Here is a 70,267-nt window from a genome sequence, read left to right on the forward strand (position 1 = left end):
CCGCGCCTCCCACGCCCTCGCCTGTTGCAACTCGCGGATCTAGCAATCCGGCTTGCGACGCTTCCTCCCTGCACGTGTGGATACCTTGGAGGTGTTGCCTGCAGCACTTGGACGAGCCATCGACGAGCCGCCGACGAGCCGACGACGAGCCGCGGCACCGGAGGCGATCTTGCTGCACGTGGACGAGCTGCTGAGGAGCTGTTGGACGTGATCGACTACGTACGACTACGTGATCGTCTTCACTGCACCGACGCATATCTACATCTTCCGCACCAGTAGTGCGTCGAGTGGTAATCCCGTGATCCTTATACGGCAGTTCTTCCTGGTTATACGCGGTAGAAATTTTGATTTGTGCTAGCGTAGCCTACCTCGTATCCCAACAAGTAGTGTGTCGAGTGGTAATCCCGTGATCCTTATACGGCAGTTCTTCCTGGTTATACGCGGTAGAAATTTTGATTTGCGCTAGTGTAGCCTACCTCGTATCCCAACATGAAGAACTATACGATGCAGCTCCATAGGCATGCCCCTTGTATCCTTTCCCTCTAGGCCCTTAGTTAGGTTTATTTTTCCCTTCATTTTATTTTCCAATCCAAATTGTAAGCGCCTCCATTTTGAATTCAATAAAGTTTAGACTCACCGGTCATCCAACCTGGTAGAGTCCTTTTGTGTCACTTATTTGTCTTTATTGGAAGAAGCACCTAGGTACAAACTAATGTGAGGGAGAGCCACAGACTCTCCAGTGCTGACACGATGCACCAAACACCCACAAACAGAGTGCACCATGTTGTATTAGAATGCATGCGAAAGGGGAGCAAGAGCCGAGCCCACAAGGGTTCGGCCGACCCAGGGGGTGGCCCACTCATGCCCATCTTCGTTCACCACGTTGGTTTGTGTCTTTTTATCCCTGATCTCCCTGATTCATGAGTTTGAATGATTTTTTTTAAAATCTAATCTAAATCAAGCTCAAATAAAATTAATCAACATGCTCCACGTGCTCTACATGCTTTCTATGGTTGCCTTGCATATGTTTTGTTCCATGCTTAATATCTTGATGCTTGTGAACAAATATATTTAGGATATCATGCCTACCTAAGTAGTTGATGTTTGCGATATGGTTTGATGACATGATCGTCGCTCTTAATGTTTAAGTGGTTGGGAAATTTATTTGAACATTTGAAAAGCCTTTGCAAGATCCTCTTTGATAGGCCAAAGTCCTACCAAATCCATATGATGAATTACCTTGAAAAAACCTATGCATATGCTAGTTGTCTTTACTTTGACCTTTGTCAAATTGTTGTGACCCTTGTGAGAATTCCTTTCATGCTTTCATGATCAAGATCCATGTGCACACCATATACCCCCTTGCTATGCTTCCACAATATAAAGTTAGCATTGTGCCATTCATTCATTCCACAAATAAATATTCCACAATATGTGTTGGTCTCTCTCTCCAGCTATTGTTACAAAAGAGATATGGGCTATCGAAAAAAAGGAAAAAAAATATGGACATATGAAGATCCAAGTATTGACAAAAAGTTGGACACATGAAGGTCCAAGAAAAAGAAAAAGAAAGATAGCCATACTCTCAAAAGAATTTACAAAGGTAGAGAGATCATACAAAAATGAGTTTCCATCTCATGTGCCATCCACCATATCCATACACGTGCACATCTTGATCTGAGTGTATGATTTGTTTTTCCTCCTTGGATCCGGTTTTTGACTTTGCAATATATATGATGCAAGTATGCCTTATCCTTCATACCCTACCTTGAGTTCCACATATAGCCATCATTATAAGTAGGATGAAGAAAGGCAAGTCCAATGCCTTGGTGAGGATATATACATATTGAGTGATATGAGAGAATCAAATGAGGAGCTAAGCAAGGTTTGTTTTAAAAACTTATTGAAAAATCACAAGTTACTTGACATGAGGAGTTGAGGCAACTTGATTTAAAACCGTTCCGTTCCTCAACTACCCAAGACGGCATGATAGACATTTCAAAGTTCACAAGTGCAAGGTATGGTTTGGAATATCTCTTATGCTCGCATCATACCTTTGGAAGTTATGTTTCACCTTAGTCCTTTCTTCTTCACTCGAGGACGAGCAAAGGCTAAGTGTAGGGGTGTTGTTGATGGCTCTTAAGTACCAAATCTAGGCCGTCAACTCCTGCATAAACACATAAAGAATGAGCATCAACAGTAGTGGTAGGAGTTATTACTAATGAATTCCACAAGTGTTGGTGAATATTTATATGCAGGTTCATTAAGAGAGAAAACACACCTCAAGAGCAAGGAAACACACTCTCAACAAATCAGGAGCAAGCACATGGATCCATGGGCCCACAACCGGAAGGAAACTAGCTACATTCACCACCAAGCACCCTGTACCCACATGAGGACCCACAGGGCAGCGACCCAAAGCAAAGGTGGTGCAAAAGGCGGTTGTAGGGGGTCGGTCGAACCCCTAGTTCGGCCGAACCACCCTTGCCTGCTTTCGTCTCCAGATGACGTGTGGCAGCGGTTGACAGTTTCCCAAAGGCGGCTTGGAAGATTCCCCAAATATTCCTACCCGAAATTGACCCCAAAAGCCTAGAAATAGAGGGCGAGGGGTCTCATTTCAAGACACACCATCTTCCATCCCCACTTGGAGAAGTCCCTCACTCCTATCAAGAGAAGAGCTCCATGGCAAAGCCCTGCTTAGGCTAGTGCTTAGGATAGGGAGAGAGAAATGGAGTAGCTTGGAGGAGTGCTGAGTTCGTCAGCACTTTACTCCGATCATGTACCTCTATGGATGGTTGCTTCCTTCTGAGTTAAGTAAGTAAGTATTCATGATTCCTTATCTTGTTTAGTACATATCTATAAGTGAGATTAGTTCTCTTACTCGCAGGTTCGTCACTTGGTATGTATATGAAGTGTTGTATGTCTGCTATGGGTCGACAAATGTAGTTGGGCTGCAGTAGTAATCAGTAGCGTAGACGTGGTGTCTAGGCTAAGGGTTATCCTTCATTTGCATTATATCGCACGGGCCGCAGAGGTACGTTATAGGTGGTGACAGCCCTATTGGTCCTTCGTAATCCTCCATGTTCGGATATAGCGTAGAGCCATTGGCTGGAGGCACCTGACTCATTCAGGGTAATTTGGTGCCTGAAGCAAGTATTTTGACTCGAGAGATCGACCTTTAACTTATCCAGTGCTATCCATAGTAATCCTTTCTACCCTTCGCCTACCTTTCACTGGTTGTCCTTGGATACTAGAGTCGTAGGTATACACATATGTTCCCCTAGATTCGATACCCTTGGAATACTTTGAGGTGAAAGCTACAATGGTATCCATGCGCTTGTGGATTTATTCGCGGTCGTTAATTATACAAACACCTATGGAAGGCGCAAGTCCTTCCCCCAATTAGAGGAGCTCAACTCATGGGGATCTTAGATGGATCCACCAAAGCGCCAGCTTAGATCCTAGAGATTGTGAAGGAGGACAAGTACAAGGAGATGGTCCTCAATCTGGTGTATTCTACATGGCTGGCGCAAGATCAACAGGTGCTCACTTTCCTATTCAATTCAATCTCTAAAGAGGTGTTGGGACAAGTGGCAACCTTGGAATCTACAGCTGAAGTATGGGCGGCGCTAGAGGCAATGTTCTCAGCGCAATCTTGCATAAGGATAACAAACCTGTGCATGCAACTCTCATCATTGAAGAAAGGAAGCATGACTACGGCTGTCTACTTCAACAAGATGAAGGCTCTTGGTGATGAATTGGCTGTTGCTGGCAGGAAGGGTGAACATGATCAGATGGTGTCCTTCATACTCACCGGGTTAGATTCTGATTACAACCCAATTGTCACCTCAGTTATGGGTCGGATTGATCCAATTCTCCTTAGTGAACTCTATGCACAAGTAATGGCATATGAGATGATATTGGAGATGCAGCAAGATCAGGGCAGCCATTATCAATTTCCAGCAAATTCTGTGTACCGTGGCTGAGGAAACAACTACGATGTCCGTGGGTGTGGAGGTGGCTTCCGTGGTAGAGGATGCAGAGGATGTGGTATTGGTGGATAGTACAACACTGGTGCCAAGTCTGGAGGATAGAGCAGTTCCTCCAAGCCAAGATGTTAGATATGTGACACACCAAATCATACTGCCCTTGAGTGTTGGTATAGATTTGAGGAAGATTATCAGCAAAATAACAAGACAACCGCATCAGCTACTACATCCTATGGGATTGATACAAATTAGTATGTTGGTAGTGGAGCAACAGATCACATCACTGCCGATCTTTACAAGATGATGGTCCATGAGAAGTATGGAGGCTGTGACCAAGTTCATGTTGCAAATGGGACATGTATGAAAATCAATAATATTGGTCACTCTATTTTGCACTTCCCAATTAGTGATATGCACTTAAAAAATATCCTTCATGTTCCTTCTGCTCATAAAATCTTGATTTTGTCCATCGCCTAGCAAATGACAATAATACTTATCTTGAATTTCATCCCAATTTTTTCCTCATTAAGGATCAAGCAACGAGGAGAATTCTTCATCCAGGAAGATGTGAGAGAGGTCTATATCCATTGAAGTCAAGCTCTTTAGAAGGAAGTAGAAATAAGCAAGTTCTTTCTGTTAATAAACTGTCCACTGAAAGGTGGCATAGTTATCTTGGGCACCCTACCCTTCCTATTGTCTCCCATGTTCTAAAGAACAATGGTTTACCTTTTGTTAATGATAATAGTAATGAGTCTATTTGTGATTCGTGCCAAAGGGCTAAAAGCCATCAGCTTCCATACTCAAAATCTAACAATGTATCTACTACTCCACTTGAATTAATCCACTCTGATGTGTGGGCTAGGGGTCGGCGCCAACATCTGTAGGAAAGATACACCTACTATGTTAGTTTCATCGACGACTATAGTGGATATACTTGGATATACCTCTTGCGCCATAAGTCAAATGTGTTTCATGTCTTCCATGATTTTCAGAAACTTGTAGAGAGAAAATTTGATAGAAAAATCCTATCAATACAGACAGATTGGGGTGGTGAGTATGAGAGGTTGAATTCTTTCTTCCAAAAGATAGGCATCGCTCATCATGTCTCATGCCTGCATGCTCATCAATAAAACGGATCAGCGGAGAGAAAGCATCGCCATATCGTTGAAGTTGGGCTAGCTCTCCTTGCAAAAGCTTCTATGCCTCTAAAATTCTGGGATGAGGTGTTCCTCACTGCTGCCTATCTAATCAACATCCTTCCAAGTAAGGTTGTCAATTTTAACACCCCATTTGAGCTCTTACTTCATGAGAAGCCGAATTATATGTCTCTTTGAGTGTTTGGATGTGCCTGTTGGCCTATTCTATGCATGTTGATCGTCGTTAAGTACCAAATATGACCGTCAATATGCTCAAGAATAAAGGAGGATTGTCATTCCTTACACGCATACTTAGTTAAGAATAATGTAGTTCCACTTGTCCTTGGAGAATATTTTTGGTTGCAGGTGAATAAGCACAAAAGAAAGGATAAAACACACTTCCATGGCGAGGAAACACAACTCCAACCAATGAGAGATCGCCACATGGGTAGCACATGGATTGAAGGGCTCACAAACAGCCTCAAACCACCTTAACACCGCATCAACACCGAGCACCGCCTTCAGGACCCACATGTCAGACTCTTAGATGAAGGCGGTTGCGAGGGGGGACACAAGGGTTCGTCCGAACCCTTGGATCGGCTGAACTGCCTCTGGCTCCCCTCATGATTTACTTCCACGTGGCGGTGGTTGACGGCTTCTCTACGTCAGTTAGGGGTGGTACCCCAAATATTCCCTTGTGTAACTGCCTCTATGAGCTATAAATAGAGGGGTAGGCTCTCACTTCCAACACACACCACAAGTTGAATCACTCTCTCCCTCATAGTTTCCAAGTTAGTGGGGTTAGGTTAGAGTAGCTCTTGTATCTTTTATTCCTATATTGACTTTATTCTATTCAAAGTATTTACCTTCTTCATATAGTGTTATGCTTGGTTCTTATATGCATGAGGTAGTCTTATACCCTTGCTATATTGATATGCTAGGCTTATACGCTCGTATGCTAGTCGTATACCCTTGCTATTATAGTATAGGTGTATATACTCTCATGTGTGCCTTTATACCATGCTACAATACATACCTTGTGTGCGAATATACCACATATAGGCTAGTCGATCTATGCCACGGCATCGGTTCAATGTCCATGTTTATGGTGGATTCAGTCATGGATACAATAGCTCAGGATGGCTGGAGTGTTGTTAACAGTGCAAGCATGGTTGCTTAGCTTCATTGGATATGAGTTTTCCCCACGGGTTGCTAGGGGTAGGTGACAGGTGGTGACAACCCTATCCGTACTTCGTAATCCCCCATGTTCGGGTACGCTGTAGAAGTTCGAAAATTAGCAGTAACTTTACCAGCACCCCGGTACGAGTACTGTCTCCCTGTAGTGCCTGTGTGCATATAACTAAGGCTTACACAATGTGTATGTATATTATGCTTGTATGATCTGTGCAGTATATAGTAAGTACATATGAACCTAGAGCTAACTCTTAGTCCTTCTCCCTAGCTTAGTTATCTTGAGATGATTCTTGTGTGTGTCACACTACCCTATCTATCATTATCTTACCCCTACCTTGAGTAGTGTCTCTATCCATCTTATGATATACTCATATGCATCGTAAACTCTTTTGACCTATCCACCTTCCTTTGGGAAATACGATACCCTTGGGAATACTCTTGGGTGAAATGCTACAATAGTATATTCATGCACTTGTGGATTTATTCGTGATTGCTAAATATACCAATAAGGCCCCTCAACAATGAAAATTAGCCTTTAGATCCAAAAGATGTGCTTTCCTTGGTTATAGTACCTTACACAAGGGGTTCAAGTGTTTGTATATTTCCTCTGGGCGTGTTTACATCTCAAGAGTTGTAGTTTTTGATGAAGCTATTTTTCCCTTTGAGTTTTTGCATGAAAACGCTGGAGCACTGCTTTGACAAGAAATCCTTCTTCTTCCTAATCATCTTCATAATATGAGCCAGGGGCAAATAGTGTTGACTCAATATTTATTGATGATCATACTAATATGGATGACTCTCCTAGTGCTGACAAGCAGGATTATTCAGAAAAAATTCTGCTCAAGTTGGAGGCTCCAGGAGTATACAATAGCCGGGCTTGCCAATTCAGGAAGGCGACAACAATAGCACCGAATCTGAAGTGGATTCTTTGGCAAGTCAGGCACAGAATCGAAGGCAGATACGCTTCTCGCATCTGGCGGCCAACCTGTGCACGCACTGTTCTCGGCGTTGCCTCCTGCTGGGGGCGGCAACGGTCTTGATAGGTGGTGATTCCTCCCTGGCTACTGCTGACACGAATCGAGCGGCAGTGGCTCCTCGTGATGACAGCTCCGAATCTGGTGTGGCCAACAACATTGCTTCACATCATGCATCACCGTGTCACAAAATTAGGTCACAAAGTGGGATTTTCAAACCTAAAATCTACACTGAGGGTACCATTAGGTACACAGACTTTTGTTCTACAGGAGAACCTGATAATTTATTTGAAGCTCTATCTGATCCAAGATGGGCATGTGCAATGGAGGAGGAAATCTCAGCACTTCACAAGAACAAGACATGGCACGTAGTTCCTCCTAAAGAAGGTCTAAATCTTATTGATTGCAAGTGGGTTTACAAAGTGAAAAGAAAAGCTGATGGAAGTGTTGATTATTACAAAGCCAGGTTAGTAGCAAAAGGATTCAAACAAAGATATGGGATTGATTATGAAGATACTAGATAACTTTAGTCCTATGGTTAAAATTGCTACTGTAAGGTTGGTTTTGTCTATTGCCATATCAAGGGGTTGGTGCTTAAGATAGCTTTTACGTGCAAAACATGTTTTTGCATGGTGTTCTTGAAGAGGAGGTTTATATGAAACAACCACCAGGCGTTGAGGATAGTTCAAGACCTAGATATGTGTGTGAATTGGATAAGGAACTATATGGTCTAAAACAAGCTCCCAGGGCTTGGTATTCAAGGTTGAGTATAAAATTATATGATATTGGGTTCAAGGCATCAAAATCTGATACATCTCTATTTCTATATTCAAGAGGAGATATAATTATCTTTATGTTGATCTATGTGGATGACATTATTATGTTTAGTTCATTTGTTAATACTGTTACTATTTTACTGACCAAGTTAAGAGAAGAGTTTGTTCTCAAGGATCCTGGTGACTTAAACTATTTCCTTGGAATTTAAGTACAGCCTATGAAGGGAGGCATACAGTTGTCTCAAGGAAAGTATGCCTCTGGTATTCTTACATGAGTGGGTATGACAAATTGCAAAAGTTCCCCAACTCCTTTGTCGGCAACATAAAAGATATCAAAGGAAGATGGAAATCCCTTAACTGCCAAAAATGGAACTCGTTATAGGAGCATAGTAGGAGCATTACAGTATCTCACACTTACAAGAACAAATTTGGCTTATGCAGTGAACAAAGTTTGCCAATTTCTACATGCTCTGACAAGTTCTCATTGGAGTGTGGTCAAAAGAATTTTGAGGTATGTCAAAGGAACAATTGATATTAGGTTAAGCATTAAGAAGTCAGATTCTACCTTGGTGAGTGCATTTATAGATGTGGATTGGGCTGGTTATATAGATGATCAAAGACCGACAGGTGGTTTTGCAATATTTCTTGGACCAAATTTGATATCGTGGAGTGCAAGAAAGCAACCAACCGTTTCAAGATCTAGCATTGAAGCCGAGTATAAATCCCTAGCTAATGCCACTACTGAGGTAATATGGATCGAACCTTTGTTAAAAAATTAGGAGTAAAGTTAGACCAGATTCCTTATCTATGGTGTGACAATCTTGGTGCTACATATCTTTCAGCTAATCCTGTGTTTCATGCAAGAGCTAACCATACTGAAATTAACTTCCATTATGTATGAGAAAGAGTAGCAAGGAAGCAATTATAGATTCGGTTTATTCGGTCTCGAGATCAGTTAGCAAGTGGGCTTACTAAAGCCTTGGCAGCTCAGAAGTTTGAAAAATTCAGAGACAATCTTAATCTGGTCAGAGAACCTGGTTAAGATTGAGAGAGGCTGGTAAAGGATCTGCCGTCATGTGACCGTAGTTAACTCGTCATGTAATAATAGTTGACTCGGACTGTAAATTTAGTGTACAGATCATGTACGCACATGTGGTAGTGATGGACTCGGTTGGTATGAGCTTAGAGATAGTTGTAGATCAAACTGAGTTACTTCCTATCCAAGTTGTAATTCAAACTCTGTAATATCCAAGGCATTGTTGCCCCTGCATAATATGGAACCGTGGTGCGCCAGGTAGGTAGCCACGTTTTACCAATTCCTTAAATCTTTAAGTGTGATGACATTGTACGACGTGTATTGCACTACGCCACAAAAGATTTGTAGTGACAGCCAAAACATATCTGTGCTGGCTGATTCAGCACCCGCTAGGAACCTTGAGTCAGCACAAATCGTCATCTTTGTTAGCGGGTGCACAACCACCAACACAGATACCATTTGCACTGGTGGTGCCTTTTATCACCTGCTAGCACTAATAGTTGTACGGTTAAAAAAATAGCGTTGCTGGTAGCCGCAGCCACTTGCAGCCTGCCATGCCGCAGCCGCACGATACAAATGGTGAAGCTCCCCGTAGGCAGCGCTGGCTGCCGTTCCACCGCTTGTAGCCGACCGCAACGCCGCCTCTCCATCGCTCGTAGCCAACAGCAATGCCTTGACCGTAGCTCAAGCTGCCTGCATGCAGCTAGCTACTCCACCGCCTGCTGCTCCATCACCTACAATGCCCGAGACTATGGAAGGAAAATAAAAGACAAAATTAGAAGGAAAGGCAAGCGAAATGTCTCATGGGTATTTCAACGAACATCAACAAGTTCATTAGTACACGCGTAGCTAGCAAAATATGAGATGGACTTATCAACAAAGTGCAAAGCTTGCAAGCTTACCCACGATGCTTTGTGGAGCAGTGGAGCTGAGGAAACTCACACGCGGTAAGGTGAGCTGCCTGTCCGAAGCATGCCCCTGCCACATGGAGAGACGCTGCTAGCCGCCCCTCTTGAGCCTCCACTAGCCACACTGCCGGAGCAGCCGAGCGAGCTGTGACGCGCTCTGCGGCCCCATGCGCGCGGCTCTTGCTGGACGCCCGTAGGTGCGGGAGTGGTGGCGTTGACCCCGCTGGACACACGCTCCTCACCCCGCCGGCGACGGCCGTCCGCGGTTACCTCGCACGGCGTTGACCCCGCTAGCCGGTCGCATGCCTGCGATGCTCACGATGATCGCCCGCACCGGCCATGCACCCGTCGTCTGTGTGCAGGCCGCCCCCGCCACCCGAGGCTACCAAGCTGCAGCTGCTCTGCCCACGACTACCCCGTCGAGCTGGGCGGCTATCGGTAGGCCACGACCGCGCTGCCCGAGTTGGCTTCGCCGACGTCATGAAGAGAGGGAGAGACTCAGTGGAGGGAGGGAAGAAGAGATAATGGAGAGAGAGGAATGGCCAGGAAGAGATAAGGATGAATCACGACGAGAGGGAGAACAGGAGATAAAAGAGAGATAAAAGAGAGTGAGCGTGAAGTCAGATAAAATTTTCATTCTCTACAAATTTTTCGTTTCCCGCGCATGAACTGCACAGATGGGCGCTTATGTTCACCGCCTGTACAAATATAGGGGTGTCTGTACTAACGGGTGACTTAAGCGCCCGCCAACAAAAATCTGTTTAAATTTTTCTTTTTACATTCAAATTTATTTAAACTAAGCAAATCAATTCAAAAGTTATTGAAACTCCTACAAGAGAATATATATGTATTCTAATACATATAAAAATTATATTAGAATATATAAGATAAATATTTTGACAAGGTAGTTCGTAAACTTGAAAGTTGGATTTGAGTTTTATAAAACATTTGTAAGTAATGTGTGCATTTGTATAATCTAAATTTTTTATAACACACTGAAACTTTTAAGTTGAGGTTGTGGACTCATAAAATGATTTCATGTCAACTAATATAATTTTTGAACCACGTTTATAGATATTATTAAAAATTATTTTCATCAAAACGTTTAATAGAAGTGATAAATATACCTAACAAACTTGTGAATCTTTCGTGTACATTCATGATTTGAGTCAAAACAGAACATGTGTACGTATTTAATGTTAGTTTTCTGAAATTTGTAATCTTACATACAAAAAATTTAGTTCAAATATCAATTCTTTGAATAAGCATGTTTATAATTATTTAATCCCTAGAAAATAGTAAATCACTTTAAAGTTCTTGAAACTCTTACACAACAACATATACTTAGTCTAATACATGTTACAAATATATTATCGTGTGTAAGATAAATTTTTTTAGCTGGTTAAAATCTTTTAACCCTTCCCATCTATATAAATTAAAAATGCATTTGTGCTGACGGTTGACATAAGCACACGCCAGCACAAATGAAGATCATTTGTGCTGGCGGGTGCTTATGTGACCCGTCAGCACAAATGCATTTGTGTTGACAGTTTTTAACACGCCGCTCCCAGAGACTTTTGTGTTGGCAGGTGGCAACTAGCAGACCCGCCAGCAAAAAAAATCCACGTGCCAGTACAAATTATTTCTGATGTAGTGTTGATGTTCTAATTTGACCGGCTGGTGTTGTTGTTGCGCTACTTAGTTGGGGCCTCTAGTTCTACCTGCTCTATTTAGAAAAGGGACATTCCAAACCGCTGGTCTTCTCGTAATCTTGGTGCCATTTCCTACTCACTAACTTGCACCCGTTTAAGCTGCCTGAGCAGCCCAAGGACCCCTTCCAAATTGGTGACGTCCCTAGCTCAAGGCGGCACAAGAGATCTAAAGTAACTCTTCAAAAATGGGGTCAAACCGAGTTTGAAAGAAAAAGAAAACCATACTTGGATCCCTCCATCTTTATTAATTTGACTTCAAGCCAACATGGCACACACACGCAGACTTACACTTTGCTTTCCACAGCACACACAAAACACTTGCTCTGCCGTTGCTGGCAGTTCCAACACTTAAACAGTTAAACTGAAGCTCCTACTGCTACTACATTAACCACGCCGGGGCTCTCCCCCTCCGTTCAACTTAAACTCCGGAGGAGGAAGAGCACAGTCACGGCCTGCTCGGCTGTGGATGTCGTCGACGACGAGGTCGGCCTAGGCGTTGCTCCGGAAAGAGCCGTAGCCCCTGGCGCTGGCGCGGAGGACGATCTGGTGGTACAGCGCCGCGATCGCCGCGCCGATGAACGGACCCACCCAGAAGATCCACTGCAAATGAAACAAAATTGTCAGTTTGTTCCAGGACAATTAATCGATGAAACCATTGCTAGCTGCTGCAATCTTGCACCATGTGCCAAGGGGAGAGATGCAGTACCTGGTCGCTCCAGGCCTTGTTGTTGTTGTACACTACGGCGGCGCCGAGGCTCCTCGCCGGGTTGATCCCCGTGCCGGTGATCGGGATCGTCGCCAAGTGCACCATGAACACAGCGAACCCAATGGGCAGCGGCGCCAACACCTGACCAATTCGTCGGCATGCATCAGCACAGCGAGTTCTTGGCTTCTTGCAATGTGCAAGTCACAACTCAAAGACCCAAGATTGTGTGCAGCAATTACATACCGGGATGTGGGAGTCGCGGGCGTTACGCTTGGGGTCGGTGGCGGAGAAGACGGTGTAGACGAGAACGAAGGTGCCGACAATCTCGGCGGCGAGGCCGGTGCCGGTGGAGTACCCGGTGCTGACCTCGTTGGCGCCGCCGCCGTAGCGCACGTAGAAGCCGCTCTGGAAGCCCTTGACGAGCGCGACTCCGCAGATGGCTCCCAAGCACTGCGCCGCCATGTAGAGGATTGCGCGCACCAGGGACACCTTGCGCGCCAGGAAAAGGCCGAAGGTGACCGCCGGGTTGATGTGGCCTCCGGAGATGCCGGCGGTGCAGTAGACGAGGATGAAGATCATACCGCCGAACGCCCACGCGATGCCGAGGATGCCCACGCCGCCGCACGCCGCGTCGGGCCCCGACGCCGACGCGTCCGTCTGGTGCTTGTACCCGATTACCGTCGCCACCGTGATGTACAGGAACAGCAGCGTGGCCACGAACTCGGCGATCACGGCGCGGTACAGGGACCACTTGCCGAGCTCGTCGATGTCGACGAGCGGCGCCGGCGGCGGGTCCGCGTAGTCGCGGGCGCCGCCGGCCTCGAGAGTGGACACATCCACCTCCTTGCCCATTTGAGCTGATTGACAATGCAAGCTCTCGCTGGAAGCTAGTGTGGAGAGCCGAGAGCAAGAGCTGTTGGGAAGGTGAGTGCTTTGCTTGTGTTTGTGGTTTTGGGGCTGTCATGGAGGGTATTTATAAGGGGTTTATGCTGCAATGCAGTTTTTTTCTTATAATTTTGGAAAGTTTTGGTGCTCATGGCCTGGGTATCTGTTCTACATTGGACAGAGAGCATTCCCCTGTTTAACGATGCATTTGACGTCTTCTAAGCTCATACTTGGATGGATGTGTGTCTTTTACTTATTTTTCTCGTTGCAAACTTTTAAGCAGGTTGTATGCAGTTTACCCATTCAATTCTGCAAGTTAGACATGATTCAAAGTTTGAAAAACGGACCACTCAGAATATAAAAAAAAATACTATACCGAATGCAAAATCCAATTATAGCGCCACATATGAGCGTAGCTTTCACATGTTAGTTGTAATCATAAAAAGTTCCCCTCGTGTTTCAGAATTCTGACCCTTGTAGACTGAATTCAGGCGCAAGCACTTGGGATTCCTACTACCCACGGCCATGAAGTCATTCAGGCAGTACCAACGACGAATGCTGGATTTATTACCAGTACATTTTACAAACTTCGACAACTTCTGCGATTTTTACTTCAATTCTATATATGTTCTTCTTCACTAGCTTCAAACTAACTTCCTGTTCTCCCTTTTTCTTTGCCCTACTGCAATTATTGCATCTCGAAGCATTACTTGCAGCTGGCACATGCTATCAATGTATATGTTTAAAATACACACACTAATCAATAGAAATACAACAACTACTTTTTTTTGTATGAATGGCCCAGCAGCACAATGTACTTCTTTCATATTTTTTGCAGCAAGACCCAGCATTGTGCTTAATCTAGCTAGGTGGTCGTATTATTGAAGAATATCCCATATGTTCCATGCCTTTCTCGATCTCTTGCTTTTTCATAATGCTGGATAAGGTTACGGCATCCTAAAATAGACAAAAATAAAACAAATACAGAGAGGCAGCTAGTTCTCTTATAATTGATCAGCTCCTAACCAAAGGGGAAAAAAAAGCAAGCATGATTGCTTCTTGTTGTTGGCGCAGACAGCCGCCCAACACCGACCTCCATAGTCCATCCTCACACTGACATCACACTCATCCAGCTCCATCTCGCCCCGGCCCCACCACCGGCGCCATTTCGGCTGATCTTGTGGCCATGGTAGCCTCGGCTCACTCACTAGCAGCTAACACCCTCCCAATAGAATCAAATTAGGTCGCCATCAGCGAGTAAAACAAAAGCAGGGAAAGGCTTAGCCACACTAATGCATGGTCTGTGACGAGTTGGGCTGAGCCGCCGGTGGTTCAATCCCGTCCACAAGGGGATGCAAAAGTGAGCACCGGACGAAACAAAAAAACTTGCCACGCCACTTGGGCTGGAAATCATGGCCTTGGCTTCAGCTATTTTATGAGCGCGTGGCCACCTGCTCGTGTCAGGAATGTTGGTGAGTTTGGGTGAAAAAAGGCATCGTGCATGCGCCGACCAAAGGATAGAATCTGAGGCGAATTCACACGACCGGCCGGGAGAAAAAGTTTCAACGAGAGAGATGCAGAGTTATTGGATCCAAATCCAGCAGATGGTTGGATTGAACAGCCCATGGTTTCCTCGCACTTGTTGGCTTGTTGCCAGTTCGAGGGATGTGGGAGGCGCAGCATGGGAGTCTCTTCGTTTCATGCTCCTGTCCTGGCCCTGGATGCCAGATGCTTTGCTCGGTGTGCATCTACGTGGCAAATTCGTGTTCTTACGTGCTTGTTTGGTACAGTTGGGCACCGCCCTAACGTATTAGGACAACTGTTTTCTAATTAAGGACGTTGTTGCAAATGTCTGAGGAAGTAACCATTACATTAATTACTGGCATCCAGCAGGACAGCTGTGTCCCCTACTCCTCTGGCACACAGTGTCCACCGGGAACAGCTGTTTATTGCAACACGTGCATCACCTGTTAACAAATTAACATTACCTGATAAATCTCAAGCTACCAAGACTCACATCATAAGAGAATAAAAGTGATGAACATGATTAAGAGAAATAGCAGGAAGGCCTAGGCTTGTCATTTTTTAGCAGAACAAAAGTTGTTGTATCCTCACAACTCAAAAGAGGAAAGAAACCATCGGATGAGTTGTTCAAGTGGAGCAGTTAGAACCTCGTGAGGTGCAGCGTACGTGGTGCATGACTCGGATCTTTGTGCGCTTCCTGGCCGTCTTTAACCGCTTGTCTCTTCCAGTGGATTCGCTCATGTTAGTGATGATCCGTCTGCAACAAATTCCTTTGCTACCGATGGATCGAAACCTTGAGCCAAAAGTTTGGCGATCACAATGTTGCAGTGCCGGAGGTGGAGTTACAGGTCAACCACAACGGATCATTTGTTTTTCATAAACGATGAAGTTTCCACGACGGATCATTTGTTTTTCATAAACGATGAAGTTTTGTCATAAAAGAACAATAGTGACGTATCATTAGTTCTTTATTACGAATGGTACTGGAACTCTTGCATATAGCTTTAAAAACAATCCAGTGGTTGGGCCAACAGTGGCGGGGCGGTGGACGTGGGCCCAAAACCAGTAGGGCGCATGACCCATCCACGTCAGATGCCACCGTCCGCGCCGCGGTCGGTGCACGCATAGCATAGTCACTGTTACACCAAATGACAAATCGACCGTAACACACAAGCGCATGCTGTCCTTTTGCACTCCCGTACAGCAAACATGACAGAATTTGCAAAAGTACACGTTACTGGTCAAACCTCTTCGACACATACGTACTACAGGTATGCTGCTATCGGATCAGTGTTTTTTTTTTAATCGCAGGAATTTCTCGAAAATATTACGAATGGGTGTTCTGCATCTTGAAAAAAAGAGGCAAACTTGAAATCAAGAAAATATAAAAGGAAATTCAAAAATCACGCAAGAAACCATTTTATCCATGCATCCTCCATCATCATATATACAGCACAACCAGTAAACCAAACGTTAAGATAGGAATCCACAACAAAGCAGCGAATGGGTGCTTCATCTAATCACGGTGAAAAGGTTATTAACAAATCAAGTAAATTTTTGGCAAATCCATGGCCTTCATAGCAAGCCTCCTGATCCTTATAAAACACTCGCATCTTATTTTCAAGTATACACCAGCCTCACCAGTATAAATGTTCTTATTCTGATACCTGGTATAAACACGAAAAAATTCATCCGAGGAAAGCCAGACATCGAAACCCTATATTGACAGCTCAGGAATTTGTTCATGTTCGACAGAGACAAGCAAGTCCCCATGTGAAACCTCTCACAGAATGATGTCAGTGTCCCTAGTTCACTGCTGCACGAATTTGTTCAATGCTGTCACATCCAGTGCTGAGAACTCATTCACAGCAGCAAGCACTGCAAGCCCGAGCTTAATGGCATCATCGTTACTTGGTGCCTGTAATATGGACATATCACATGACAGTCAAATGGTAGATTTGCTACACTCTAATGATTGAGAGAGGAAGGGAAGAGAGGCTACCTCAATGTTTAGGGGAAGGACAGGGTCATGGAGGGAGAGCCTCAACAGGAACCACCCACCATATCCTGAAACTCTTACCTGAACAGTAGATTGACGAGATGTATCAAGATCTACACAAGAAAATTTCAAAAGAAAGCAAAGAGTATTGACATACGCCTTCATAATTCTTGGGGGCTTTGTGGAGATTTGGATCTTTGCCAATTGCATTCTCTAAATGTCTCAAAACTGCTTCCCCATAATCACGGAAGGGCCTGTAGAGAGATTAAATCACAATTTTTTTAAAATATTCAAAGACATCTATTGCCGTAGCTCAATCCTGTACCAAATAGAGTAAATCATTTAACAGAGTGGCTGTGATCCGTGTGCTTGTATTTTACTTTACATACATATTTCTACCAATCCTCGTCTTACACTTCTTTTAGACTTATGTAGCTAAATGTTATTGTACAATAGCCACCTACAACATCCAAAGAGGTATCTAAATTGTCAACAAAAAAACTGATGCCACCAGTCCTATTTTCACATCACAGGTCATTTCCATAACTAAATGTGGAAATATTTCCATATGCCAGAAATGATGCATTCACAGTCACTGGTTTGCTATAGATAAAATCACAAGTTAATAGATATACATTTGTGACCAATGAGGGGCTCAATTTTAAGGATTGCCTGTGTGCCTATGGAAAATTCAAATGGATAACACTCATCTTTCTTTTTTTCCATTTCCAGAAAAAGTTCGCTATGTGCAGTTAACAAGACCATCTCATGTTATTTGAGCTAACTGATTGCTCATTCTCATCACATTAAGTGCATAATACTAGAAAACTACTAGTACTAACAAATAATTTCTCCGTGAAAATGAGCCATAAGGTATTTGAGAGTTATTAACATACCCTCCTTTCAAATCTGCATGATTCTGATCAATCTTCAACCTTATCTCCACTGTCACAGCAGCTTCCTCAAGTCCCTCAACCAAATCAGTCAAAACTTTACTTCCAATACTTGAACCCAGTGTTCTAGCAGCAGCAAGTTTATTCAAAAGTTTGACCTGAGGGGAAGAAGAGAAATTTTAAATCTCATATCCAAAATATGCCCCATTTTTTCCATAAAACCATGAAACATTGTACGCCAGAATTTTTTACACATTAGAGCCATATTTTTTAATAGGTAAAATGTGGCCAGTGCAAAAGAACTTCATCGGTTTAAACTTCTTGACCCGATAATACAAAAGATCACTTTCCTCATACATGAAATGTCGATGTGATTATCCATTTTTCCTTATTCCGCCTTTACGTGGTTCACAAAGTTCAATGAGTGTAGAACAAGAGTCCTTACCATAAGGTATGCTCCATCATCGAGCCAGTGATTCTCTTTCAGTGCTCCATGGCCACTTGTTTCCATAGCCAAATGTGACTCCTCACCAATAGAATTCTGAAAAATTGTCATATTATAAATGTCATTTTACTGCTAGTTAAATTATGGAAAAAATCAAGGGACTAACTGAATTACATAGAAAATGCAAACTAACCAGACGAATAGCCTCATCTATGACATTCTTGTACCCTCGCTTGAAACGGTGATGTTTCCCTCCTTAAGAACAAAATATATAAGCAAATGACTATGTACTGAAACAAAGCACCATACTATAAGCATTACATACCAAGTTTATTTTCAATAAATACAGTCAACCCATCTGAAGTCACACTATCTGTCACAACTGTAGTTCCTGGGTGCTAGCAACAGAGCAATGAAGTAGTTAGTGGCAAGCAATAGAGTAGAACAAAATAAAACTGCATCTTAGAACAAAAAAATCTTACTTCCTCAAGAACTATGGCAGCCATCAAAGCAATCAATCGGTTACGGTTCAACTCACGACCACTGGAATCAACAGCAGCAGACCTGCAAAAGGCAAGGTTTGAGCTCTGACCTATTAGACATCAGCAGAACCTCAATGGCTAGCTATTTTGCACCTGTCGACATCGGTATCAAATATGATGCCTAAGTCTGCCTTGTTATCAAGAACTGCTTGTGTAATGGCCTTCATTGCAGTTTTGTCTTCAGGGTTCGGAATGTGGTTGGGAAACAAGCCTGAATATGTGGTGTATAGAAATGTGAGAAAGGCCAAAAGTGATATAGTTACATTAAGAAAAAAAATCAGTGATTACCATCAGGCTCCAGGAATTGACTTCCAGTAGTGACAGCTCCTAATGGTTTGAGTACCTTATCCTGATCCAAAAATTACAAATAAACTCAACATTTTCTGTTAATAGCTAAGTGTTTCAGGAGTATCATTCTAAATATTCACTGGACAGTTTTGTAATGTAAAGAGAAAATCAACCAAAGAAAATAGTGGAACTCAACTTGGGAGATTAATCTAGGGCAGAGTTTTAGAAATGGATCAACATTGACATGCTTTTATAGAACAAATTGAAGTTCTTCCCTGAACATTTGAAAGAAAATTTAATGCTAATATTATCTGCTATCTTATATGGTTGAAAATTCAAACTTTAAAAACTAGATTTCTCTAACTGTTATACTAAGGGCCTGCTTGCATCTGTTGTGTTGTGCTGCACTAATTTTTTAAACTACTGTAGAAAACAAATCATAGAAGATGTAATAGTTTGTTAGGGAAATCCAATGAGGTCTAGATAAAATGTGTTGCACAACTGTTGAATTGTTGATTTTCTCACACTTGTGTAAGCTGAAACATGTTAATATCCCCACTTGCAAGATAGATTAGAACAAAAGCAGTTACTCAATATTGGAATTTAAAAGCAGTTCCACCAAACAAGATTAGAAGAAAAGCAGTCAGCCAAACAGAGCCTAATCAACCTATTAAACTGCAGAGAGGCAAGTGTGAAGCATTTAATAGAGTAATCAATCATTTGATTAAAGGTAACAAAAGACAACATAACAAATGAACTAAGGCTTAAAAATGTACATTGCTATAGAACAACTTTGGAAGTATAACACATTACCACAAAAAAGCCGCCTGCACCATTCCCTGCATCAACGACTATGTGCAGCCCCTCCAATGGTTTATCTAAGGCCAAAGAAAGAAAAAAACATGAGCATCAGAAGTTGCTTCATATTAATGTTTGGTATTCAATCATTTCCACAAAAGTTCACTATATCTATATTCAATCATTTCACAAAAGTTCACTATATCCATCATGCTCATGGACAATAGCTTCATTTGAATACAAGTAGAATGCGATGACGCAAAAACATGAACAGATAATTTTGCTGTGTGTAAAGAAGTTTACAATATAAACAACCAAGTAAATTGTGAAATTGGCATTGCATACATGCAAAATGGATGTCTTCCACAAAATGAGATAAAAGTGACTGCAAATGATTTTGTACTGAGAGTAATGCATAACAGGAGCTAAGGGGCTAAAAAGTGCTACTGGAGTAATTCATAACTAGGAATTTTGATTGAGCACACAAAAGCAATGATGTCATAAGTATTCAAATAGATTGCAGAAATTAGACATCACAATGACTGTGTGTTTAATGGGGCTTCCCCCAGGGTTGCTACGGCTCTGACTTTAGCCAGAGAAGATGCCCAGCTGTGGAGCATGGCTGGGGCTAAGGGCCTCCCCCTGCCTGCTGCCAGAGGGGTTGATTAGGCCTCAGCTCTTGGCTTCGTGGTCGTTTTTTATTCTTGTAAAAGGTGATTAGGATCTTCGGGTTCTAGTGTGTGTGGGTGTGTTCGGGTCTCTGTATGACTCTTTCTTCTCCTATTAATACAATGATACGCAGCTCTCCTGCGTGTTCGAGAAAAAAAAATTGCAGAAATTATCTGTGAATATCAAAAGTTAATGCAAGTGTCAGACAAGAAATCGAACTGTGGACTAGTCTGGTAAGTAAAAATGAGTTTTAAAAAATAGGACATGAAAAGCACCTTTGTCTCCAGCAGATTTACGAACTGCTTGCACAAGATCAGAAGCATAAATTGACATGTAGTCCACACTATTCACAACTCCCCTAGAAGCATCCTCCCATTCTTTCAGCTTGCCATGCGCAGATTCCTCATATATTTTAGAAGCACGCTCCAGGATATCTTTGATATCAGCCTTATTTAGCCCACCATCACTTGTAAAAAACTTGAGACCATTCCGATTGTAGGGAAGATGGCTCGCTGTAAAGAAGAACAATCCCAAAAACTTAGGTTCCCTGTATAATTGCCAAACATTTTATGACGTGGAAATAATATAACACTGTGGCTTGAACAGAAAGCCACAAAATGAGCACACGTGCATATGACAAATTTCACAAGTAGATGCATATTTTAATAATGTGCATCCATATAATCACAACATCATATAGATTTCAGAGAAGAATAGAATATTCATGCAACTGCATATGAAAAACAACATTTAAGTTGCATTTATTTCTTTTATTCTCTATTCTTGTTTTTTTACTCTAAAACTTAATTCTCCTGGCATACAATAGCATTTAAGGAATGTTTGGATTACAGCAACGTAAATATAACAAGAAGGCGCTGAACTGAGGATTGGATAGCATAGGAAATCCACATGATATTCAGAGTAGAGTTACACATAGGAATCAAACAATACGCAAGTAATATATGAATATGCTAAAAACTTGGATTTTTGCATCCCCAATAGGTGGATCCCAAATCAAACACCCAAGCATAAACCAAAATGAAGCAATCAAAGCAGTCTTGCACTTGCTCACCAAGGTTCAGCAGTGCATAATCATCTCTGAAATGAGTTCAGAATGGTGTCCTAACAGCTGACAGGAGGGGGATAAATTGGACTTTTTCTATGACATAGTGATTTCTGGTTTGATTTGCAACAAGGTAGCAATAAGTCAAATGACATATCTGACAAAGTTCTATATATACCAGAGTTAAATGAACTGACATGCTTAAATCTAAAAATGGATGAAGTTATTTAACACCAAAATAGGAAATCAGAGACATCGAAGTCCCAACATTGCGCATAAGCACAAAAACATGCCACAATTCAAGTACTGGCAGAGAGATATATAAATTTTCTCAGAAACATCCACGAAAATACTGGCAGTTCTGGATGTTATCAGTCCTGTTTAGTTGCATGCCACAATTCAAAAAAAAAAGCTTGGCTTATCAAACAAGCGTTGGACCTCCAAGTTAGTCATGTTAGAAAATAACAATGACCAATCGTGTTCAAACCAAATAATCGAAACTCCGATGGACGAAGAAAATCATGTTAGTGACATAACTCATGTGACAATTTTGTATACCTTCGCAAAGGCTTTTGCAATTTCTTATATAGAAACTAGTTATAAAATGCCTACATAAAATTTATTTCTAACCATACCTGTTATCATTATGGCTCCATCAACGGGTAAATGATTTCTCTCATCTTCCGTAAGTGTACTGTTGAACATTGCAGGTGTCGAAGCCAATCTACATATATGCATAATCCTTTGTCAGAATTGAAATATGTCCCCTTCTTTTGAGCCGATTATTAGGTAACAAAGTTATGAAGAAAATATCAAAGCAGAGAAGCTACCAAAACCATTTTGCATGGTTACAATTTAGCATTGTAGATTCCAAAGAACTGATGTGTGAAATTTCTCAGGGAAAAGAAATCACATAACGAGGGAACTATTTTGGATGTCTAAATTTGGGTGCCTCTATGCAACAAAGAGGATGTTGCATAAATTTATGTAACAAAACTAAAGAAACAACTCACCCAAACTGTAGGATATCATGTCCAGCAGCAGTGATTCCATGAGTAACTGCATTCTGACAACAATCACCTTTTAGTAGCTATTATAGAACCCAAAAAAAAAATTGAGGGCAAGTGCATCGCTCAAGTATCATAAACTTCAGATCTGAATATTGTTCTGTTTTACCATCAGGATGCTTTTATATTTAATTATTCATATAAAGTTTGGGTAAAAAGAGGTAGAACAGACTAGCAAGATGAACATAAATTATCCTGTAACTACAGAGAAGACAACCCCTATCATGAGTCATAATGTATGAAACCACGAATTCAATCTAAGCATGCACACGCATTCATGTAAGAAGGCAGTTCACTAGTTACACTATTTTTTTCATATTTATAAACCTTGCTGCCAGGAAACAAATACTAGTCTGGTTGCTCGTCTCTAGATGAGTAGTCAACAGAAGAATCATGGGAGAAGCTCTAAGCAACAGAAAGTGGGTGAGTGACATTAAGGGACCTCGCTCACTGAATGTATTGAACGAGTACCTTCAGCTATGGGAGCCGTTACAAGACACCTATCTCCAGAGATGTTCATGACCAGCACGCATTGAAGCTTTCAGTTTATAGCCTACAATGGTTTCTTTGTTGGGTCTATTGACTATTAGTTTTGCACCTTGGAAAAGGATTTTCGAAGTCATGGGCTCCATTACGGTGCAAATTTTTTCATAAGGCTTGACGCACTTACTGTTGTTGCGCGGACAGATTGGCAAAGTAGAGGTTGCCATGTCCGGCGTCTTGCCCATTCTGTGAACAAGCTCCTGAAACTATAAACCATCTGTTGACCTCCTATGTGGTTGCAAGGGAAGTATGGTTCACTGTATTCCAGAGAATTGGCCTGCGGGCTCTAACCCCACAACCTGATGCCTCTACCTTCTCTGGCTGGTGGAACCAGGCAATTAAGAGAGTGGATAAGGAGCACCAAAAATGCCTCAATTAGATCAATTTAGTAGCATGGGAGATTTGGAAACACCACAACGACAGTGTTTTCAACAATGCTACCCCGAGTGTATCCTTGGTGCGGACAATAAAAGAGGGAGCTCTATGGTGCACAGCTGGGGCTCAGGGCCTCCAGAGCCTTTTCTAGGGCCTGTGTCCTTGCCTTTTTGGTCGTTTCCTTGGTTCAAGTCTGGCATGTATACTGTCAGTGCTACAGTGCTACAGGGTGTGAGTGGGTTTTTGGGTGTGTAGTGTGTATTATTGTACTTTTGGTACTGCTCCTTAATGAAATGATGCACAGCTCTCCTGCGTTGTTCGAGGAAAAAAACACTAGTGACTTTCATTTATCACAGGAGAAGAAATCTGTTACGCGCCAAACAAACAAGTATTGAAAATTATTACATGGTTATGAATGCTTGACATAACACAGTAGAAGTCCAAACTACACTAGATGAAACAGGATTTTCGTATTCAATAAATAAAGGCTTAAACATGTGTAATTTTGGTTCATAAGATTAATTAAATGAACAGAAAACAGGATCCACCTGCAATTTATGTGCAGAGATTCGTGAATCATGTCCAACAGATATTCTCAAACGTCTCAATCCATCTGCTTCCTTCTTGTTTAACAGCCACGCAGCAAAAGCTGCAGCTATAGCTTCAGTGGCAGGTTCCGTGAGGTTGACAGGCTCACCTTCAACCCCAGCAACAGCAACACCACGAATATCACTGGAAAACAAAACAGCCTCAATAAAAGCATTTCATATATACAACCTTACAAATGTACTTAACACAAACTAAGAACATCTCTAAAGTATTTCATTAATTGACTCTTTAGAATTTTTAACAACACAGCTGAAACTAAAAGTTATTTTTATTTTTTTTCAATGGCATTAACTTCGGTCTACCATATTTCACATTATAAAGGAACAATATCAGTTTACAGTAATTGCATTACTCCAAAAAAAATCATCAAAGGCCCATCAATTAGATCATGTCAAATGTTCTCACCTTTGGTATGTTTGGTCCATGGAATGGAAAAGTTATAGCTTTTGATGTTAGGCTTTACAAAATTGCATAGTATAGATATACAGAAACATAGAAGCAGTAAGGATTTCAGCTGAGAGCACAGATAGCCCCTACCGAAGCATTAATAATTTCATTAATGTCAAAAGAGGAGTGAATCATAGCATAGGATAACAGGCATCACATGTATTGCACATGCTAACACATGCCTCCATCGTATATGGTTTCTACTAATCTAATAATGATCCCTGCAGACAAAACTCCAAGAGATCTAACATCATATTGCTGAATACCTATGAAACTACATCCAGCATTAGAACAATAATTTACTACTCAAACGTATTATTCTTACCTTCTATATATGTTATAACCCTTTTCTTTGAAAAAAATTGCACACAAAACTAACAGCAACTATATGAATTAATAGCCCCTCCCCCTTGCTATGAACAATGCCTGTCATAAAGTTCACTCTGACCATCCCATACCCATACTACTATGCACAAGATGCAAAAAGAACATGGGACCTCTGTCCAAACACTTGTTCAACCCCTTTTTAGATGAAGTATAACTTCCGGCCTCTGCACCAACTAAGGATGCATATAATCATTAAACTCACTAATATCTAAATAGGTGCACACCAGGGCTTGAACCATGGTGGGTGGAGCCATGCGCCCACGACCCCACCATCATACCAATGGTGCTTTTGCAGCATTCAATCCTAATTTCTACTAATATATGTTTGTAAACTAAAATGGGACTAGAACTATAAGCAAATTAGATTCGCATAAAATATATACCTGCCATTTTGAAGCTTGAGAAAATCAACTTTCTCAGAGGAAGAGACAACACTGCCACCTTGAGCAGCTGCAATGTAGTTATTGTGAGTGACTTTTCACACTTGGACATGCATGCACATTACACATTACTAATACCAAAAATAAGAACCCAAACTGTGATCTGAGAATGATAATTAGACATTATTTGAAACAAAATATTAATATTAAAAATGAACAAGTGAAAAAATTCTAGCGTAATACTAGTGAGCAATCTGACCGATGAGAGCCTAGAACACACCATTGTAGCTAATTGCTTGTTTGTTGAAGCTAGTCCATGGTGTCGATGTGGTATTTAACCATTTGGCTGAAGAATCAGCCACTGTCAATCTACATTCCTGGAAGGAATGCATGCCGCGGGTTTTGAGGGAACAAAAGTCACTGGGATATCTTGTACCATGCCTAGTCCGTGGGTGATGTTGTGCCAAGAATGCATTTTGTATGGTCTTCGCTGATAATGCTGCACAAATTGCCAAATCTATCAGATCTCCCTCTAATGTTAATTAAGACTTTGTACAAGATAATTTGTTTGCTTTCATTTGTATCCAAATAAAATGGGTGGATGGCATAAATTTTCTTCAGCAAAATGCAAATCAGTAAAATTTGTTCCATTTCTCTCTCAAATATCTTCTTTGCAAACTTGGGCACAAGGACTTGGGTAGTTAGGTGCAAATCAGCTAACTGGCTTTTGGTTCATGGGACATGGTTTAACCTGGATGGAATGGTTCACTTGAATATGCATCATGAATTCATGATTATGAGCATCTTATTTCGACAGAGTTGGATATGTTCACAATCTCTAGGACCAAAGCCATGTGAAGTTTGAAGTGTTGATTTCAAATTGGCTAATTGATCAATACAGAAAAGGGGTCTCATGCGGGACCAAGACAATTTTGTATCACACATGGCGCTAGTATAGATATTGCTTGCTTTCTTCTCTACATCCACCTCTTAGCGAGCGGAGGTTACTACTATCCACACGATGAACTGCAGCTTATGTTGATCCGTTGCCCCACAATGCTGACAGTTAATGACACTACCCTAAAAATAATGCTGCTTCTAACCACATCACACAATTAGAAAGATGCATTGCAAATGCAGGGTTACACGTCTTCTATTAAGGTACCATTCTGAAATGCTCTAAACGAAATTATAACACAGAGAGCGAGGATGTTGCAATTTTTCTATCTTGTTAATTTCAACCATACAACCTATGGCGTTAGGTCAAACGGACCAGCATAACTAATTGGTAGATGCAAGCATCACCTACTCGGTCCACAAAAACATTCAGTCAACAAGAAACAGAATAACAAATTCAAATTTGCTGAATATCAGAACCATTCAGAACCAGAAGGTATCTTAATGAACTGCAAACGTAATCTTTTGTTTCAGGGCCAAAACTAGGTTTGACATAACCCTGTCGCACACTGCAGTATGTATCAACCAATTTATACAACTTCCAATGTAATTACATGGTAAAAATGAGTCTAAGTACATGCAAAGTTTTGCATCATGCACCAGGGTACATTAATGTAGCTTCGCCCCTGTTTTGTTCGACGTGTTGCCGTAAACATTGAATTGAAAGGTGTGCTTAGCCAGGAATGTTTTCTTCACATAATGAATAATGTTTATGTTCCTTGTTCTCAATGACAGACAAAAAAGGTGTCCAACCTTATTCTTCTCTTTCCCTTTGGCCGGTACAAAGGCCACACAGCCTGTGTGACACAGGGGTGGGCATCATCCAATCTTTCAGTGTAACCAAACCAACCATAAGAAAACACAACCATTGACGAGTTTCCAGACAGTATATTTGGTTTATCTTTCAAACAATCCCATAATTTCCCACACAACGTCCCTAGCTGTGACACCTGAAGCCCACGCTCGTACCCTTCCCGAAGCTTCGGGGCCTTACGGACAACTAGCCCAACCATGGGGTTTGGGTTCGCCTACCAATCGACTCGATCGAAAGAGCTGTACAGCGCCGCAGCACGGATTCGGAGAAGGGCGGGCGGAGGAGGCGGCGATGGACTGACCTGCCATGGCTGCGCGAGCGTGCGGAGGCGGCTTCGGCTTGAGGCTCGGTGGGGGCGGCGAGCACGAGGAGAGCGGAGCAGCGGTGGAGGGGGATCCCTTTTTTGATAAAAAGGCAAAAACCTCGTTGGTGCCGATGGAACCAAAAATCTGGTGGAGATGTGCGGCACCGCCGCATGCGGAAGATGCAGGAAAATATTCGGTGAAATCACGTGCCTGCTCACAGGCTCGATCCAATCCCATTCACAAGGAATCATCATGATGGCCCGGAGAGGAGAAATCTCAGCCCAACCCAGCCCGCCCGATCGTCTCTCTCTCTCTATTTGTTGACTGGCTTGCGCTCGTGATGAAATTTTCTTACATGTGTCTGTGTGTGTAGTGGCGGTCCGGCGGATGTGGTCCCTTCCAGCGGAGACGCGTCAGCTAGCTCGTACCTCTCCATGTTGGATTCGTTCCGCCGTGGAAGAGAAAGAAAGAGAAAGGGAGAAAAACTCGACGCTAGCGTGGGATTAGGAGATAGGCTCATTCGCACACCTCGAGGCGCACATGGGCCCAACACCCTCGTGCACGCCGGGCGACCAATGCGGCAGCCATCGTATATACATGTACATCACCACAACAAGATTTGGACAATCCTGAATACAAGCACTGTACGCTTGAGACGTATTTGATATGGAGACTATATCGCAGGATGGCGCAGTCTACGTGACAAGACATGAACTAGTCGAGGATTAGGAAAAGTACTCGTAGTAATCAGAGTAGGACTCGCCTAGTCGAATCCGACTAAATAACCGATAACCCTACTGTCGAATTTAGTAGCCCGGCAGTCCATAGGGGGTTACCCGAGTGGTTGATTTGTAGGTGGAGGGGATTGCGAAACTAAGAACTCGAAGGTGATCGCGAGAACACGAGGAACACGAAGCAGGTTCGGACCTCCGGAGAGTAATACCCTACATCCTGTATACTGGTGGTTTGTATTGCTCGAGAGTTGATGTTGTGTTCTAGGGAGGCGCCTCTAGCGGCCTTATATAGGCTGACGACCTAGGGTTACAAGTCAGTTTGAATTTAATTTATTCGGTAGTTACATGGAATGGAACGTAATTTGAGTCGGATTACAATACGTATCCCGCAACATCCGGACTGATTTGAATTGCCCGGCCTTCTTGGCATGTACTCAAGTATTTTTATGTCCTTAGCCCGCATGCCCTAGTCGGGCGGGCCCACTTGTCAGGTCAGGCCTGTATCCTGATCGGTGGGGACCCATGGGGTACCTATATCCCTCAAATTCCGAGCGATGTGTAGGCGAATAGGAACTTGAGGTCATCACAACGAAGCTTGGAATGTGGTCGGCTGAAGTTGCGATGGCGTCATGGTGACGGGAGGCTACACAATGCTTAAAAAAGAAGAAAATCCGAGCGAACATAGAGCCATACGCGCAGAGCGAAGTCGAGTGCCGAGTTGATGGATGTCGGGCATCCAGCAGGTCGAAGGGAAGGACATGGAGGATGTCGCGAGATGCACTCCATAGGAGTAGCCCCCGAGCATTGAAACGATTAGTATAATTGTCCAATGGTCCAAAAAGAAGAAAAAGTTGATCCCAATAGCAAGTTCCAGTGCCTGTACATAAGGATAGGCGAAGTCGCGGAGGCCCGCTGACCAGAAGTAGGCGCCCAACCTCTAAGGACGAGGACTGGCGGAGCCGTAGAGGCATGCCGACAAGAAGTAGACGCCCAACCCACGAGGATGAGGACTGGCGGAGCTGCGTCGTGGAAAGCATAACGGAAAACCTGCGGACTCCGTTCGGCTCGTGCGCCGTGATAACGGAAAACCCGCAGATTTCGTCACTAGGGTTACGCCGTCACGCCCTTAAAAAGCCCAAGGGGCAAAGATCCGTTTTCATTTCCATCTGTTATACCGCGTCGCCGCCGCCACAGTCCACAGAGCACACACCACCGCGCCCACGAACCCTAGGCCGCGCCATCGCGATTCCCAATCTGCTCACGCGCACTTCACCGCCGCCGCTCGAGCCACCGCGCCGCTGTATGCGAGCATTAGATCCAAATCACAAGGTATAGAAACTGAAGAAATGACACAAGCGCAGATTCCAAATCCATCCTCGATCTGTATGAAGTCAATGACGACGGAGGAGAGCATGCAGATGCTTATCGATAGGGGCCTCCTAGGGCCCAAGACGCTGCTGGACTGGAAGCCAACCGCCGGACAAGATTTCCCCACACAGGACAACATAGAGATAGTGGTCTTCGCATCATTCTTCGAGCACAGATTCGGGATCCCCTGCGCGGACTTCTTCCGGGGTCTTCTGCATTACTACAAGATTGAACTGGTACACCTGAATCCCAACTATTTTGGATATTACAGTGTTAACCCATCTGTGTGAGGCATATTTGGGCATCCCCCGCACTTCGATCTCTGAAAGTATCTATACCAGTTGAAAATCGTGTCGACCAAGGGGAAGCAGCCATGAGTGATTGGGGTTGTGGTTTTTCTCTACAGCCAAAGAAAGTCCAGGAGTGCTTTGACCTCCAGTTGAAGGAATCCAACGAGAGCTGGCATAAGGAGTGGTTCATAGTTGCCAATCAGCAACCTGAGCTCCTACCGCGTACTGGATACAGGCCAGTGACCATGCCCGAGTGGTCAAACCAGCCAACCTCGGAGGAGCAGGTGCAGGTGAAGCAGTTGCTGGAGAAAATCGGCAACTTGAAGGCGCACGGTCTGACAGCAAGAGCGGTCAGCATTAAATTTGTCGGAGACTGATGCAGGCAATCAAGAACCAAGTTCATCCAGCGTACGAGTACACAGGGTCGCTGGACCTGACCTGGGAGGTTCAGCGAAAGGTGCCCAAGGAGGAAATTGTCAATCGGGTGTCCGAGTTTTTTGGGGGCCTTATTAAGAACAAAAGCTGCCAAGCTTATTCCCTGAAGAGGCTGGTCAACTCGATATGACCTTAATTGTAGTGATTGTTTCCATTCTGCTGTTGTGTTGTCTCTGACTAATCTTGTTGTCTGACCAGAGTGATGAATTTGAATTCTTTTGCCCGACGCTGCTTCCTGGAGGGGCCGAGCAGCAGCGGCCCAAGGTCTGCCCGACCGACAAGTCCAACGAACTACCCGCCAGCCTTGAGTAGGAGTCTGACTCCTCCATCGGGTTGGATGAGAGTGTGCTAGAAGAGGTCGGCCAGGCCACCAGATGCTGCACCGGTGGGACATCGGACACGGCATGCCATGCAGAAGTAGCCTGTCTCCAAGTCGCAAAAGCCAAGCGGCAAGAGGAAGAAGATGCCTGGCAAGAAGGAAAAAGCTGCCCCGAACATGGCCTCCGTGGCCAAGTCGGTGAGCGAGATGGACGAGGAGTCCAACACGCTGAGCCCGCCAGCGAAGAAGAAGAAGTTCGAGCTTCGTGAGACGACCGCGACCGACGCGAAGCATGTCAAGGAGGCACTGAAGGTGAAGATCCGCGGGGGGTCTAGCAGGGATGCGTTGGTGCCACCGCTACCATTGCACCCCAATATCCGAGTGAAAAAGAATAGCACCATGTAAGTATGATCTAGTTATGCTATCTGTCTTGTTATTATTGTTGACACTATCTTGCTTGAATTACTGCTTGCATCGACAATGCAGGACTGTCATGCTAGATGATGAGTTTGGTGTGCAGCTGACTGGTTGCTCAACCCAGAACGAGGGGGCGAGCGGCCACACCATTGATCAGTTGCCGCCTCCGGAGGTCGGGGCGGATCAAGATGGACGCGCCGATGAAGCTGTACCAAATCTAGTGCCGCAGCAAGGCGTAGTCAGCTCCGAGGCCGAGCAGGTTCCTGGCGAGGGGGCTAGAGCTGAGCCTAACCTGGAAGAGGTGCCCAAGGATGATGCACTGTCGGAGAGGTTTGCTGGGGACGGAGAAGATGATGCTGACACCTTAGGCTTCACCGGGTCTGACCTTGCTAGGGACACAGCACAGGACAAGAAGAATCTTGCCAGGCTGCGGCAGTCGTCGTCTGAAATTTCCAAGCTATTATTTGTAAGTGTGCCGACCAACCCGGAAAACTTATAGTTGAAATCCAGTTGCTTTGTAGAGCTCTAACTATTAAAATGTAAGTAGGGTCTAGCCGAGCACGCGCATAAGAGGCGGACGCGATCCAGCAAGCCGAGCACTATCACCTGAAGGCTGAGCGACTTGAGGCTGACCTCAAGAAGGCTAGACAGGATGCCATGCAGAAAGATCTGGATCATGCCCTGAAGGAAGAGATTCTTACTTTGCACTTGAGAGGTATGTTGTGCTGCCCTGTTGACTCGGTTTTGTCCTTGTAATCTTGATGCTGATGTATACTTGTTTGAATGAGTAGATGCTGAGGTCAGGGAGCAAAGGCTCAAGCGGCACCTCAAAGAGTGCGAGAATTCGAATGTGCGCCTTCAACAAGAACATGATGTGGCGGTTCATCATGCATATGTCGTATCGTAGAAGCTGACGTATAAAGCCAACGCACACAAAGATACTGAGCGCTGCTTAGAGGCTGCAATGCGTAATCTTTAGCATGACCAACTGGTAATTGCATGACCCCTGACTGCCTTATATAGGTTGATGACCTAGGGTTACAAGTCCGTTTGAATCTAATCTATTCGGTAGGTACATGGGGCACCCATATTCCTCACCTACCGAATGTTCCAGGACATGGGCAGAAGACACCCTGCTAATTTCAAATCTCTTAAGATCATGGTACATGCGTGGGCAGATGAAGAAGACAGGGAGGTCGAGAGGTTCGAGTCCAATCGCAACAAGGGCCAGCATGAACAATTGCCAATGCAACGATCAGAACCGCAACGATTGCCCTAACAATGACAATCAAAATAACTACTCGGGAGGTCATAACCGTAAGCGAAAGCTAGACAACACTATCGCGACAATGTCCTAGTCATCCAAGAAAGGTGGCAGTAGGAATCAAGACAGGCTCTCGTTCAACGAGCTCCTAAAGAAACATTACCCATGGTATCCATACCACAAGCACGCTGTGATAGATTGTTTCAGTCTACGTAAAGTCATGAAAGACCTGCCGGAGCCATCTGGCACTAAAGACAAGGGCAAGGCCGAGGAAGATAAAGATGCTGATGACAATGGCAAATTCTAAAACCATCCAACACCATCAACGTCATCTTTGGCGGCACACCGAGTACTGCTACTAAGTGATCATCCATTGAACCTGCAACACCAACGTTCCTCAAATGGTCCGAGGTGCCAATTAACTTCTCTAGGAAGGACCAATGGACTAGTTTTTCAAACCCAGAACGGTACCCTCTCGTCCTGGACCCGGTGGTAGCGGTCTCAATGTACTGTTCGCCAAGACACTAAAGAAGATGGGCCTTGACATCACTGATATGTTCACCCCAACGAACTCTCCATTCTACGGGATTGTCCCAGGTAATACGGCTGTACCCCTTGGACATGTGGTTTCGCTAGTTACCTTTGGGACCAAAGAACACTACCGGACAGAATACATCCGTTTCGAGGTGGCAGACTTCGAAATATTGTACCATGCTATCCTCGGAAGACCAGCATTGGCCAAATTCATAGTCATCTCGCACTATGTGTACTTAGTACTCAAGATTCCGGAACCTAAAGGAGTACCCTCCCTGCGCAGAGACTTGAAGAGGTTGTATGACTGCAACAAAGAAGCCGTGGAGCTAGCAACAACTACACAAGTAACAAATTCGATGATGCAAATCTTCGCTGCATCCAAGAAAATATCTCCGTCAGATCTCAAGATCCCAGAAAAGAAGTCGGTGGCAACCAAGGTCAAGCCGACTAGTGAAGTAGACATCAAAGCCATTAACCTTGAGATTGGTGATAGCTCGAAGATGACCCTTATTGGCGTAGAGCTGGATCCTAAATCGGAAAGCACGCTCGTCATCCTCCTCTGAACCAACCGAGACATCTTCATGTGGAAGCTAGCGGATTGCTGAGGTGCCCTGGGAGTTGATCGAGCACTCGCTAGGATCCAAAAGCTACACCAAAAAGGTAACTCCTATGACGATTTGCCCAAGACAGAAGGGAAGCAATCAAGAAAGAACTAGCCAAACTACTCACGGCGGGCTTCATAAAAGAAGTCTATCATCCAGAGTGGCTTGCCAATCCCGTCCTGGTATGAAAGAAAAACAACAATGAATGGAGGATGTGTGTCGATTACACGGACCTCAACAAATATTATCCAAAGGATCCCTTCGGGCTCCCTAGGATTGATCAAGTCATCGACTCCACAGCTAGATGCGCCCTCTGCTTCCTTGATTGCTACTCGGGATATCACCAGATAACTCTCAAGAAATAAGATCAAATTAAAACTACATTCATCACCCCATATGGAGCTTTCTGCTACAAAACAATATCTTTTGGGTTGAAGAATGCAGGTGTATCAACATGCAATCCACGAGTGCTTCAAGAAGCAGCTACACCACAACGTAGAGGCGTACGTGGATGACGTGGTCGTAAAGACTAGAAATCCTGATGACTTGATTGCGGATTTAAAAGAAACTTTCGCAAGTTTGCGAGAGTTTCGGTGGAAACTTAACCCAACAAAATGCGTTTTCGGCGTACCCTCCGGGAAACTACTCGAGTTATTAGTCACTGAGGAATTGAAGCTAACCCTGAGAAGATCTCCGCCATCACTGACATGTTTACCCCATCGTGCATCAAGGACGTCCAAAAGCTAACTAGATGCATGACAGCCCTCAACAGATTCATCTCAAGGCTTGGAAAACGGGGTCTACCCTTCTTCAAACTACTCAAGTGACAAGATAAATTCTAGTGGACCGAGGAGGCAGATCAAGCCCTACAACAGTTAAAGGACTTACTATCAAAGCCACCAGTCCTGACGGCGCCAAACTCCAACAAATTCTTCCGCGATAGGGTCCATCTCTTGCAGGTACTGCTGAAAAGGCTCATCTGAGTAGTCCTCCGCTATTCCTTCCGCAACAGGAGCTAGATCAGCCTGCGGGTAGAAGGACTTCACGAAGCTCAGCAACTGCTTGGAGACAGACTTCGCTATCTTTTGGACGTAGCCGGTGAACTTCGCTGGTACATCCTTGAGTATTTCAGACAGAGGGCGGGGCTCTACACCCTCAAATAGGGGCTCCACCATGTCTGCTATCGGCTGGGCTGATTCAGAAATTTCCTTAAAGCAAGTCTTGCAGGTTCCAGCTCGGTTTCGTGCTCCTGGAGGGTCTTCATGGCATTTAACAAGTCGACCTCGCCATCTTCACGCATCTTCTTTTCCTTCTTCAGGTGATGATCCAGGTTCTTATATAAAGCAGTTAGCTTATCATGCTGGTTCATCACCCGGTAGTAAGAGTTCTTCTAGTCGATGACTTGGTCCTGGAGATCTTCTTTCCATTTCTTGAGCACTGCATGAATAATACGCAATAAGGATGATCATTACAAGTAAAATCAGTACTCGAAGACCAAGGGAGAAGAGCAATTACCTTTCGTTTGCTGGTTCAATAACTTGCTGTGACTTTTGAGGCCGTCCTTTTCCTTGTTCTATCTAAACTTTGAATTCTCATTATTGCAAAATGCAGTCCGAAGCATGGAATGGGTACAGAAAGCCACCATCAGCCCATCAGAAGAAAAGTACTACTCTGAGGAAAGGTGTACGATGCATTCTCACAAATTTTCATAAAAACACTGCATAATCTTGACATGTTGAGTTTGAGTTGCTCATGATGCACAACAGGTATGATGAATGTCCTTATTGTTTTTTTGCTTGCACGTATGCAATCCAGTTCAACTTGCAACTCCATTTATGCAATGCTCCATTTGCACATACAGGACCTACGAGCAGAGATAGAAGGTGATAAGTTGATGGGAGAATGGTGCTTAGAACTATATAGATGTTCTGGTTCTGCAAAGTTCCAGGGATACAGCTCAGATTTTCAAGTATTTTGCATTTTTCAGCAGCTTGAGAATTTGTAGTGTACTGATCGTTGGGGTTAGCTCTTCACCTTGCTCCTGCCATGCTCCTATCTAATGCATCAGGTCAACCTTGGCCCAAAAGGAGCTTATGTTCTGATTTTATAGTGCCAATAGCCACACATTTTGTATTTCTAATGGGCAGAATTCTTATTTACTTTTACAGGTTGATGAAACTTCCAAAGCTGGTGTGTTGGGTAACAGAAACTTGATTTTTAAGGTATAGCTCTGAATTCATTTCATGCGAGTTGGGTAACAGTAGCTCAAAGGGCCAACAATTTCTCTGTGACTCAGAAATGAGACTATCTTCTGAAAAGGGAGATTAAATTCATTCCATAACAAATCATACACGTGCGCTAAAACACATGTTGCTCGTCATGGTGCTTGCAAAATATTGAGTGCTTACTAATAAGATTACTAATGTCTTCTGAAATGAATTTGTTGATCTAATATGAAACGACTTAATGGTCTAGCAAGAGGGGGCAACCATGGAGATGTTATGGCAGCAACCAGCAATGCGTGGTGTCGAGGAGGTTGCCGCTGGCAGCATATCATCATAGAGTGAGACTCTACCTCCCCAACGCCAACGACGTAGAAATAGACACGCATGGGCGAAACTGGAGCGAGAGAAAGCTTATGATGTTGCAACATTTTATATTCCTATTATGTTGTGGGTTATATCTAATCCTATGCATACTTTGGAATATGTACACAGAATATGAATATTTTTAAAAATATAGTTTATGCATATATTTTGATTCCATCACAAATATTTCTTACGTGAAAATTGAGGCTCATAAAGGAAATCTGTGACAAAGTATTCTTCCCGGGACTAAAAACATTAAGAAAAACCGTGGCCATATATAAAAGTGCCCCCATGCAGGATCGAACTGCAGACCTTCAGCTTACGAAGCAGACGCTCTACCACTGAGCCATAGGGGCCCACAGAGATAGTAATTTAATCAAAATAATTAAATTATTTAGGAGTAAAATTTATATTCCACCGTGCCACATCAGATCATCTATCCGTGCGCGCCTTTGCCTCGCGGAGCCATGCACGCGCAGGGAGCCAGGGACGGGTCGCCTGTCGCCTCCGGTCTGCCCTGATCGCGTGCGCGTCATGGTGATGCTTCAAGCCTCCAGAATCCTGATGCTGATGCGCGGCGGCCGCCGCAGTTTGCCCTTCCTCCTCTTCCAAAACGCATACGGGATATCGACGATGATTTCACTTGCGCCTTTGGGTTTGGGCTTAGCCGGCGTTCACTTCCTGTCCTAATTTCCTTCTAATCTGTAAGGCTTCAGAGTTCCGTCGGTAACATGCTAACAAACTGTGTGATTTGTGGACTTCATTGTGCTTGTACTCCACAGTGCACCGACTCCGCATGGACCAAGATAATGGTGAGCCTAGGCGCCTAGCTAGGGTTAGTCCGACGATGAGGGATTTTCTCATCATTGGTGAGTTCCCACGGCGTTGTCGCATTGGAGTTGGAGCTAATGGAGGCTGTGGAGCTAAGCTAGCTTTCAGCCAGTCTTGATGAAGGGGGTGAGGGTGATCCCATCGTGATTCAATTCTTATGGCAGAGCGGTGGCTAGCCACGGCCAACAGTGAGCGTACTTTAGAGTTAGAAACGATGAAAGTTCTAACCGTCTTGCTAAAAGCACAACCATCTTTATATTGCTACAAACGTTTGGACCTCTTGTCTCCGGGAGGCGAGGGGAGGATTTTTGGACCCCCCCCCCCCCCCCCCCCAACACACACACACACACAGAGTTCAGAACTTCGGATGTTTCTCATGGTTGGCTTCGCCGCTGCAGAAGGTCATGTGTGTAATCCCTAACTAATGTTGGTTCATAGCTACAACCTACACGAGCTAACTCTCAATTAACTCAAGTTTTCATTGTGAAAAACAACACATACATAAACAATCACTATGTGAGAGACAAATAACCAGTGGCAGAACTGGGGGTGGCCGGCAGGGGCGATGGCCACCCCCAACAAAAATAAAAAAATTACTACCCCTTTGCTAGTCAATGGTCAGCAGGCCGCAGGGGTCAAGCGCAACTACCCAACGCATACATATGTCTGCAGCTGCTCGCCAAGACGCCGAGGTCTTGTCCTCGTGATGTTTCATTTTCAATCTCGCCGTCGCAGCAGACAGCAGATTCTAGCCTTGCGACGGTGTCATCATGCCAACGACGGCTGGCAGACAGGTGGCCGCAGCCGCGATGAAGGGCAACATCAACGACGCGTCCTGCTCTTGATGTTCCACCAACTGAAATCAATATAAAGCGAGCTCTATTTTCTTAATCCATATCACCTAAATTATTTCCGATTTAATTTCTCTCATATTGAGAGAGAAATTGCAATGAAGGTCGTGACAGATTCGATTATTGATGATTTCAATATGGTGAAAGAATATTACAATAAAATTTAAATAAACAAGATATATTGATCACTTTTACAAACTATTAGCTTTTGTGTATTGACGTTGCATAACTAATTACTATACTATAGTCATGACTAGCTAGCGTATATTTGGGTAAACAATGAAAAATTAGAGTCAATTGCCCAATTCTTGAATCACCAAATGTTTGTCTAGCCCTCTTTTAATTTTCTCGCTAGTTCCGCCACTGCAAATAGGATACTTGAATATATTTTAAAAATGGATAGCATAGGTATATAAATATTGGTAGCTAGCACACAACACATTTCACGCTGAGTCTCAGTGACTCTTAGATTAGAATATGACAGACTCCTTAACTAATGCATGCATGTAATGAAAAGGCACACTGGTCATGTTCGCGCTTACCAAATCATAAGCATGTAATTAACAGAAGTATCTACTACTAGAGCAGCCGGAGAGTTCTCGCTCGAGATCAACCTGTGGAATATCCGTAAGTCATTGATGGATGTCACGTCGTATGGTCGCGCCTGCTATTCTGCTAATTGCCGCGGCTCATCTTTCATGTGGCGGCGGTGCGCATGCGAATGGCCACGCGCCACCGAGCCATGCACTCGCATGGACGACATCGACGACACCTCCGTTCCCCTCGGCACCGTCGAGTGGCGGTGGTGCCGTCCACTCCCCTGGTTTACCCTTGCAGCGTGCTCCACCTTAGAGTTGACCCTCTTCAGGCGCAAGGACTGCCGAATCCTCTCCTTCCTCTTCTCCCGCACCGACGACGACGACGGCTTCCCCCTCGACCTGCCGGCCGCCGTGCCGCCCCCGCGGCGGTCACCGTCGTCGTCTTCGGAGGAGGAGGAGGAGGAGGAGGAGTATGAGTCCGTGTCGTCGCAGCTGCTGGTGCTGAGCTCCCCCAACTCGACGTCCCGCCGGCGGCGGCGTCGGCCGCGGTACACGCGCTTGGTGTCGCGCACCTTGTGGCAGAGGAGGCAGCACGCGCCGCCGAGCGCGCGGCAGCAAGCCGAGCAGGGCTTCCACACCATCTTGAAGGCGTTCTTGGCCACGCACTTGACGATGCCTAGCTTGCACAGGAGATACCCGAAGAGCAGCACTGTGCGAACAAAGGTAATAAGCAGAGGATATGAGAAGACACATCACACATCAATAATAGGGTGGATAGGGATTGTGCGCGACTCACCGATGTAGGTGAGGATGGCAACCACGAAGAGCCTGGCCAAGCTTGAGACGCAGAGGTGCTCGACGAAGCAGGGCAGGTCCCATGTCCCCGAGCAAACGCCCCTTGATTTGACAAGATGAGGAAGAAAGGGAAAAACTATCGATCAACGGTGCTGAATCATCCGCTCAGGAACAAAGTCGAATGCCCTCTCGCTGTGTATTTGATCCCGCGATGCATGTGAGGATGACGAACTTACTCGCAGGACGCGCCGAAGAGAGCCTTGAACGGCGCCGACAGGGCGTTCCCGACGAACGTGCCGAGGCCGTCTGCCGCCGTGCTGACGACGGAGCCCATCGATCTTATGTCGCAGAACGACCCGATCGAGCAACTGCTTTCTTCATCTCTGTTGATGATGTTGTTGGCCTGCAGTGGCGGTTGCATTCACGTTCGGATCTGTTGGGCTGGGCTCTAGTATTTACCATCAGCCACTACATTGGACCGGGCCGGGCAAAGCTAATAGGCGTGAATTTGCCAAAAGGGAATACACACTAGGCGATAGCACGTATGAGTTAATTCAGTCTAAAAAAAACGTATGAGTTAATTTTCCATAGTTTACAAAAGATGGAATACCCAGTAACAGTATCTCTGTTCAATTTCTCTACTTTGCCAGCCTAATCCAATTTCTCTACTTTCTAATTGAGTAGCCAGGGAAACTGAGGAGGTTTGGGGGCTAACTGATTTTGTTTGTATTGCTTGCTTTAGGTAATTAATACCTTCTAGTTAAAGATCCCCGAGGACCAACTTATGTCAAGGTGTACAAAGTGTAATGGTAGTTTTATTCAGAAACCACTCACCCTTGAGGAAGCTGTTGAAGCCTCAAAAGGTTTCCAGGTTATTCCCTCGTGCTTGTTCAACCGAAATCTTTGAGTTCTGGAAGTGCACAGATTGCAATCAACTCTATTGGGAGGTAGTTAATCTTCTACCATATACAATTCATGCCAAATTATACTGTTTCTCCATTTATTATAAGCAGCTATCTTATACATTCACAGGGAACGTAACTCAATGCCACAATGCATTTCAGAAGTTTTTGTCAGTCTGCAACATCAGTGATTAAGCAGTGGGCCTTCTCGTGTCTGTAACCTACTGAGACTTCATCACCTCTTGGCGAGAGAAAACTGGATAATCATCTCAATCTGATCTTTGGCATCCGATTGCGTGCGATGAAGCAGACCTCCGATTTTAGTGGTTGTTTGTCCCTGAGTCGTTGTAAATAGCCAAACATGTTTCAGTTACTGCCTTACTGCAACTATTTTGAAACGTGTTCCTTTTGTTTTATACAGAAATAGAGACAAAAGATGGAATACCCAGTGCAGCATCTCTGTTCAATTTCCCTACTTTGTCAGCCTGATCCAACATGTATCGTGAAAATTCAGAAGGTGAAGTTACACCAAATATAACATCCTTTGGCATAAATTTATTCATACTTGGACATGATTGTACAATTGTCTCAGAAGTTTGCATGATGGCGCTAAATTCTTGTTAGGACGCACATATTCTGGCAAGTGGAGCGGCAATAACATTTACAAATCCATGTTAAGTAAACATACAACGCCAAATCGGCGTAATTACAACATATTTAATCTTAGGTTGCATCTATTATCTGTAGATAAAGGTGACAAGTGTACATCTAGGTTTTATCTATCAATTAATCTATCTATCATCCATATGACTACATGCTGAGTTGTTGACAATTGCTGGTGACGCGCGTGTGCTGGTCATCTGGACCTCGCCGTCGCTGGCTACGCGGCGTAAGGATCACTCCATGACTTGTCCTCGGCGGCAGCCTTCTCCCACCTCTTGTTGAAAATCTGCATCTCCCTGAACGACCGCAACCTCACCGCGGCCCGCCCTGCCGATGCCGTGGCCTTGCCACCGTCGCTGAGCATGGGGACGCCACGGTGGAGCACGTACTGGCTGTCCACCACTCCGACGTTGACGGCGCGGTCGCCCTGCGCGCAGTATCCGAGCCTGTAGTCGAGCCCCCACCCGTGGATGAGATCGTTCTGAACCATCCGCCACGCGCACCGCCACGCCGCCCGCGAGAACACCGGCACCATCACCTCCACCCACCCCGCGCACGGCGGCCGCCCCGTGCTGCCGTCGCCGTCGCCGCAGCGCGTGTTCCGCACGCGCCGGTGCACGCCGTCCGCCGTCGGCGCCAGCGCGCGCGCCGTGATGGCGTGGTGTATCTCCGAGCGGCGGTCGAGCGCCGGCTGCGACACCTCGAGCCCTTCCCTCCGCACGACGTCGAGGTACCTGACGGGGTCGAAGGCGTCGACCTCGATGTCCTCGTCCCAGACGAAGACGTAGTCGTACTCCGCCACCACGTCCGGGTGCAGGAACCGCTTCGCGAACCACCACTTGGTCTGCCCCTTCGCCGCCACGTGCACGGCGCGGCCCGACCACTCGACGTCGCTCCACTGCTCCACCGCGCCGTCGTAGTGGAAGAGCATGACGGTGAAGTCGGCGGCGGGGAACTTGGAGACGAGCTTGTCGACGACCGCCTTGTTCTTGATCCCCACGGGGATCGCCAGGAGGCTCTTGGGCTTCGGCGGCGCCGTGGCTACTGCTTCCTGCTCCTTCTTCCGGGTCTCGGGGTCCCCGGCCAGCGAGGGCTCCATCTCCAGGTTGCTGGTGTCGTGCGCGATGCCCCTCGGCAGCGGCTCGCTGCCTGACGACGACCGGCGTTTGTTTGCGCGGCTGTTCCTGCCGGGCTCTTTCGTCGTCGGCTCGACGGCCACGGCGCGAAGTATCTTGCGCGGGATCCGCGTCGTTGCCAGATCCTTTACAAGGACGCCGCGTGCCGACGTGTTGTTGTCCGTGCGATGAAGCGTCGCAACCCCGCCGGCGACGACGAAAAGCAGCACGACGCAGATGAGCGCCGCCGCCGACCCGATCTTGCGCAGGGACGAGCCCTTCCCGTTCGACGAGAAAGCAGAACCCATGGCCGCAGTTCTTGCGTGTAACTGTGTAAGGGATGATTGGAAGGGAGAGGTGACTTCTTCTCTGTGTTGTTGCCGGATGGTTGGTTCATCTTTATAGTCTCGTGTGACGAGTTCGACTTCGGATCGACTTCGACACTTTGTTATGGCGGTGGCGGGAATCCGATCGAGTATACACAGTCCGAACTTGGTGGTCATGGCCGAGTCGGACGGATCGAGGACGCGTTTGCGAGCTCCTGGGCCGAAACTGCGGACACCGGCCTGCAAGCAGCAACACTGGGAATTAAATTCATTTCCTGCCTACTGTTCATGAAAAGCGATTGCAAAAATGAATGAGCCTTGCGTAGTGATAGAAGCACATGTCCCGTAATTGAATCCAAGTCCTTTTAATATATTACTATCTCAGTATCGAAATATACGTCATTGTTCATTTTTTATGATGTTTGACCATTTATCTTAGGTAAAAGAAAAAAATGTATTTTTCATCTCTTAAATATTTTGAAAGTATGACATTCATCCCTCGTATTTTAATTGGTGCAAATCAATGACTTAACTAATTATAGCAGTGCATTAATCATCCCTACACCTCACCTTAACAATAGTTTAATACCATCTATGCTGGTTTATACCACGTAATCATCTAACTAATCGCTAAGATTAGCGATGTAATATGCCGAGTCGGAGACATAAGGTCCAAAAAGAAATTAGTAAATCCTCTAAATTGGTACCCCATAATTCTTTTTAAAAAATTAGTGAAATCGATTCACACTGATCAGTTATAGCGATTAACTCAACACAAGACGTGGCTAAGCAGTGATCAGCAAGTTGATTAAATGGTATAAATGTTGGGGATGTTCCTTGCAGGCTAGGGTCTAGGGACTCCATTTGTGTATAAAAGAGGCCTAACTAAGGTCTAGGCGCTCAATTTGGATATCCAAGGGTATAGCTGTAAAGTCCCAGTAATATCCAACACCACCAATGGAATATGCATGAATAGCCATCTACTCCTCCCTATAAACAGAGCCCTAGGGCTTGGGTGAGGGGACTCTTGGCCATACTAAACCGTTGTTATGACCCTAAACTATTGTTAGACTAATGCGGGGATAATGAATGCACCGGTTATTTCGTTCTAGATGGGAGAGGAAAGGATTATTCTTTTCTACTGATTTAACATTCAGTTGGTTACTAGGTCCCTTTGGGAGGACTCTCAATAACTTCAGCTCTGCACTATAGCGTACGAGGAGCTAGAGCTGGTGAAGCCAAAAATTCTAGTTTCACGGGATCCACGTTGGTTTGGGAAAGAGAGAGAAAAAGCTTCATACTATAATGCCCTGAAAATAGTGGATGTATGCACCAAATGCATTTTTATAGTAACCTGTATTCTTTTTTTCTTTGCAAAAGGAGCATGTAAGCCATTAGATTAAGATGAAGCACAGTACAGACCCCTCTGGATTTACAGAAAACACTTTGGAAAAGGAAAAAATTACAAATAGATTCGGACGCACTCCTCTTCCAGGTGAGAACTTTGCAGACAGGACCCTAAGAAACAACGAATTCAATTCCGAGGTCCTTAAGGCCAGCTGCAGGTCTCCCTGCCTGCTTGTCGCCCATCGCCTCGTCGGAGAAGAGGAAGAAGAGCGCATCACAGGAAGCAGAGGCCACCGTCGAGGAAACAAAGATTTTAGCCGCAAGACGTCCCCCCTCTAGTGCACATCAGCCGTCGTTCAGAAAGCACAACCCCCAGGGGGTAGCAAGGCCTTCCTCCCTTTCGCAGAAGAGAAGAAAGATTGACGGGTCCATAGACCCAAGGTCCCCAATGGACCCACCTTTTCACAACGCTTGGCCCAAGCGGTGTCTCAACAATGCGTGCCTGGGCCAGCCCAGATACGCGATGCCAGGCCGTGACCATGATTCGGCCACTGACCGGCGCCCCCGACCAAGAGGCCTGGTCGGGGCCAGGGCCACAATCCAACTCTGACAAAATTCCCCCGACCGGGGATGTGCCTCTGATTAGATTGACACATATCGCTCCCTCCCGACCAACACGGTCGGGATCGACCGGGACGACCGACCAGGGACACCCGCTCGGTGTGGGCCTAGGGTGCAGGTAGAGTAGATAAGGGAAGACGCTCAGGTCAACCGACATACAGAGAACTATACCTCACCACGCCCTACGCATGCAACGCACAGTGCCGCCCTGCCATGTCAGGCGGACACTATGCTACCTATCCGTCACGACAGAGCGACCGGACGAGATGAACAGGGATGGAGGGCGATGGCTACCCCGTACCCGACGACATGGGCACTGAAAGGATTAGGCAGCCCTTGTGCAGCTTTTCTCTCTCTCTGACTTGTAATGTCGTCCCCTTGAACTATAAAGGGCTCTCTCTCTCACTCAGAGACTCTCTAGCTCTCTCTCGATACTCCGATGCTCATACGCACTCGAACACTCTCTCCAACACTTAGCGCACGTTCGAGCCCCCGTCACTCTCCTCCACTCGGATCAGAGCATGGCCGGGCCTCAAACACCCCCTTCTCCACTCCTCGCTCATTTGTACCCGCACTGCAAACTTAGAGCACCTAGGCTCATGAATACAATTGACTGACTGAGCCCCGACTGGACATAGGGCCTGATGCCCGAACCAGTATAAATCCTGAGTCATTGTGTGCTAGGCCATATTCGATCTAACGTGCAGCAAACTACGTATATTTACCTGTCGACCAGATTCCGCAGTGACAGTTTGGCACCATCCATGGGGATCCGCCATGCGTACGCGTTTTCAGTCATCGGATGGCTCACCTTCCCACCATTTCACGGCATGGCGAGCTCGAGCGATACGATTCACTTTGGCTCGCTGGAGTTCCCCGCGCCCCCGCTCGATGGGCTGTGGGCTCCCCCCATCTTCCCGCCATTCCAGACCTTCCGCTTCGGGAGCCTGGACTTCATCGCCGACCAGCTCGGCGTACTCTGCCTCCACGAGGAGGCACTCGCCCCGCCATCCCCGGAAGATGGAGCACCCTTCATGGGCCTCAGGCCACTCAACGACCTTGACGTCGAGGCGCTCGCGCTCCACTTCGAGTCCATGTTTGGCTCGAACCCCACGGTGAGTGGCATGGACATTGTCCTGTACTCGATGTTCAACACCTTCCGCCAGCTTTCCAGAGGGACCCCGTTGTCTCCGCCACGCTCATCACACGGCCGGCTCCCCTACGGCCTCATGTCCTCCGCAGACACGTACACACGGGGGCTCCGAAGGGCCATGATGTCGCCCTCTCTCACATGCGAGTTCGTGGGGATGGCAGGCTATGCCCCCGCCTCCTTCCATGACCTCTACGGTGAAGATGTCAAAAGCGACGGCTCCAACATCGACGACTTAATGGCACCTAGCCATCCTCTGTCATGGGAATGCGCCATGGCGGACACCTCGGAGCAGCCACCGGAGGTGGTGGAGTCCCAGCGGACTCACACCCCCCCGGACCCTCATGTGGAGGCTTTGGCACGTGTGCAGGTGCATGGTGATGAGTTGCGACAGCGGCGGCTGAGCCGGCAGCCACCTACGTCGGCGCGCCCCGCGCGCGCAACCTGACGGGCAGCGCTCGAGGACATGCTCGCCAGGTCCAAAGCAACATCTTGGCTGGAGGATACCATCCCCCTCAGTTCGTTTGGGCTAGCCAGAACATCATTGCCGCGGCAATGCTTCTGCGCAGCCTCTCCGAGCCCGTTGACCCCCAGGAGCAGGCGATTCATCAAAACCTTCGGGAACTAGTGGAGACCGCTGCCGTTAAGTAGGTGGAGAGCTCCGCGTTGCGACAGCGGCACGCGGCCTCTTGCCCGATTGGGGCATTGGGGCCGCACCTGTCAAATTGCTCCGTCCGCCCACCACAGCAGCCACCTTGAGCGGGGCAGGGCATCGCGGTCGCGCCGCAGCCCGACCCGGCACCTGCTCCACGGTGTCCGCATGTGTGTGAGTAGCTCGGGCCAACCCATGACGCTCGCAGTGTCATCAACACTCGATGCCAGGCTCGACCCGATGCTGACGTCGATTGAATGGCGGCGAGCGCGGGCGGCGCAACCCCAGCCTGCCCGACGAGGAGTATGAAGAGACGCAGCCTAGGCGTGGCAGGTGACCGAGCAACCGGTACGGTGACCGGAGCCCCAGCCCGGACAGCCCGAGACCACGGGCCTTCGGTCACCGCATCCAGAAAGCGCCATTCCCACAACGCTTCCGACCACCCACCAACATCGTCAAGTAGACTGGGGAGATGAACCCCGGTGTACGGCTCAAAGACTTCCGGCTTACCTGCTGAGCCGGTGGAGCAGATGATGACTACTTCATCATCCAGTACTTCCCCATCTGCCCAGGGGAGTTTGTTCGGGCATGGCTTAAATTTCTACCGCCCAATAGCATTCACGACTGGGCGGGCCTCAAGAAGGTCTTCGTCAGGAACCTCCAGGGGACGTATGTCCGTCCCGGGAATTCTTGGGACCTCAAGAGCTGCAAGCAGGAGCCCAACGAGTCCCTGCGGGATTACATCCGCAAGTTCTCAAGGCAGTGCAACTCCCTTCTTGATGTCGTTGACGTAGATGTCATCAGCGCGTTCCTCTCGAGAACAACCTGCAAGACCCGTGTCCACAAGCTCGGCTACCTAAATTCCTATATAACCCGTGACCTACTCGACATCGCCACAAACCACGCCTCTGGCAAGGAGGCGGTCGGGACAGTCTTCAGCGGCGGTAGGGACAAAGGCAAGGCCAAGCGTGAGGTCCAGGACAAGGGCTCCTCCGCACCGCAGGGCAAGAAGAAGAAGAAGGACCGGCGTCGCCCTAACTCGACCCTGGTTGCCGCGACCGAGCACCCAGGCAAGCAGCCCCAACAGGGCCAGCCCGACCACTTCGACAAGCTCATGGAGAGCCTATGCACCAACCACGCCTACCCCGTCAAGCACCTCTACAAGGACTGCGAGCTCCTCAAGCACTTCCTACAACAAGCCGCCAAGCCCAAGGAGGGGAAAGGCAAAGAGGACGCGTCCAGGAGGGGAGGCACAGCAGGCAAGGATGAAGACGGCTTCCTCGACCCCAAGGGATGCCTCATGATGTTTGGGGGGCCCAACGCCCACCACACCAAGCGCCAGCGCAAGGTGCGCTATCAAGAGGTATGTACCGCCGAGTTGGCCATCCCCACTTTCCTTCGCTGGTTGGACTCCCCGATCACATTTGATCAGAGGGACCATCCTCCCTACATCGCTCGACCGGGTCGCTACCCGCTCGTCATCAACCCCATTGTCGGCAAGAAGTGCCTCACCAAGGTGCTGATGGATGGGGGAAACGGCCTGAACATCTTGTATGTCAAGACCCTCAACGCCATGTGCATTCCCCGATCGGAGCTTCGCCCCGTGAGCTCTCCCTTCCATGGTGTGATCCCGGGGAAGCAGGCATACCCGCTCGAGTAGATTGACCTGCCAGTCATGTTTGGCAACCACGCCAACTTCCGCACGGAGGTCCCGACCTCCGAGGTGGACTTTTCGGGGTCTTACCACGCCATCCTAGGGCGGCCATGCTATGCCAAGTTCATGGCGATCCCCAGCTACACCTACCTCAAGCTGAAGATGCTGGGACCAAATGGCGTCATCACCGTGGGCAGCACCTTCTCGCATGCCTACACGTGCGACCGCGAGCACTATGAGCTCGCCACTGGCATCGCCAACTCCGTCAAGCTCCTGAAGCTCGGGAATGCAGCGGCACCAGCGATCCTCGACTACAACAAGCCGACCTCCACGAGCACCATCCGTCCGACCGAGGAGACCAAGGTGGTGGAGGTCGAGCCCAACGACCCGACCAAGATGGTGCGGATTGGGACCTAGCTCCTGACCAAATAGGAAGGCAAGCTCGTTGACTTCTTGCGCGCGAATCGGGATGTCTTCACATGGAAGCCTTCTGACATGCTGGGCATACCGAGGGAGGTCACCGATCACGCACTATGCATTGTCCCGAGCTCAAAGCCCGTGAAGCAATGCCTGCGCTGCTTTGGTGATGAAAGGCGTAGGGCCATAGGCAAGGAGATCGCCAAAACTCCTGGCGGCCGGCCTCATCAAGGAGGTATACCACTCTGACTGGCTCGCTAATCCTATTCTTGTAAAAAAAAGAAGAATGGGAAATGGAGAATGTGTATTAACTATACTGGCCTTAACAAGGCATGTCCCAGGGACCATTTCCGTTTACCACGCATTGATCTGATAGTCGACTCCACTTCAGGATGTGAAATCCCCTCCTTTCTGGATGCCTACTCAGGCTACCACCAGATCAGGATGAAAGAGACCGACCAGGCTGTGACCTCATTCATCACCCCGTATGGTTCGTACTGTTACGTAACCATGCCGTTCGGTTTGAAGAACGCAGGCGCCACCTATCAACAGTGCATGCAGCGATGCTTCACCGACTAGATTGACCCGCCGACCAACCCGACCAAGTCGAGCGGCCAAAACCGACTATTGCTGTCTACGAAGATGACATAGTGGTAAAAACGGCTCAAGCAAGCAACATAATCGCAAACTTAGCCGTGACATTCACGAACTTTCGAAGGTTCAACGTCAAATTGAATCCCAAAAAATGTGTTTTCAGGGTTCCAAAGGGGAAGCTGCTCGGATACATCGTGTCCGAGTGTGGCATCAAAGCTAACCCCAAAAAAATCATGGTCATCACCAACATGGGCCCCATATGCAACATCAAGGGTGTACGAAAGCTCACTATTTTCTTGGCTACCCTAAGCCGGTTCATCTCCTGAGTAGGCGAACGAGGGATGCCTTTCTACAAACTCCTCGAGAAGGCAGACACATTCGTCTGGATGGAGGAGGCACAATGAGCTTTGGAAAGCCTCAAAGCATCGCTGACTTCGGCCCTAGTCCTCGTCGCTCCTGAACGGAGAGAACCTCTTCTCCTCTACATTGCGGCAAGCAACCATGTGGTCAACGCTGCCCTTGTTGTCAAGAGGGAGGAGCCGGGACATGCGCTGAAGGTCCTGTTGGGATACAAGGTAGGCTACAGTAGCGCAAATCAAAATTTCTACCGCGTAAACCAGGAAAACTGCCGTATAAGGATCACGGGATTACCACTCAACGCACTACTGGTGCGGAAGATGTAGATTCGCGTCGATGTAGCGAAGTCGATCAACGTAGTCGTACGTAGTCGATCACGTCGATGTCCAGTGGCTCCTCAGCAGCTCGTCCACGTGCAGCAAGATCGCCCTCGTGCCGCGGCTCGTCGTAGCTCGTCGGCGGCTCGTCGTGGCTCGTCCAAGTGCTGCAGGCGCAACACTCCAAGGTATCCACACGTGCAGGGAGGAAGCGTCGCAAGCCGGACTGCTAGATCCGTGAGTTGCAACAGGCGAGGGCATGGGAGGCGCGGCAGATGTGTTTCGCCAAAAAGGGTGTGAACCTAGGGCGCCCCCACCCCTCTATTTATAGAGGTTCCTAACAGGCCTCTGGGTCCGAGGCCTATTAGTACTTCTAAACCTAATCCAACTTGGATCACATCCGAATTAGGCTTCCAGCCCCTTAAGTGTGTGACCCTATGGGTTCGGATACATATAGACATGGCTCGAGTACTCCTACACGGCCCAATAGTCGGTAGCGGCCTCTAGCAAGACGTGCCAACTCCTATATGCACACGAAGATCATATCAGACGAACCATCACAACATTATATACATGCTATTCCCTTTGCCTCACCATATTTGGTCTAGCTTCAAGCTGATCGCTCTTTTCTCGATCTTGTGATTTGGAATCCCTTTGTAGGTTAACTCTTAACCGTACGTAGCATGGCCATGCATTTTCGGATCCGATCACTCAAGGGGCCCAGAGATATCACTCTCAATCAGAGAGGGGCAAATCCCATCTTGATTGACCATGTCTCACAGCATGCTTCTTGACAAACCTGAAAGCTACCTTTATAACTACCCTATTACAGCGTAGCGTTTGATAGCCCCTAAGTAGGTCGATCCACATCTTGAATACATGCAACAATCTCAGGTCTAAGGACAAAGCGTATATGCTGTTTAAAGAGAGAACTACTTCTCGTGTTGGGTCAGTCCTAGCACATGTCTCCACATGTGCCCACATTATTAGTTCAACATCTCCATGTCCATGACTTGTGAAACATAGTCATCAACTAATACATGTGCTAGTCTAATATTCATGTGTGTCCTCACATGAACTCCGACTAGGGACAACTTTAGAATAACCATACAAGTAAAAGATTTTCACACACAATTCACATAATTGCAAATCAATTCAAGTAGCCTTTAATCGATATTCAAGGAACACAATATAAATCATGGATACAAATGGAATATCATCATCTCTATGATTGCCTCTAGGGCATACCTCCAACAGGTCGAGCGACCGGTGTACTTCGTTAGTGAGGTACTCACCGACACCAAAGTTCATTACCCCTAAGTCTAGAAGCTTTTGTACTAGTTCACCAACCACGACGTCACGGTCATCACCTCGTACCCGCTGGGGGAGATCATTTGCAGCTGCGACACTGTGGGATGGATCTCCAAGTGGGCATTCAAGCTCATGGGCCATGACCTCAAGTACGTGCCCCACACTGCTATTAAATCTCAGGCCCTAGCTGACTTCATCGCCGAATGGACGAAAATCCAGATCCCGAGCCCGGATGTCACCCATGAGTATTGGACGATGCACTTGGATGGGTCGGTCATGGCACCCGGCCTGGGAGCTGGAATGGTCCTGATCTCCCCGGATGGGAATAGGCTCTGCTACGCAATCCGTCTCCATTTTTCGGCCTCGAACAACATCGTGAAGTACGAATTCCTCATCAATGGGCTACGCATCACCATCAAGCTCGGCATGACGCGGCTTTATGTCCACGACAACTCGGAGCTAGTGGTCGATCAAGTCATGAAGGAGTCCTCCTGCAAGAGCCCTCTCATGGCGGCGTACTGCCAAGAGGTGTGCAAGCTAGAGGACAAGTTTCGCGGGATCAAGCTGCATCATGTCCCACAAAAGGATAATGTTGCCGTCGACCTCCTCGTGAAATTAGCAGCCTGACGGGTCCGCCTCCCGACGGAGTCTTTGTAAACGACCTCCATGAGCCGTTTGCCCGCATCAGAGTGGACCCATCCCAGATGTGGCCCGACCCCGATCGGGCGCTCGGGGGCTCTGACGCTCCGACGCAGTCCGACTCCGACCAGGTGCTCGGGGGCTCCGTCCCTAATGGCTCCATGGCGACCTCACCCGGCGGCACTGCCGTAATGGTGCTCGACCCAGCCGATTGGAGAGCGCCGCTACTAGCCTACATCCTCGAACAGGTCCTTCCATCGGAAAGGACTGAAGCGTGATGAGTCGTTCGACGTGCCAAAACGTTCGTCGCCATCGGTGATGAACTTTACAAACGAAGTCCGTCGAGAATACTCATGAAGTGCATCCCGACCGATCAGGGGAAACGGCTTCTCCTTGAAGTCCACGCTGGAATCTGCGGACACCACGCGGCCCCGAGGTCGCTGGTCAGAAAGCCTTTTTCCAAGGTTTCTATTGGCCCACGGCACTGCGAGATGCAGAGGAGGTTGTCCGTAGGTGTGAAGGATGCTAGTTCTACGCTCGGCAACCCACCTGCCGGTGCAAGATCTCCAAACCATCCCCATCACCTGGCCATTCGTGGTCTAGGGCCTCAACATTGTCGGGGCCCTCAAAAAAGCCCCAGGAGGCTTCACTCACCTACTTGTGGTGGTGTACAAATTCACCAAATGGATCGAGGCGAAGCCATCACCAACATCTGCTCACAAGAGGCGGTCAAGTTTTTCCTCGACATCATCTATTGGTTCAGTGTCCCTAACTCTATCATCATCGACAATGGAACAAACTTTACCGACAAAAAGTTCCTGGACTTCTGTGATGGATATGGCATTAGGATCAACTGAGCCTTGGTCGGGCACCCGTGGAACAATGGTTAGGTTGAGCAAGCCAATGGCATGATCCTCCAAGGGCTCAAGCATGCCGGGCGATGGGTCGCAGAGGTCCCAACGGTCATCTGGAGCTTAAGAATGACCACAAACCGATCCATAGGGTTTATCCCTTTCTTTTTAGCGTATGGAGCTGAAGCTGTTTTGCCGTCCGACCTCGATCATGACACCCCAAGAGTAAAGGCCTTCGATCAAGACCGAGCCGCGGAGGCTCAGCAGGATGCAGTCAACCTACTCGAGGAGGAACGAGAGACGGCCATCATCCACTCCACTCGCTACCAGCCGACCCTCCGCAGGTACCATGAGAGAAAAATCCGAGGGAGGACCCTCGAGGTTAGCGACCTCGTACTTTGGAGGACCCACTCAACCAAGGATAAGCACAAGCTCTCTCCACCATGGGAATGACCGTACATGGTGGTCGAGGTGATCCGACTAGGTGCCTACCGACTGAGGACAACGACGACAACATCATCACCAACTCATGGAACATTGAACAGTTACATCGTTTCTTTCCCTAGCTCGGTTTTACTAGTCACTTCCATTCAACGCTCGTTCCTACAGCACCCCAGCCCGAGCACTCTCAGCCTGGGTCGCTCGGGGGCTCCACGGGGGTGCGATACCACCCCCTCTTTACTTTCGCGCAATCACGCACTTCGCCCAATCGAAAGGGCGTCCCGTTCCTCTGACTACCCTAAGTAGCTTACGCTCCAGCCTCCCGACCGATCAAACCCCACCACAACCTATGGTCACGAGCAGCTGAGCCTCGCGGGCCACGCCTGGATTCTAAAGGTTGCAGCGTACGGTCAACGAGCAGGTTTGAAAGGAAAAGGGCAAAAAGCAAAATTACTTAAGGGTAAAAATGAGGGCGGGCGAGACAAGCTCCTCTTCACGATTAAGAAGATTGCGATCACAAAAGAACTTTAATTGTTCACTCGGGGGCTCTTAGTCCCCCACAAATTCATTTTTATACAAAAACTAACTATTTCTATGAAATTTTACTACGCCCCCTGGTCCCGTCGGATGGCAGTGCGGCTGGCAGGGACGAAGGTGCCTTAGGTGCGGTTGGGACGGCGCTCGGCTTCGACTCGGCCTCTGCCGCTTCAACAGGATTAGCGACGCCTTCTTGGTCCACGCTCGTGGCCTCCACCAAGCAGTGAGCCTCCATCATCCACTGCGCGGTGATCTGCTCAGTGACCACCTGCGCGTGCAGCACCAAGCTCTGCCCTAGCTTCTGGATCTCGTCCACGCTCCACCTGCTAGTGTACCCTCCGCAGATGGCCTCAAAGTTCAGGTCGGGGTAGTGGGTCACCACCGATGTTAGAGATGAGCACCCGAACCTCGTCCAGGATCTCCGCAAGCTAGATGGCGGGCATGCTTGTGCTCGGGCCTAACCCAAACACCTCAGCGACCACCATCTGCGCCATGTTGTGGAGTTGGTTGAGGTCTTCCTCATAAGTGGTTCGCTCCTCCAGAGATCGGGCCAGCATCTCTGCACTCCGACCGCCCGCCGCTCGGGCCGCCTCTAAGTCCAACTCCAGGGCTGCACAAGATGCCAAGTCAATAAAAGGCAAAAATAGGTACAACCGCGACTCAAGCTTCCAAGACGGCGAAACTTACCCTCCTTTGTGGCGTCGGCTGCGCGGCGGCCCTTCTCCGACTATTCCAGCTCCTGCCGCAGAAGGCCAATCTTTTTACGTAGCTCTAGGTAAGGATGATAGAGTCAGGAGCCAGGAAAAGAAGGATCAAAATGATGACCAAGGGTAGAAAAGATACATACCGAGGTGGGCGTTTTCACCGATAGTAAGCCCGCGCTCTTGCTTTTCACCCTCTCGCACAGCTGAGCAACTGACTCCGCCGCCTCGAGCAGCTGTACCCAGAGCGCAACGACCTCCTGCTCCAATGACAGCACCCTCTGCTCCAAGGATGAAGCCTGCTGCTCGATGTGCACTCGGGCCATCCGCTCTACCTCCAGAGCCTCCTGGCGCTCCTCGGCTGCCGCCTCGGTCTCTGCCAAGCAGGCATGCGCCACAGCAAGCCTCTTCTCGGCAACAGTCGCTCGCTCAACCGCGCGACAGTCCGCCTCTTGGACCCCTGCCACCAGTGCCGCCCGGTCTTGAGACTCACGGCGGGCAGCCTCCAGCTCATGAGTGAGCTCATCGACTTGCCGCAATGCCGTTGCCTCCCGCTCCAGCCGACCGTGCTCCTCCCGTAGGAATCGGGACTTGCGGACCAACATCGTCTCCAAGCCCTACAAGACAAGAGCAGGCACGCTAAGATGACCATTGAATGCCAAGAAATCAAAGACAAGACCAGGATCACAATAGGCCTACCTCTGCAACATGAGGCAGGTCGATGGACATGGCCTGATGGGCGAGTTTGACCCTCTCTAGGGCCTCCTCAAGCCTCGCCGCGATAAGGGTGAGGTCGGACTGCACTGACAGTCCACTCCACCCGAGCAGGCCCCAGAGCTCCTACTCCTTCTTGTCGTGGAGCATGAACTGTGCCTTTCCCAGCTTGCCCAGCTAGGGCCACACCAGCTCGCGAGCTGCCCCCGACCCGTCGAAAGATCCAGCTGTCGCAGCGCCAAGCGACGCTGGGATCACTGCCTGCTCCCAGGATGGTGGGACACCCGGCTGCGCCACCCCGGTGTCCTCCTCGACGTTGGAGAGAATGTCCACCACCGGGATGTCGTAGCTCGCTGGTAACTGCTCTCCCTCCGTCCCGACCGCCTCCGGCGTGCCACTCCCAATCAGGCTGGGGAGGTTGCCCGCCCAGGCAGGGAAGGGATTGCCATAGTCGCCACCACCGCGGGCCCTATCGCTGCCACGGGGATTGCTGCCATTACAACCGCTGCCACACTCGCGACCGACGGGGGAGAAGCGACCCCCGTCAAGGGAGGTCAAGCCGCCACCAGCCTACTCCTCCATTCGCATGTCACGACCCGCTCCAGGGTTGGCCTCCACTCCATGTGCAGGGGAGGTGGGGTGAGCCCTGACTGGACCGGCGGTCGGCCACTGCAAAAGAAGGTACTAAAGCAAGTTAGTCACACCTAAAACTTAATCATGCGGACAAAGAAAAGCATGATCACATACCTGAGTGGAAGAGGCTTGAAGGTCTGGTTGGCCTGCGACGTGCCAACCGGATGATGAACGCTTGGGGGTCGCAACCCGTGCCCCCTTGGGGTCAACCATGGGCTGGGGCGACCCGGACGACCCTCAACCCGACTACGAACGGCTATGGCCACCAACTCATGGTGAAACCACTGGAGCGGCCCGTGGGGCATCCCTGTGCTAGGGACCAGGTGCGCGCGCCAACTCCGAGGTTACTGGCAAGCGGTCGCGTCCCCCCGACTGACCGACGCACTCCGCCACGCTCGATGCAAGGGGGTGCGATGCCGGCGGTGCCTCCGAATGGTGCGACAACCACGCCCGCTTCGCTTCCTGGCCGCGGGCAGCGTCCTCACCCGCCGCGCGCTTCCTTGACTCAGGGGCGTCAGAGGGTGCTCCCGTACCACGGGTACCACCGACAGGCACGGTTGTGGGCTCACAGCACTCCGTCGAGGCCACGGCGGCGCCCCCGTCCTCCTCCTCCTCGTCCTCTGAGTAACTCGTGTTATCACACGACTCTGTGGGGTTGTCCGACTCAAGCTCTGCCTCCACGTCCTCCCGGCACTCGCCGTGGCGGACCCGCCAACTGATCTCTTGGCCCTTGAGGTATTTCCTCCGGGCCTCCATCTTCTTCTTCTTCTTCTTGGCAAGCGCGGCCTCCCTCAGGGCAGCTTGGCAGGCCGCGCCCTTTGCCCCTTTTAGGAGGTACAGTCAGGACTTGAAACGTTCAAGCCCCTACAAAAACAAACGATTTCTGATCAATCGAAAGATCAAAGTGAAAAGAAAGGATCACGGGAAAGAAACGTACAGTATTCGGATGTCCTGTTGACATAGAAGGGTTTGAGCATCCCGTCGAGGGTCAGCTGCTGCCCTGATTGCAGCACTCGACCAAGGTGCCCCCAGATCTCGTCCCCTAACAACTCCTTTGATGACGCACGGTCGGGATCTGACATGCCGAAGTACTCCCATATCCTCCGCATTCTCTCTGCCAACGGAGTGACCCATCGATAGATGAAGGTCGCGAAGGCCCGCCTCCCATTGAGGCCCTCCTCCATGCACTTCCGCAGTGCCACCTCAATGACGTCCAGCCGGTTCTGTTGACCAAAGGCAGGACCCCACGTCTAGCTATCCCTCCACTCTGACCTCACCCCGGTGAAATTTGGGAATGGTGCCTCCGGCGGGTTCCCAAGGTAGAACCACTCACCGTGCCACCCCCGATTGGAATTATTGGGGGAGTACGATGGGTAGGCAATTGATAGCTTGGTCCGCTTCTGCAGAACGAACTCGCCGACCAGGGCAACTCCGAGCACCTTCTCCTTCTCGGTTAGAGCCCACCCGTAGAAGATCCGTCAAAAAAGATCTACATGCGGCTCCATCCCAAGGAAATCCTCGCAGACGGTGACGAAGCTGGCGATATGCAACACCCCAGTCAGATTGAGGTGCTGCAGCTCCAATCCCTACTCGTTGAGGAGCCTGTGCAAGAACCAGTGCAGGGGGGGACTGAGCTTGCGCTCATGGAAGGCAAGGAAGGAGATGACTTCATTGGGCCAGGGATGCGGAACATCTTCCCCCGGCGCAGGAGCCCTCCAGTGCGCCTTCTGCTTCGACGGGAGAAGCCCCTTCTCCATGAAGGCGGCCAGCATGTCCTCCCTCACGGTGGATGCCTCCAGTTCGACATTGCGCGCCCAAATGGATGAATGAATCGGTAAGATCTCCCTCTCTCCACCCTTCTTTCTCCTAAGATTCGTCGTGGTGCGTGAAAGAGCTTGGCGAAAGCAAGAAGGAAGGGGAAGAGGCAGCATCGAAAGGGAGGCGAAAGGATAGGAAAAAACCCTCCACCTTCCCCCTTTTTTAATGGGGAAGGCCGTGCGGAGTCCTGGCTGATGGGACGTGGCCTGGGCAGGGCCCACCCACTACCACAAGAGGGGTGCGAGAAACGAGGTACACGATCAACCCTCTGCCTTCCCGGGCAAGGTTTGGAGGGGCCCACCACAAGAATCTCCATCGAGAAGAGCCCAGCGGGCCACCCGAGTCTGTCGGACGACTCGGGCATCTGCCGGGAGGCGGGTCGAGGAGCAGTGGAATGCCACATGAGGGTTATGCCAACTCTGTCACGAACGACGGACCCAGATTCCACTCGGACATACTCGTTAGGAGCTCACCGAGCCTGTCACTCAAGCCATCGAGGCAAGTGGTGTCAGCTCAACCCCTCTAGTTGCAGAAACCGTGGATGGGGCGATGCATAAAAATCCGACCGAGGTACTTTTACTAACCCTTTGTTTTCTTTCCCATTGCATGCATACATTCATTCATCTCATACATACACTCATCGCATCACATTGCTTTGTGTTGTGTCACAAAGCAAAAGTCGGCTCATTCAAAATGAGCCGCGACCATCCGAGGTTCGAAGGCTGGTTCGTGAAGGACTCGAGGCCGCCTCATGTCAAATGGAGCCTAGGGAAAAGCAGATGAGCCCCAGTGGCCTCCGCCCAACCCACTCAGAAGCGAACAGGGTCATCTCAACTTCTCATTTGATCCTGACCTCGAGCCATACCCATAGAATCTCCATCAAGGAGAGGCCAGCGGGCCACCCGAGTTGGTCAGACGGCTCGGGCATCTGCCGGGAGGCAGGTCAAGGAGCAGTGGAATGCCACATGAGGGCTATGCCGACCCTGTCACGAATGATGGACCCGGATCCCACTCAGACATACCCGTTAGAAGCCCACCGAGCCCGCTACTCGAGCCATCAAGGCAAGTGTCGTCAGCTCAACCCCTCTGATTGCAGAAACTATGGACGGGGTGACACAGAAAAAGACGTGACTGACCTCGATGAGCCCCTCCAAGGAACAAGGGCTCAGGGTCTTGGACCGCCAGAACCCGACTAGGGAGTCCGACCGACGATGTAGGTCACGGTCAGGAACACACACGGGCGAATGCCCCAACTCATGATAAGGACCATCTCATACCGACCAGTAGGGACACACGAGTCCGCGACTCTAGAAAAAGTATGAAAGTACTCAGTTCCGACTCGACCGACCGCTGGGAAGCATAGGTGAAAGACAAAATCATCCTTGGCTTACCCCCTCTCTCAGGCCATCTTTTCAGTTCAGCCTCCGACCGACTCCCCAATTAGCCGTAGGCTCGGGGGCTAGACCCACCAGGTCTGCTCGTGTGAACTTGGCAGAAGACAGCCTACCGATCGAAACTCAACAGCCCCTTCACGGCTTCAAAAAACCCCATAGGGGCTCGGGGGCTACTGACGGGTCCATAGAGCTGGGGTCCCCAATGGGCCTGCCTTTTCACAACGCTCGGCCCAACAGGCAGCGCAGTGACAATGCGCGCCTGGGCTGGCAGATACGCGACGCCAGGCCTTGACCATGATCCTGCCACTGATCGGTGCCCCCGACAAGGAGGCCTGGTTGGTGCCTCAACCAAGAGGCCTAGTCCGGGACCAGGGCCACAATCTGACTTTGACCAAGTTCCCCTGATCGGGGATGTGCCTCTGATCGGACCAGCGCATATTGCTCCCTCCCGACCGACACTGTCAGGACTGACCCGAACGACCGACGGAGGACACCCGCTCGGAATGGGCTCAGGGAGTAGGTGGAGCAGATAAGGGAAGATGCTTAGGTCAACCGCCATACAGAGGACTGCACCTCACAACACCCAGCCCACGCAATGCACAGTGCTGCTCTACCATGTCAGGCAGACACTATGCTACCTACCCATCATGATGGAGCGACCGGATGAGATGAACAGGGATGGAGGGCGATGACCACCCCGTACCCGATGACATGGGCACTAACAAGATTAGGCAGCACCCATGCACCTTTTTTCTCTCTCTCTCTCTGACTTGTAAGGCCGTCCCCTTGAACTATAAAGGGGGTGCGCTTTCTCTCTCTCTCTCTCTCTCTCTCTCTCTCCTCTCTCTCTCTGAGACTATCTAGCTCTCTCGAGACACTTCGATGCTCATACACACTCGAACACTCTCTCCAACACTTAGCACATATTCGAGCACCCGTCACTCTCCTCCACTCAGACCAGAGCACAACCAGGCCTCGAACACCCCCTTCTCCACTCCTCGCTCATTTGTACCCCCACCGAAAACTTTGAGCACCTGGGTTCAGGAATGCAATCGACCAACCGACCCCTGATTGGACGTAGGGCCCGATGCCTGAACCAGTATAAATCCTGAGTCATTGTGTGCTAGGCCATATCAGATCTAACGTGCGGCAAACATGTATATTTACCTGTTGGCCAGATTTCGCACCGACAAAGATACAAACCTCCGAGATGGATTGATGGAGAGAATGTCGATGACCTCGACGCCATCATTCACCTCACCACCTGGGAGAGACAAGGAATTTGGATGACGAACCCTCGCCACCCAAGAACATTGTACCCTCCATGGACTGGCACCCAAGAAGATGACCCTAGCCTTGCCGCCGCAGATGCCTGCACCAGCTCCGGCATTGCCATCAATTGCGACCACTGCCTAGAGGAACAAAAGCACTGGCGAACATCGAGCTGATGCCACTCGGCCAACCCTACCCTACCTAACTATAGAGAAAAGCATGAAAAAACTAGATCCACCGCCACCAATTCAATCGATTCCCCTCCTCCTATGACGCAAATCGCCCTTGAGTTGCCGCTGAGCACTGTAGCAGGGGGAAAAGTGGTCGAGGGGATAAGGATATTCTTCAGATACATAGTATAGAAGTGTTGGAGATGATATGCACCCTCTCCGTCAAAATTCGGTCTTGAAGCGTGCTTGCTGCCTCCTTGCTAGTGGCTTATTGTCGTGTTATAGCAAGACCTGAGCAAAAGTCTTGTTTGGTCTTTGAACGCTACTGGTGATGGAGGTGCCATGGTGCATCATTCTCTTTTTTTAAAAGATGTTACCGTAATAAGGACCTCACCTCTAGGGATATCTCCCGGTGAAAATGGAAGAACCGGCTCGGTGGTTCTAGTGGCGGTGGAGTCTTTGACGTCACTTCACCCCTTGGGGCATCATCTTGGAGTTCTTGGTCTTGGCGGTGACACCATCAGCTTAAGATGTTGTCAGGGCCGGCCCTTGGGGAGGGCCAGGTGTGCGGCCGCCCTGGGCCCCCAATTCCCAGGGGCCCCACCCCATGTGTCAGGTTACCTATACTTGTTGACTAAATCACGATTAGTAGTAGTAGATCCAATCATACTCTGCATCGATCGCCGCCAAGGGTTGCCGCCGCCGCGTCATGCAGGACTACAGGTGCATACTCGTGCGTTGTGCGCATGACCAATTTTCTATTCTGCTGTTCCTGTAATCCTGCTCGCTATTCCTCACTCCTGCCTGGTTCCTATTTGCTTTTCATCAGGTTGTTTGTGAATCATGAATCGTGACTTGTGCTACCTGCAGTCTGCTGTTGTGCACTCGTGATCGTGACCTCTAGGTGCTCAAGTTGTTCCTATTCGCTTCTGTGATCAGGTGATTCGATTATCAATTCCCCAATTCTTCATACCATTAATTATTAATTCACTATCACAAGTTAGTTAATTTTAACTTATTTATAATTATTGTGTATTTATAATATTTCAGCACTGTGGGATATCATGTCGTCTAGAAAATATGAATCTGGTAATGAGAAAAGGAAAAGAAAAAGACGTGTCGATGAGTTGATAGAATCACAGAGAGGAGCTATGGATAACTTTTTCAAGAGTAATCAAGGATCTGAGAGTAATACGGGTGCTTTGACGAACCCAGATGAGTTGGCAATAGTTATTGTGGATGAAGCAACTAATGGGAATCATGAAGAAAATGTTAACATCAACGCCGATTATAACAATGTAAGTAACTCTGAGAACACAGTAAATGCATCAGGTGCACATGCACAGTCTGCACAAGAAATTGGGATAATCTTGATAATAAAGAAAGAGACATGTTAGTCGAGAAAGGGCCTATAAGAGAAGAAAATATCAAATTTCCTCTATATGCTGCCTCAAGATATTTTTCATATGTTCATTATTCTAGAAAATTAAGCAATGGAGAGGTACATGATAGAAAATGGTTAGTTTATTCAAAGCATGTTGACAAAGTTTTTTATTTCTGATGTAAGATCTTCAAGTCTAGCACTAGCAAGAGTCGTAGTTCCTTAGCAGATGATGGGTTTAGAAATTGGAGGCATATCAGTGAGAAGCTTAGAGAACATGAAAATAGTGTCGAGCATATTAGTAACATGAACAGTTGGAATGTTTTGAGAGGTAGACTGCGAAAAAATAAAACAATTGATAAAGAATTGCAACAGCAAATCACAAAGGAGAAAGAACGGTTGAGGCAAGTTTTGTTAAGAATAATAGCCATTGTGAAATTTCTTGGTAAACGCAATTTGGCTTTCAGAGGAAGCAGTGAGCAACTTTATAATGATAGTAATGGTAATTTTTTACTTGTGTTGAGATGATTGCAGAATTTGACTTGGTAATGCAAGACCACCTTAGACGCATTCAGAATAAAGAAATTCATTATCATTACCTAGTCATAAAATTCAGAATAAGTTGATATCTCTTTTGGCTTCTGATATCACAAGGTCTATCATAAAGGTTGTTAAAGAGGCCAAGTATTTCTCCATTATCCTAGATTGTACCCCTGATGTCATGTCAGTCATCAAGAACAAATGACTTTATTAGTTCGATGTATTAATTTGTCTGATGGCAAGATAAAAATTGAGGAGTACTTTTTGGGGTTCTTGAAGGTGGATGACACATCTGGTTTGGGGCTTTTTAATATATTGCTTGAATCTATGGAGTCCTTTGGCTTAAAAATTAGTGACATAAGGGGTCAAGGCTATGATAATGGTTCTAATATGAAAGGAAAATACAAAGGGGTAAAAACACGGTTACTTGATATCAATCCAAGAGCATTGTATATGCCATGTGCGTGCCATAGTCTAAATCTTACTCTTTGTGATATGGCAAAATCTAGTGGGAAAGTTGTTTTATTTTTTGGAATTGTTCAGCGCATATATGTATTATTTGCTGGTTCTACAAAAAGGTGGAATGTTTTGCTTAAACATGTTCCTAGTCTAACTGTGGAATTATTGTCCAATACTCATTGGGAGAGTAGAATCAAAAGTGTCACAGCAATAAGATATCAAGCTAATGAGTTAAGATCTGCTTTGTCTGAGTTACATCATGCTTCTGACATTGAACCTAAGGATAGAAGTGATGCAAAAAATTTATTTGATGCACTTGGCAGCTTTGAATTTCTACTTGGTATGGTTATCTGGTATGATATTTTATTTGATGTAAATAAAGTGAGTAAGAAGTTGCAATCGTCAGCCATGTGCATTGACTCCACATTGAAGCAAATACAAGGTATAACGCAATACTTTGAGAATTACAGAAAAGAGGGATTTTCTTCTAGTCTGATCATCGCCAAAGGTATTGCAACAGACATGGGTGTAGAGGTATCATTTCCAGAAAAACGTCGTGCTACGAGGAAGAAACAGTTTGATGAAAGTAATTGCCAAGAAGAAATTTTTGAATCTAAGAAGGCTTTTGAAGTTGAATATTTTTTTATTTTGGTTGATATGGCGATCGCTTCTTTGAAGAAGAGATTTGAAGAACTCATGGTGTTTAAAGATATATTCGGATTTTTGATGAGCTCAAGCACTTTGAAGTCATTAAATGATAATGAACTTGAAGAATGTTGCACTAAATTTGCAAAAAAACCTTTTTCTTTTGATGGTTCACCTGATGTTGAGGCATATGATCTTATTTCTGAATTAAAGATTATAAAATTCACATTGCCAGATGGCGTAATGTCTGCTATGAAGATCTTTGAGCATGTCAGAGATGTGGATTGTTATCCTAATGTCTCCATTGCTTACCGACTCTTATTTACTATGCTTGTGACTGTCGCATCGGCTGAAAGAAGCTTTTCAAAGTTGAAGTTATTGAGGAACTATTTGAGGTCAACAATGACTGAAGAGAGTTTAAACTGTTTGGCAACATTATGCATCGAGAAGAAATTGTTGGATGAGATTGACATCAACCCTATTATAAGTGACTTTGCATCGAGGAGTGTTAGAAGAAACTTTTAAGGTAATATGTATAAATAATTTGATATGAATATTGCTTTTAGATACATTTAAATATTTATTGGTAATATTTCATATATATTTGTTATAATATTTATATTAAAGGCCCCGATTTTTATTTTTGCCCCGGGTCTCCCAAATCTCAGAACCGGTCCTGGATGTTGTCAGTGCCTAGCGTTACAATCACAGTGCATCAGTGCCTTCTGATGTTCATTTGAATTAGATCTGAACATTAGAAGGCATGGCATGGCCTAAGCCTGATGATCATTTACGGCTAGGCGTGGCGCTAAATTTGTTGGCCAAACATAATGAAGCCGCCCTGAAAAAAATTAAATTATCTATTTTCTATTGAAAATTGATGGGCACCCCGGCCGATTTAGATCCGATTTTGCAGGCTCGATGGAGTTGATGGGTAGGTTTAGGTGTGGACTTTAGGCCTGAAAGAAACCAAATTATTTATCCCCTCGGTCCAGTCCACATTATGCTCAAGCCTAGTTTTTTTTTTTTTGAGGGGTGGTCAAGCCTAGTTAAAAATGCAGAGTTGTGGCGGTCTAAGTTGTTGGCAGGGTTGGCTGTGCATGATGAAGCTCGTCAAGGATAGCACAAGGTGACTTTCTTCCCCTATGCGTATAGAGGGAATCGTGGGTGCTGCCTCGAAGGACTAGCTCCCGTGGTTTGCTAGTTGGGAAACAATGACCTGCAAACGGACCCTAACTTGGGATCCTGCTCTGCTATAGCTGTTGACGTACAGTGTGATCATGGTGTGAGTTGTTAAATCAAGTTGTGTTGACGTTTTTTCACCAACACACGAAAGCACTCGAGCGTGCAGCACGCGGAGGAGCTCGATGCAGCACCTCTGCACAGGCCGGTCTAACCGGTTTCAAGGACCAGTCTGACCGGTTGTCGGGCAAGCCGACGGTAGACCTTCGAACGCTCGTTCGGGAAGGATCCCGTCGGGACAGGCGCATGCAGGATTGCTTTAGGATCGGCAGGCCACCTAGAGCGCCTTTAGACGTCATCGAGACGAAGAAAGAACATCAAGTAGTAGATTGGAAAAGTTAGGGCAAAAGAATAAAGGAAAAGATACAAAATAGTAGATTAGTTTTTGTCGATTGGGTTGGATGCTCTCAATCGGCCGAATCCCTTTATATTTATAGGAAAGGGAGGTCTTCCCCACGCAAGAGTTGAAACCCTAATACAAATCATGCTAAATTACAACTCCTACACAAATTACATAGAGCCAGACCGGTCAAACCGGCCTGGGCAGCCGGTCTGACCGGTTTGCCCGGGTGCAGATCTTGCAAAGGTCGTATCTCCCTCGTCCGAACTCCAAATCGGACGTTCTATATAGGAATCTTGATCTATTCAACGAGATCTATGGAATGGTGGAGTCCAATCTTTATTTGAAGCACTTTAATCTAACCGGTTTGACCGGTGGGCTCAACCGGTCTGGCCTGTTTGCACGGGGTGCTGATCTTCCCAAGGGCATAACTCTCTTATCCGAAGTTCAAATCGGACGTTCCATATATTCATTTCGATCGTCTCGGTGAGAACTATGCCATGGTGAAGTCGAATTTGCATTTTGAAAACTTTTTCCAAACCGGTCTGACTGGTTGGAAGATCAGTCTGGACAGGTCTCATCAGGTCTTCCAGGTCCCGCCACTTTTGGACGCCAACAAGTTGTTATATGGGTTGTGTTAGGCCAAGTTACCTCAGTTTCTGAGCGAGTAGTAGTGTAGCGCCTTTAGTTGTTTCGTTTATTATATCAAAGTTGTGGTAAAGTGCGGCGCATCCTCTAGCTGTGTGGTTTTTGGTATTTTTCTTCTCCAAAAAATTGCAGTACTAAAACTTGCAGCGTTAGAGAATGACAAAAAAAATTAAGAGTCATCATGGGCGCAACCCCGAAAGTTCAGTGTCTCTTGTGACGTTAAGCGCCGGCCCCCGCAGGCCGCAGCACAACGGCGTGGGACGAACAGAGGAAGATGTTTGCAGTTCCTGGACTTCCGGTACGACGCGCGCGTTCGGAAATCTGACTCCGCCGCACTCTCGAGTCTCGACAGGCGACTCCGATTCCCGCCGAGTCGGAACCGAGTTCGAGTGGCGAATCGCCACTCGGTTCAAAATGGCCGATTCGTAATCGGCTCCATGTGGCTATAAAGCAACGAACCATCCGCCATGAACCTCCGTTCCGAGGATCGATCCCATCGCTCACCCGCGACACCGCAGCCATGGGCAATCGCATCTCCGTGCGCATCATCGCCGCGCCGGCGGCAGCGCTCATCTTCCTCGCGCTGATCCTCGTCGCCGGCGCTGTGGGGACGCTGCATCACAACGGCAACATCACGTCGACACACGGCGTCGTCGTAAACGATCGGGCGATGAGGCCGCTTCCGCGCAAAATGCATGCTGTCGAGGCCGTCCAGCCGAAGAAAGAACCCATCAGCAACAGCCACGACGCGAGCCAGGGCGGCGAGCCGCTGCCGAGGGGCCTCGCGCACGACACGACCAACCTGGAGATGGAGGCGTCGTTGGCTGGCAACCCCGAGCGGAAGCACGAAGCCGCGGCGAAGCCCAAGAGCCTCCTGGCGATCCCCGTGGGGATCAAGAACAAGGCGGTGGTCGACAGGCTCGTCTCCAAGTTCCCCGCCGACGACTTCACCGTCATGCTCTTCCACTACGACGGCGCCGTGGAGCAGTGGGGCGACATGGAGTGGTCGGACCGCGCGATGCACGTGTCGGCGAAGGGCCAGACCAAGTGGTGGTTCGCCAAGCGGTTGCTGCACCCGGACGTGGTGGCGGAGTACGACTACGTCTTCGTCTGGGACGAGGACATCGAGGTCGACGCCTTCGACCCCGTCCGGTACCTCGACGTCGTGCGCAGGGAGGGTCTCGAGGTGTCGCAGCCGGCGCTCGACCGCCGATCCGAGATCCACCACTCCATCACGGCGAGAGCTCTCATCCAGACCGAGGACGGTGTGCACCGGCGCGTGACGAACTCGCGTTGCGGCGGCGACAGCAAGGCGCCGCCGTGCGCGGGGTGGGTGGAGGTGATGGTGCCAGTGTTCTCGCGGGCAGCGTGGCGGTGCGCGTGGCGGATGGTGCAGAACGACCTCATCCACGGCTGGGGGCTCGACTACAGGCTGGGATACTGCGCCCAGGGCGACCGCGACGTCAACGTCGGCATCGTTGACAGCGAGTACGTGCTCCACCGCGGCGTCCCCATGCTCAGCGACGGCGGCAAGGCCACGCCGTCGGCAGGGCGGGCCGCGGTGAGGTTGCGGTCGTTCAGGGAGATGCAGATATTCAACAGGAGGTGGGAGCAGGCCGCCGCGGAGGACGGATCCTGGATGGATCCTTACGCCGCACAGCCAGCGACGGCGAGCTCCAGATGACCGGCCGGCGCGCTCGTCAGCAGCACTGTCGGGGCTGATAATTGACTGATAGATGCATAGATTAACAGGTTTAGTCTAGAGATCTAGATGCAACTTTTTTAGGCCGCTTAGATGCATATATAATTGTTTTTGTAGACATGTACAAGTAAATGAATTTTGTAGGTAGTCCAAACTTCATGATGACCGGCAATAACAGTGTATTATGATTTGGGGGCGATCTGAATTCTGATTTCTGAAGCGTGAGAAGGGATGCGAAACCGTAGTGGGTAGATAGCCAATTGTTTCTCTGAGACCAGGAAAAATTCATACTCCCGTGTTAGCTTCACTCGCTTCCTTTTTTTTTTCTAAAAAAAAACATCTTACTATCTCCGTTCGATTTCAAAAGGTGTATTAAAATTTGAAAACATCTTTAGAGTTAGATTTTGACTACCAGTTTCTCTTAAATCCTCCAATAATCGAAGCTATATTAAAAGATATTTCATTATGGATCTACTGATATACTCCTACCAAGTAATTTTCATGCACTAAAACATGCATGTAATTTTTTATTAGTCAAAATTTATGACGTTCGACTTTTCAATTTCTTAAATCTACTAAAAAAACAGAGGAAGTAGCAGTTCCATGGGGCTACCCACAGAAAGATGATTTCACTGATTTCAGGGTTCCATTCTATACAAGACAGCAAACAGCATTTGCTACACTCTTTTCTTATCCACATACTGCTGTGTTCATTGCACTGACAGACTACACTTCCAGTGAACCAACTCTAAAGGAAGAAGCTGCAACAACAAACACACATCAGTCTGCAGGCAAACTTTGTATGCTAGAGTAACATTTACAGTTCTTTCTACACCTACACAGATATTACAGGCGGCGACTGAGTCACCTTTGCAAAGCATTCACTTGTTCCACGTCCCTCTTTCAGAGCTTGGTGCAAGCAAACATCCGCATACTTCCTGAAGGGGCCCTCAGATGTCTGCATTGATTCCAAATATGCGGACCTTGTGCATATTTGGCAGCTTTGCCACAACCAGCACGAAAACTGCCACTGTGTTGAGGAAAAACATTGGCTGCTTGTAGTCGGTCAAGTGTGATGCAATCAGGTACCTGAAAAAGAAGCATTTTAGGACATGTGTAACTTAATATGATCATATCAACTTGGTTTCAACAATAAGATGGTATTATTGATGACATGCAATGTTCCACCAATGTTGACTTCAAACCAAAGGAGTCAAAGGTGTCAATGCTAGGTAAGGGAATCAAAGATCTAAGTTATATAAAAAAGCAACACAGAACCAGAATACAATTAACACAACAAAAAAGAAGCCGATTTCCTTCTCATGAGATGAGATGCTCAATTATGGCACCTAGTTTAACAAAATATATAACTAACAGAGTAACAATACAAAAAAAGTGCAACAAAATGTCCAGATTCAACAACCTTTGCTGCAAAGGCGGATACTAACTCTGACGAGACATAAGCCAAACTCTACATTCTTTGGAAAAAAAAACATAGTTCTATCTTATTTCACCATTTGGATCACAATGATCAAATTAGTCCTTGAAGAAATATGAGCAACTGGATAAATACTAGAAGAGAAATTTCCCTTACATTCAGGTTTGGCACATCGGATGAGTTTACTAAATACTAACATATAATGCATCCACTAGAAACATTTTGCAAAATGTTCTATAAAGTGTTCTGCCCATTCTCTGATGTATGAAACTTTCCGTTGGATAACAAGCAGAGACTTATGCACAAACCTAGTTTCAAAAGGTAGTCTGACGGACATGTAAACATATAGGTTTGCAAATAAATCCACCCAAAAATGGATTAGATAAGCACAAAATGCAATATTATTATTCGACAATGTTCATCAATGTGATACCATTCAGCGAAAACTTTGTCTCCACACTGTCAAGTAACTTTTGCAGCGTACAATTCATTATGATGATGGAACTTACAGAACCACAGGAACCACAGTCAAAAACTTTCTGTTCCGAGTAAGCTGCTGGCCATTGTCAATTTGCTCCCACCATGTCAATCGGCTGTAGATGCCCTGGTCATCAGCAGCAAACGGTGTTCCTTTCTTCCAATGAAAGAAGTGATAAGTGATCTGAAAATAGAACAGTTTCAGTGGGCTAACAGAATATCAATAAGTAAGGTTTTAATCATAAACTAAAGAACTCGAACTCTTTTATTTAAGTATGTGTGGTATACACAACCCACATGTTTGTCTAAGACTAGAGCAAAAGATATTGGAAAAACAGGAAGGTATGCCATCAACTTGGGTTAATAACAGAACAAACTTTCTTGTGACATGAAAATACAAATTTGTTCAAATACATCTCCCTAGCCCAGCAAGACATATGATGTCTTCAGCCCAAGGTGATAATAGCCAACCCATAATCTACAAACTTCATCTTTAGGACACCATGACAGCTGCCAGTCCAAATATTAGTTAAGGCACATTATACAACTCAGCGCTTGGCATGTGAACCTTGTCCTGTAGCAGTCAAATGCTTTCTTGTTCTAGAAACCAAACAAAAGCTCATCAACTAGTTGGTCTTTCATAGTACACATAGATGGACCTTTCAATAGTCAATATCTGATTACAATATGTTCTGCATAAACTAGGAAATGGTAGGATGGCATGCTGGTTCTGACTTTTGTACAAAACCTCCTCCATTCCACACTCAATAAGTGGGGAATAAAATCTACGATAAATTAACTAAAAACCTAGATTCATAAAGGCGGTTTATACTAACATCTCTCTCGAAAAATCTAGTGAAGCGCATCTTCTATGACTTCTGTTTATTCTTAAGAATCCATGGGGATGGTATGAGCAAGCAATTTAATTGTAGATTCCCCCATCACTCAAATCATCCAGTCATCCACCAATCCCACCTTGGCTCCATGTCATACCCGAGTCTCGAAGAAGATTCTCCACTTATCCCTTTTTCGCTAAGCAAGAATATTCTCACATAGTACTTCACTAGCCAGAACCAATCATATCCTAGTCAAGCCTGAAAGGCTAGGAACAGTTAGGAGAGCAGAAAGAGCTCCTAATTCAGCAGATCGAAGCTACAGGGGCTAATTAACGAGTGCAAGAGAGAACCAGACGAACCAATCCTGCAGATACGGCGGTTGGAAGCAACCCAATTTGTGTAAGAAAGGAACAGACCACAAAAACAGAGAGCACGCGCCATCGAGATCCGCGGATAAGGTGGGGATTGGGGACTTACGGCGAAGTGCGCGAGGTTGACGACGGTCCAGGCCGCCCCCGGGGAGCAGCCGGAGACGGAGAGGACGAGGAGCCAAGCGAAGAAGAGAAGCAGGATGTAGGTGGTCCAGACGCCCGGGTACATGAACCACTCGGTGTTCTTGTTGACGTCCACCGGCGGCGCCGCCTCCACGTAGTAGGGCTCCCCTCTCCGGCCCATCTTCGCTCCCCGACCTCGGTCGACGGCGGCCGGCGGATCGTCGGATCTCGGGGCTTCCGCGGGGCGTGCGCGTGCTGTGCCGGACGCGTGCGGCGTGCGTGTGACTGACGGCGGCGGCGTGCGCGGACGATGCGGTGGTGCGGAAATGGATGGCGGCTGCGTTCGGCTTGGTGGTTTGGGTTGGGTGCGGTGCTCCGCTTGCTCGTGAAGTCGTGATACCGCTGTCTGATCCAGTGGGCAAGTATCTCAATTCTCAAATCTTCTGGATTGTTCCACCGCCGACTTGGCGATATTAGCTGA

The 70,267-nt window shown here is 47.4% G+C and overlaps 6 protein-coding genes and 2 non-coding genes across 10 annotated transcripts; 2 read left to right on the plus strand and 6 right to left on the minus strand.

Annotated features, from left to right (window-relative positions):
* Positions 1-3,782: 3,782 nt before the first annotated feature.
* LOC117846646 (small nucleolar RNA Z247) lies at positions 3,783-3,915 on the plus strand. Its single transcript, XR_004638375.1, has one exon. It is a non-coding gene; the product is annotated as a small nucleolar RNA Z247 (small nucleolar RNA).
* Positions 3,916-11,926: 8,011 nt separating this feature from the next.
* Positions 11,927-13,394, minus strand: LOC117842348 (aquaporin PIP2-6). The gene is made up of 3 exons (XM_034722759.2): positions 12,675-13,394; positions 12,432-12,572; positions 11,927-12,325 (listed from the first exon to the last, which is right to left on the minus strand). The coding sequence occupies exons 1-3, from the start codon at positions 13,281-13,283 to the stop codon at positions 12,215-12,217; spliced, it is 861 nt and encodes a 286-aa protein (XP_034578650.1). The 5' UTR covers positions 13,284-13,394; the 3' UTR covers positions 11,927-12,214.
* Positions 13,395-16,334: 2,940 nt separating this feature from the next.
* Positions 16,335-27,654, minus strand: LOC117844869 (uncharacterized). Of its 2 annotated transcripts, XM_034725685.2 has the most exons (18): positions 27,418-27,654; positions 25,626-25,844; positions 25,349-25,415; positions 24,071-24,254; positions 22,551-22,603; positions 22,173-22,261; positions 20,750-20,986; positions 19,821-19,885; positions 19,008-19,068; positions 18,813-18,930; positions 18,660-18,741; positions 18,503-18,575; positions 18,371-18,432; positions 18,178-18,273; positions 17,736-17,890; positions 16,997-17,093; positions 16,843-16,920; positions 16,335-16,758 (listed from the first exon to the last, which is right to left on the minus strand). In XM_034725685.2, the coding sequence occupies exons 1-18, from the start codon at positions 27,422-27,424 to the stop codon at positions 16,651-16,653; spliced, it is 1,851 nt and encodes a 616-aa protein (XP_034581576.1). In that variant the 5' UTR covers positions 27,425-27,654; the 3' UTR covers positions 16,335-16,650. The 2 variants fall into 2 exon arrangements, with proteins under 2 accessions (XP_034581576.1, XP_034581578.1); XM_034725687.2 differs by lacking the exon at positions 25,626-25,844 and having other exon boundaries at positions 27,418-27,652.
* Positions 27,655-34,774: 7,120 nt separating this feature from the next.
* Positions 34,775-39,448, minus strand: LOC117844115 (uncharacterized). Its single transcript, XM_072291801.1, has 4 exons — positions 39,225-39,448; positions 38,990-39,090; positions 38,690-38,902; positions 34,775-34,821 (listed from the first exon to the last, which is right to left on the minus strand). The coding sequence occupies exons 1-4, from the start codon at positions 39,407-39,409 to the stop codon at positions 34,775-34,777; spliced, it is 546 nt and encodes a 181-aa protein (XP_072147902.1). The 5' UTR covers positions 39,410-39,448.
* TRNAT-CGU (transfer RNA threonine (anticodon CGU)) lies at positions 36,257-36,328 on the minus strand. The gene has a single exon. It is a non-coding gene; the product is annotated as a tRNA-Thr (tRNA).
* A 1,258-nt stretch (positions 39,449-40,706) lies between the features above and the next one.
* On the minus strand, positions 40,707-41,976 carry LOC117844116 (uncharacterized). The gene has a single exon (XM_034724887.2). It carries the CDS (start codon positions 41,974-41,976, stop codon positions 40,771-40,773), a length of 1,206 nt encoding a protein of 401 aa, XP_034580778.1. The 3' UTR covers positions 40,707-40,770.
* Positions 41,977-65,110: 23,134 nt separating this feature from the next.
* LOC117844117 (uncharacterized) lies at positions 65,111-66,977 on the plus strand. Its single transcript, XM_034724888.2, has one exon. It carries the CDS (start codon positions 65,360-65,362, stop codon positions 66,521-66,523), a length of 1,164 nt encoding a protein of 387 aa, XP_034580779.1. The 5' UTR covers positions 65,111-65,359; the 3' UTR covers positions 66,524-66,977.
* Positions 66,978-67,134: 157 nt separating this feature from the next.
* LOC117846363 (uncharacterized) lies at positions 67,135-70,205 on the minus strand. 2 transcript variants are annotated; one of them, XR_004638289.2, is made up of 4 exons: positions 69,770-70,205; positions 68,489-68,640; positions 67,410-67,630; positions 67,135-67,302 (listed from the first exon to the last, which is right to left on the minus strand). XR_004638289.2 is itself a non-coding variant. In XM_034727504.2 (3 exons), the coding sequence occupies exons 1-3, from the start codon at positions 69,965-69,967 to the stop codon at positions 67,492-67,494; spliced, it is 489 nt and encodes a 162-aa protein (XP_034583395.1). In that variant the 5' UTR covers positions 69,968-70,204; the 3' UTR covers positions 67,135-67,491. The 2 variants fall into 2 exon arrangements, 1 of the variants encoding a protein (XP_034583395.1); XM_034727504.2 differs by having other exon boundaries at positions 67,135-67,630; positions 69,770-70,204.
* Positions 70,206-70,267: the final 62 nt, after the last annotated feature.

The sequence above is a fragment of the Setaria viridis genome, chromosome 2 (genome assembly GCF_005286985.2).
Source record: "Setaria viridis chromosome 2, Setaria_viridis_v4.0, whole genome shotgun sequence".
NCBI lineage: Eukaryota > Viridiplantae > Streptophyta > Magnoliopsida > Poales > Poaceae > Setaria > Setaria viridis.

Coding starts and splice junctions, on each gene's coding strand:
- LOC117844117 (XM_034724888.2), top strand. CDS start 65,360: ATGGGCAATCGCATCTCCGTGCGCATCATCGCCGCGCCGGCGGCAGCG.
- LOC117846363 (XM_034727504.2), bottom strand. CDS start 69,967: ATGGGCCGGAGAGGGGAGCCCTACTACGTGGAGGCGGCGCCGCCGGTG. Junction 68,641..69,769: donor TCAACCTCGCGCACTTCGCC/GTAAGTCCCCAA, acceptor TTCTATTTTCAG/ATCACTTATCACTTCTTTCA. Junction 67,631..68,488: donor ACTGTGGTTCCTGTGGTTCT/GTAAGTTCCATC, acceptor CTTCTTTTTCAG/GTACCTGATTGCATCACACT.
- LOC117844869 (XM_034725685.2), bottom strand. Junction 18,433..18,502: donor ATTTATTGAAAATAAACTTG/GTATGTAATGCT, acceptor TTTGTTCTTAAG/GAGGGAAACATCACCGTTTC. Junction 16,759..16,842: donor TCCTTCCCCTAAACATTGAG/GTAGCCTCTCTT, acceptor TCCATATTACAG/GCACCAAGTAACGATGATGC.
- LOC117844116 (XM_034724887.2), bottom strand. CDS start 41,976: ATGGGTTCTGCTTTCTCGTCGAACGGGAAGGGCTCGTCCCTGCGCAAG.
- LOC117844115 (XM_072291801.1), bottom strand. CDS start 39,409: ATGCAACCGCCACTGCAGGCCAACAACATCATCAACAGAGATGAAGAA. Junction 39,091..39,224: donor CTCTTCGGCGCGTCCTGCGA/GTAAGTTCGTCA, acceptor TGTCAAATCAAG/GGGCGTTTGCTCGGGGACAT. Junction 38,903..38,989: donor TGCCATCCTCACCTACATCG/GTGAGTCGCGCA, acceptor TTGTTCGCACAG/TGCTGCTCTTCGGGTATCTC.
- LOC117842348 (XM_034722759.2), bottom strand. CDS start 13,283: ATGGGCAAGGAGGTGGATGTGTCCACTCTCGAGGCCGGCGGCGCCCGC. Junction 12,573..12,674: donor CCCGCGACTCCCACATCCCG/GTATGTAATTGC, acceptor CGAATTGGTCAG/GTGTTGGCGCCGCTGCCCAT. Junction 12,326..12,431: donor ACAAGGCCTGGAGCGACCAG/GTACTGCATCTC, acceptor TTTCATTTGCAG/TGGATCTTCTGGGTGGGTCC.